This window comes from Zophobas morio, unplaced genomic scaffold (assembly GCF_036711695.1).
Source record: "Zophobas morio isolate AGI-343-1 ecotype UQ-CSIRO unplaced genomic scaffold, CSIRO_AGI_Zmor_V1 ptg000083l, whole genome shotgun sequence".
Lineage (NCBI taxonomy): Eukaryota > Metazoa > Arthropoda > Insecta > Coleoptera > Tenebrionidae > Zophobas > Zophobas morio.
Genome location: NW_026972188.1, coordinates 62,569 through 134,657, shown reverse-complemented (window position 1 = coordinate 134,657; position 72,089 = coordinate 62,569). Strand labels below are relative to the sequence as shown.

General features: G+C 25.5%; 2 protein-coding genes, 3 long non-coding RNA genes and 2 other non-coding genes across 7 annotated transcripts; 3 read left to right on the top strand and 4 right to left on the bottom strand.

The window, feature by feature from the left end:
* Positions 1-3,667: 3,667 nt before the first annotated feature.
* Positions 3,668-5,100, bottom strand: LOC135144101 (uncharacterized). Its single transcript, XR_010282969.1, has 4 exons — positions 5,024-5,100; positions 4,364-4,494; positions 3,939-4,126; positions 3,668-3,771 (listed from the first exon to the last, which is right to left on the bottom strand). It is a non-coding gene; the product is annotated as an uncharacterized LOC135144101 (long non-coding RNA).
* A 2,606-nt stretch (positions 5,101-7,706) lies between these two features.
* On the bottom strand, positions 7,707-8,664 carry LOC135144105 (uncharacterized). Its single transcript, XR_010282973.1, has 4 exons — positions 8,578-8,664; positions 8,414-8,511; positions 8,063-8,114; positions 7,707-7,766 (listed from the first exon to the last, which is right to left on the bottom strand). It is a non-coding gene; the product is annotated as an uncharacterized LOC135144105 (long non-coding RNA).
* A 28,771-nt stretch (positions 8,665-37,435) lies between these two features.
* Positions 37,436-38,035, top strand: LOC135144114 (uncharacterized). Its single transcript, XR_010282977.1, has 3 exons — positions 37,436-37,616; positions 37,767-37,896; positions 37,968-38,035. It is a non-coding gene; the product is annotated as an uncharacterized LOC135144114 (long non-coding RNA).
* Positions 38,036-40,338: 2,303 nt separating this feature from the next.
* Trnan-guu (transfer RNA asparagine (anticodon GUU)) lies at positions 40,339-40,411 on the top strand. Its single transcript has one exon. It is a non-coding gene; the product is annotated as a tRNA-Asn (tRNA).
* Positions 40,412-42,030: 1,619 nt separating this feature from the next.
* Positions 42,031-46,167, bottom strand: LOC135144118 (F-actin-capping protein subunit alpha-1-like). Its single transcript, XM_064076111.1, has 6 exons — positions 46,001-46,167; positions 45,814-45,926; positions 45,526-45,744; positions 45,417-45,472; positions 44,833-44,960; positions 42,031-42,251 (listed from the first exon to the last, which is right to left on the bottom strand). The coding sequence occupies exons 1-6, from the start codon at positions 46,086-46,088 to the stop codon at positions 42,031-42,033; spliced, it is 825 nt and encodes a 274-aa protein (XP_063932181.1). The 5' UTR covers positions 46,089-46,167.
* A 7,824-nt stretch (positions 46,168-53,991) lies between these two features.
* Positions 53,992-68,003, top strand: LOC135144137 (calcium-binding protein 39-like). The gene is made up of 11 exons (XM_064076130.1): positions 53,992-54,037; positions 54,722-54,851; positions 54,965-55,022; positions 55,082-55,188; positions 56,404-56,522; positions 58,631-58,736; positions 59,321-59,443; positions 61,922-62,024; positions 63,907-64,119; positions 66,976-67,068; positions 67,970-68,003. Exons 2-10 carry the CDS (start codon positions 54,741-54,743, stop codon positions 67,056-67,058), a joined length of 1,023 nt encoding a protein of 340 aa, XP_063932200.1. The 5' UTR covers positions 53,992-54,037; positions 54,722-54,740; the 3' UTR covers positions 67,059-67,068; positions 67,970-68,003.
* Positions 68,004-69,470: 1,467 nt separating this feature from the next.
* On the bottom strand, positions 69,471-69,542 carry Trnad-guc (transfer RNA aspartic acid (anticodon GUC)). Its single transcript has one exon. It is a non-coding gene; the product is annotated as a tRNA-Asp (tRNA).
* Between the last annotated feature and the right edge of the window lie 2,547 nt (positions 69,543-72,089).

The window sequence follows — 72,089 nt, the reverse complement described above, 5'->3', positions numbered from 1 at the left end:
GCTATATTTCTTATTCAAGTATAAATTAAATATTAAATATCGCTTTGAAAGTTAATATGACACTAAATATTATATTTAAAATATGTTAGTTTAACGTTCTACATATAAAATTTTGTTTATAACAATTTTAATTTATGTTTACCCTTAATGTTTTGTTTATTGTTTATACACGAAAGCTATACTTATGTTTACATTTGTTTTGGCTATTATGAAGTTTTCTAATATGTACTTTATTTATAAATTTAAACCTATAACTTCATATTATGTTACAGTACTTTTCTATATTCTAATTCTATTCGAATATAACCTCATAAGCCAAGAACTCTAACGTCAACAGAAAATTTATTGTTGAACTATTACCATTTCTTGACTTATTTGCCTTAGAAGATGTACTGAACTAACTTTATAACCAAGTAAACCACTAAATTTTTTAATTAGGAAATTTTTGTTATTAAAACACTTCGTTTAACATCCTTGACGCGAACTTAAGTTGTTTTTATTTATTTATTTTAATTAACAGAAAGTAGTAAACGTTAGTTTTTTTACCGCTTCATAAGTTTACAATCGCATGGATAGTTTAAAATGATTATGAATATTCATTTATATATATAACCGCAACTACAGAGTTAATCAGCAACTCTGATCCTAGACTCTCTGAAAATAGCTTAGTTATATGCTGCAACCTGGCAGATCTTTCTGGTTAATATTTTTAAATTCCTTTTGTTTTTGACTGACTCCAATTAACTCTTCGGACTAAGCTAACTATGCAGAGTTCCTTATTAGTTCCAATATAATGCAAGCCGTGAATAACAAGCTTCGTCAAAGAATCCCAGTACTAGCTTTTATATCTTTTCAACTATTAGAACTTTTATTTTCACAAAGTGATCGTGCAGCTTTAGTTTTTCAGGTAAGTAGTAAAAAGCATTTTTTATACAGGTCGTTTATTAAGTATATATAATATAGAATACGTCGGATGGCTTAATCTTACTAGATGGTTATCGGTATGACTGTGAGAACAATACACTCTCAGAAATGGCCGAGTTTCTTTGGGTTGTGTACTTTAATAACAAAGATGTTGCTTATTGATGAAAGGTTGCAATCTGGATACGTTTTTAATAAACTTATTTTGACGAAAACACTAGTTTTTCACTATTTAAATTTATTTATTTAATTTTTTTAAATTTAAAAAATATGAATATATATTTTGTTATTTTTTGATTTATATTTTAAAAATTATTAGGAGTTTGATATTGTTTGTTTAAACTAAAGTTGATTCAAGTAATTTTAAATCGAGACAAATATTTACTAGTAAATAGTATTTAAGATTTCTAATGGGCTGGTCTTTACACTGAAGGATGGCGGAGATTAAAACAGTTGCTGATGTATATATATTAATGGCGCTCGCTCAAGTTAACAACGAGTACACGCGCTTTCGTTCGCGAGCACACGGGTAAAATTATTATCTTAACATGCGTCCTTCACGTTCGATTAAACCCCCAACTCAGCTTCCTTCCGCTAAAAGGCGATTAGGGGTGTCCAGCTTTCCGTTCGTAGAAGGCGACAGCATTTTTATAGATTGTGGTCAGCAGCTCAATCCGTGGTTCGTGGTGAAATGTCTCATTGCGCACAAACCACTGTGCACAGCACATAAAGCCATCGCTTATTGCGCAATGAAAGTTTACTTTTGCTGCTAGCATCTCGGTCATTGACTTGACTCCTTAGCAGCCACGTAATTTACGTGTGGACGCCAACAGCTTAGAATCTATGAGGATCCCAGGTGTCTTACCTGAGAACACCACGGAATTTGCATGTCATTAAAAGTTAACGAAGTCGGCAGCGATTGATGCTTGCTCTTTGCAGCGTTAAGGGAGAGGCCCCACTGACAACGACAGCTAGCAAGAGCGTCGAGCGCAACATTGTTCGACTGCTAAGAGAACGCTGAACCGGTAATATTTGTTTAATAAAAATGGGCTTTCTATTTCCAACTACTTTATATCATCTCTCTGTGACGTAGTCAAGGCCGCAGGGTACCTTATAATACTAGTAATTTTCAGAAAAAGCGTACGCCGGAAAGCGAGAAGGTCTATAGGGAATGTTGATTCAGTTTCGTCGCTTTCAGTGGTACGACTTTGTTTTTTATTTGTTACACTGCAACTCTGCCTCTAACCCTCGGTGTTTATGGATCATGGAGCTCTAAGGCCCAAATACTTTAGCATTACTTGGTAATATCATTTAAGCGGTAAATCCACGCACTCCGCCCGCTGATTTGTGCAAAAAGCACAATTTCTTCGCAATAAATTGCGCTTTTACTAAGGGTATGTGCCCACGATTATGGCCTAACTAATCCGTTACTGAGATGTACGAAAAACCATGAATCTTACACTCCTGCATTCGCAACGAGCCAAGACCAGCCCACCTTATCTCGTGCGTTAATGACACGCTTCACGAAGGTTAAGGTCAGAAACGACTTTTCCAAATTGCCATTGTCTCTTTTAAACGTGTTAGCAAGCACCCAAATTACCAATGTGTACAAGAACTTACACATGAACCGTTGTTTGTTAACTTCTACTCACACCTATGTATTATACTAGTATCTATATAAACTGATAGATGTATTCGGAAATTGAAACAGACTACGCAAAATATTTAAGTTATTAGCAAAACTAAGCAGTCTGCACTTGACTTTACGGAGCATCTGCACATTTAATATCAATAATAATATATAAAGCGGATTTTACACTTCCCAATTTACACGCACTTTTTAGTCTTTTTCTGGTTTTTTTTTATAAGGATGTTTAAGTGCCTGTTATGCCTTGTGCAATGGTCGGACTCTCTACTTGACTGCTCCAGGCAAGTCGCGTTACAGCAACACATATAAATTAGAATTCTTAAAGAAAAGTTTACTTTTCTTTCTTAAGTTTTTGTTTTACAAATTTTCTATAGGAAAATTTATAAGGTCAATAATTTTTTTTATACTTTTCTGAATCTTTATTAAATTTTTAATAAAATCTTTAAATAATAAATAAACTATTAAAAATTTTAAATTAACTTTTTATAAACTTTTCTTTAAAAAACTTTTGAAGGCAATAACTACTACAAATTTTACTATTTATAAAATTATTAGTTTGTTTTTACAAGGTTTATTATTAATAACTTCTATAAAACTTTTCGTATAAAAAGAAACTTTTGAAGCCAATTAGCGCAGCGTACAAAGTGCCAATGAGAGCTCCTATTTTATAAATTTTTAAAAAATTCATTTGCTCGACATAAAATTAGCAAGTTTTAAAGTGGTTTTAAAATTTTTGAATTGTTAAAAAAAGGATTATAAAATAAATTTAAATCTCAAAAGTATTTAAAAATAATAATAAAAATTATAAAGTATTAAGTCGTAAAATGCAAAAAGAAATATAACCACTTTTCAAAACGCATACTTTTAAAAAAAAACTCCGCTGTCCAGTTACAACAATATTAAAATTTTCAAAACAATTCAAGTATAAAAATAATATCCCCATTAAAAATTTAAAAGGATTAAATTTTTAAAATAGTTATTAATTTAAACAATAATATAATATAAATCGAAACTAATTTACAAAAAAAATTTCAAAGTCTCAAATTATATAAACTTTAAAAAAAGTAAAAATAAAAAATATATGTTGCCTGCGTTAATATCACTAAAGGTATGCTTGTACTGAAGAACTCTTGTAATCGCAATAAAAAAAGCAGCTGCGGGGCCGAGTAGCAAAGAAGAAAACTGAAGCAGGCGCAAAACATCTAATTAAAAAAAATATATAAAATTGTTACTAAAAAATTATAAAAGTTTAATAATAATAATAATAAAGTCATAAAAAAGTTTGTCTTGTAATTTTTTTAAAAAAAATTCAAAAGGAACGAAGCCCCTCCAATAAAAATTTAGTTTAACGGCAAACTAATCAGATAACCGGAAACGCAGTGGTAGGTCCTTTCTGGCGCATTTTGCTCAACGTCTGCGACCGATTCGACCTGTGAACTGTAAGCACCGATCAACGTTCTGTTTGAAGGGGATTGGCGCACGTAATAATTCCAGAATAAATATAAAGTTGTGTAGATCCCGTGAGCAAACGCGAGCGTCGAATGGGCAGAAGGATAACTAATAAGAATAAGAATAAATTTCATACTAAACCTCATTGGCTCAAATGGGGTAAAGAAAAAAATTTAATGAAAACTTTACATAAAATAGTAGTATACGAAAAGATATTGGTTAAACTTAATTTTATAAAGGATATTTCAATCTTTTCTGCAAAGGCATTGGCTGTTGAAAAAATTTACCAAAGACTAAGTGGCTTGACTTTTTTTTAAAAAAAAAATTTTTTTAAAAGAGTTTTACGAATATTGTCCTTCCTTAAGCACGCTCTGGTCACTATTATTGCAGTCGGCAGGGTCATAGATACCTAACTTTTTCGGATCTTTAGGCCCGCAGCGGTTTATGAAGTCCGGACGGAAGCGCCCAACCAATGCCTTTGAATAAAAAAGAACCAATAAGAAATGGTGGTGTATATTTTTTTGAATATACATATACGATTGCGTCTAATGGTAATATTAAGCAACAATCTCAACTTTTTATATATAATAAGTGTTTTATATAGAAAAGTACTATATTTTCATATGTAATATATAAAATAATATATATAAGTATAAAATAATTATCAACATAAACAATAATAATACTAATTTGTAATAGATATACTAATAAGAATTAAAATAATAAAAAAGTTAATATGAATAAAAAATAATAATAAAGTTTATGTTATTAATAGTAATAGAAAATTTTTTGTTACATTAAGAAAATACAAATAATAATAATAATGAAGTTGTTAGTAATAAGAATATAAATACTGTAGGAATATAATAAAAAATAATATTAATAAAAATAACGAAATGAATATATTTCTTGTATTAATAAAAGATTTATATATTTAGTTTAACACAACAATTATTATAAAATTTCATTATTTATATTTTATTATTATGAGATAGAAAAAAAAACCTTAAAGTACATAAGAAACATCAGCACCAGAATATTGCATATAATAAAGTCTATTAACAAATAGATAATAGACCATACCTAAAAAGATATAAAGTAAATAAAAATATTAATATCAAAAAGTTTATTAATAAATATTCGAGCAAAAAAAAAACATTAAGAAGTAAAATATTATAGATATAAAGTTTTATAAGAAATATACACTTTATAGTTAAATATAATAAAGTTATTGAAAAAAAAATAAAAAGTTCTTATAATATACGATAGTGTATATATTCATATAATTAGAAAAAGATATTTATTAATAAAAATATTGTTTTATTATCCATTATAGTATATATATAATAATAAATTGTAAATAATTATTGTTTACTTCCTTTTTGGTTTTAACAAAAAAATGAATAACGTTATAATAAAAATAAAAAAGTTTTAATAACTAAAAAGAATAATAATAATCAATTCGTTAACGTCAACTCAGTAGAAGCCTTAAAAAGATGCACGTGACTCCATGAGTTCGCCTTCGCTGCAAGGGTTGCAATAAGCCCCCGCGCCTCACATGACACACCCTAGATAACCCCACCAATTAGCGTTCTCTCATTCCATGTGAGACAAGCAAGCAACAACTGGAATAGTCGAACTTTAACATTATATAATAATCATAAGGTTTTCGTATACAGTATTTTATTATAAAAAATTATTAAATAAATTTATTTATTAACATTTATATTTATTTCGTAAATTCAATTTAAATGTAAATTTTTTTTATAAACTTCAAATTGTTTATAAATTTATTTTAATTTTGATTCATATTTATGTTTATATAAAAAGTTTGCAAAAAATATATAAATCTCAATAAAACTAAATAAAAAAAATAAATAAATATTATTAGAAAAATAATAATAATAAATAATACTTTTATATCTATTAAAGTAAAAAAAAAGATTTACAAAATTCACTAAGTAAAAATATAGTGTCATATAATAAAAAAATAATAGAGAAAACTTAATATCATTACAAAAATTCTCTTTATAGGATAAATATTATTAAAGTTTACTTAGATTTACTACAAAAGATAAAACTGTTTCAGTAAAAGGTCAAATGCTACTATAAAAATATATTTAAATAAAAAAATAAAAAGTTTTTTATAAAATTTTAAAAAAATTATAAATTCTAAAAGAAAAATAATAATTTGAATATATTAATAAAAATATAATAAGTAAATTCATAATCTATAAAAAGAAAATAATAATTTTAGTAAAAAGTTAAAAAATAACAAACGAAATTTACAATAAGATAGAACAAAAATACTATAAATACATAAAATAGAAATTTCTATAAATATTATAAAAATTATAAAACCAGTAACTTCGTAAACGTATTAAATAATAAAGTAACAATCAATTTATAATAAAAAGTTTATTAGATTCACAATAACAATAAAGTCTGTTAGAATTTACAAAAAAAATTTAAAATCTGAAAATATCAAATTCAAAAATTATAAAAAATTATACATCAGTAGCTTCATAAAAGTATAAAAAAATTAATTTTAATTGTAATAAAAAGTTTATTAGATTAAAAAACAAAAGTTTATTATAAGATTCTACGGAAAATATTATAAATCTAAAAGAAACAACATCAGAACTTATAAAATAATCATAAATCAACAGCTTTATATATCTATAAAAATATAAATAAATAAAAAGATTCTTAAATTAATAAAAACAGTAAAGTTTACTATAAATATACCAAAAAAATATTATAAAACTCAAGAAAAATATAAAAAATTATCAAAATTTATATAAACAAAAAAAAATAAAATTATAAAATTATAAAAGTTTACTTAAATAAATTTTAACTATAGGAATAAAAAACGTAGTAAATAATAAAACTTATATTAACAAATGATTAAAAAAAGTATTATTATAAGTATGCTAGAAAAATATAAATTAATAATGGTTTTGCGAATTCGATTTTATAAACTCGTAAAGTTTGACGTTTTTTATAAATTATAAATAAAATTCTAAAAACAATTAATTACTAATCTTAGATTAATTGATTAATAATAAAAGTCAGTACTAGTATTAGTACGCTTCTCAAAAAGAGTACTGCAAATTTAAATAAAGTTAAAAACGTTTAAAATGTTAAAAAATAAATTAGCAAAGAAATAAAAAAATAAATTAAATAAAAAATAAGTTTTTAAATTTTTTTAATACAAAAAAAAATATATAAAAAGTATATAACTTTCGTGTAAAGCAAAAAAAAACTCTTAAAAATCTAAATATTGTATACAAAGTTGTGACCATTAATTTAGTTTTAAAAGTTTTAAATAAAAAAAAAATAAAAATAAGTAATTTATATGATAACTTTTATCAGTAAGAAAACATAAATTAAATTGAATAATAATAGAAAAGTATTAAAATTGTACCTAGATTAAGTATAAAAATAGTATACAGCAGAAAACTTTAATTTAAAAAGAAATTAAAATTAAAAATTATTGATAAATATGTAATTAAAAAAAATATTAAAAGCAATTAAATAATTAATTATAAATATATATAAAAATTAAATTATGTGCATTAAAATTTATATTAAATACAGAACTGCTAAACAAATTTATAGAAATTTTATAAAAATAATTTACAAAAAATTTATAAACTAAAAAGAATTTATTTATATATTAAATAAGATGCCTTTTTGTAACAAGTGTTAAGTCGCTTAAGCTTCACCAATTCCGTACTAATAATAACTACCAAAAGAGAGAAAAATAAAAATTAAAACATTAAAAATAAATTGTAAAGCAACTAAAATTAATTAATTTAATTTGTAAAAGTTACAAAAGAAAAGAAGTACATCTATACCTGCAAGTTTTTTTATGATAACTTGTTAGCAATAGTAATTCTTAGTTAAATTTTTAAAAAAAGGCAAGTGCCAAATTTAAAATTTGAAAAAAAAAAATTATTACAACTTTATTTTCTATACTAATAGTGAATTTTATTTCAAACAAGATCCAAAGATTAAAGAAATTTTTAAAAAATTTAATACCGAGAGCTACTAAAAGAAAAGTGAATCCAAAGGACCATTCAGGAAATAAATCCTATTAAATAATAAAGTAATTTATTTATATTAAAAAACTTAAAGAAAAAGTTATGGAGCATATCGAAAGCTCCAAAAGTTAAAAACTAACTTGAACTGCTCTGCAGCGAACTTAGCTACAACAAAAGATGAATTTTATATAGTAAAATAAAATAAAAACAGCAACTATAAATAAAAGTTCAAAGAAGGACCCTTCTCCCATCCAAGTTATAATTGTACAACAATACAAGTAAGAGAGAATTAAACAATATATATATAATCGCAATATATAAATTTAAAACCGTGTTGTCAAATAATTACTTTCTCTTCATATGGATACATCAACGAACTGTCATCATAGTTTATGTATCGATTCCTGGGCTTTACAAACTTAATAAAAAGGAGCATTGGTATAAGGCCTACACTTAATATATTAAAACATAATTGTTAAATAAAAGCACTGCCAAGAAAAAAAGTTGTTGGACATAGCAATATGGCTGCTAGAAAGGTAGCCCACTGCTGATGCAAAAGACAGCGTTTCCATCCGTCAGTCATTTCTTTGATTGAATGCTTTAAGCAGTTACTATAATGATATTTAATATATTTATAACTTTATTAATTAGGCTACTTGTAAACTTTGCAGCGAATTTATTAAGAGCAACTTGTACTCCGATTGGCCTTTAATATACATTGAAACCACGGAAGAAATTATTATTCTGTAAACATACCGCTTAGTAATATTACTGGTCACCAACATTACAGTAGCTTGGTTTGTGTACCAGCGAATTTAGTGTTACGCCTCAATAAACATAAATTTATTTACCTTTAAAGTAACATAAAATATACATATTTATAAAAAATATAAGCTACCTTTAATATTACAGATTCTGGGGTCCGTTCGTTATTTTTAAGAACATAATACAGTATTAACTGTTTTAGCGCATATACTGTAAGTACAATTATATATGTATTGTATTTTAGTGATAAATAAATTTATGCTGTCAATATTCCTCAAAAAAGAATTCATGTAATCATTAAAACTAATAGCCCTCCTTTGTTTAAGCTAATATATAAGCAGGGAAGGAAATTTATGAGCCTAATAAAGTTGGTTATGTAAAGTGTTTTTAAAAAAGTATTAATTGTTACCATTAAAAAAAGTTGTTTGGTTTAATAATATTCTTAATCCTGCAGCCATTTATAGAAACGGGAGAAGCAGTATTAAAAATACGTTGCTTTCGCTTTTCTCTCGAAAAAAATCCACGCTACTTTAATTTGATCAAAGATAGGCCTTTTGTCCTCCGCGAAAAGAAAGTAATAATTATTTGTTTTAATAAAAATAATCGTGGTATATAATATAATGCTGATAAATGTCGTTATGTAGAATTACGAAATAACGAAAAAAAAAGCATGCGTGTTGGTTTATTTAGTTTTAATGTGTTTTCTTTTTTAATTTTATATGTACGTTAACGAATAACATAATTTGTTTTAATTATATCTTACATGCATGCAATTTTTTTGGTTTGTTGGGTTAGTTCCATGATAACAGCGTGGATATTGTACATTAAACATCACCCTTTTCTTTCAACTCTATCTGTAATTATTTTTAAGTTCTCATATAAAGATAATCCTTTAATTTTCTGATGACAAGAAGGTTAACTGTTAGACGAGAAGTCATCTTTATCAGAAAATATCCCTAAATCACATTATAACTGTAGTTATTTTCTAAGGCGTGGTTTAGTAGGAGAGGCTACGAATTTATGTATAAAAACTCGAGCCAGGGATAGTTGGTGATTTTATTTATTATTAAGATACTGCTATCACAATTTGTGATTGTACATACGTATATTTTATTAAAGGTAAAAGTAAAAATCTCTTAAAATTTATGAAGGCAATATGTACAATATACACAGTAATTAAACTGCTGCTTGAAACCACAATACGATCCCTCAACGAACAAAGAACAGGAAAAATTATATTTTCTCCTGCAGGGGGCTAATTAAGTTTGGCTTTGGATTAAAATTTCCATTACTTATTTTTAAGAAGTTTTAATCAAATAATGTCGGCGTTGATGGTTAAGGTAAGAAATTATAAATTAAGAGTAAATAATACCGATGAATTATTAAGGATACCGCTTTGAACCTCGTCATATATGGTAGAGCTAGGATACAGGCCAATGAGTAAAAAAGTGCGTAAAGCTTTTCTATTCGGAAAAAAATTGTTAATTTTTATATCTTATGTCGTTTGTGCTTTCTTATTTGAATCAATTGCATTTAACTACGGATACTCACATTGCAGTAAATCTTAACGCTTACTGCGAAATAAAGATAAGAAAGGGGACATTATCGGAGGATTCTTTTGTCTTTATACGCCATGACAACTGTTCGACTATATTATATATATATATTTTTTAACTAATCCATATATTAACCAGAAAATATATATAAATCGTTTATAGTAGAGATGCATAAGGAACAAAAAAAAAAATTTCTCACTACCATATTTAAAATTTAAAATAAGACAGTTTTTAGACTCGTTGCCCTATGACAATAAATAATTGAGCCAGACTAATTGTAGTTTTAAATGTTTTTTTTTTTTATTTTAATTATTAACTCTAGAGCTTTGAGTTTTTGAAATTGGTTGGGGCCTCATTTTTTTAAAGAGTGCTAACGTTATTACAAATGTCACTAATAAGAGAAAATAAAATAATAAGTTAAGATGCTTAGAGGCTATTATTATTAGCTTATTATGACCTTTAAGAGGTTAGCTGAAATAAGAAACTTTCAATTATTCACCGTAACAGCAATTTATTATAACAAAATTAAAGGAAAGTTATTTTGCAAAAACCATTAGCAAATAAAAGTAGGCTTTAGTGCTGCAATAAGCCCAGTAATTATTACCGTTCTGGTTAATTTGGACTAATAGAAATTTAGAATAAGAAAAAAGTTTCTTTATATATCTAAATACTTTTTTTAGAAACCAGTGTAATTCAATTAATTATATATTTTAAAAGACTTTTGTTTATAACAGATCATCTAAGGATTACAGGTTTATACAGCAAAGTATATCCAAATTATCTATTATTTAGTCTTTAGGCGTCTTTTTCTGAATTCCATCATGTTTTCATTATCTTTAGAGTTTATACTGCGCTTCATACTTTCGTTATTTTTGGGTAAACTAAATTTGAAGATATAATCAGACTTCTTTTGGATTTCTGTTGAACAAGCTTTACTCTTTTTTCTATTCGTAGGATCCATATTAACATTCAGAAATTTAAACGAAGTGTTGTCTCGAGCTGTCTTGCATAACTGTGACGAAAGTTCTTGGATACTTTTCTTTCCTGTGCATGTAGTGACCACCTTACTATTGGAAGTTACTTTATTATAGACTTCGCATAATTTATGAACTCCCTTAATATAACAATATAATAAGTAGAATATTCGTTATTGCTATTAGCAATTTTAGTTATATTACATTGGAATTTGAGACGCTAGGAGAACAACAACGTGGTGAGCATGAACTACAGCATGTAGTGTGACAAGCATCGGGAGAGGTCGGGCACGCCCGCCTCGTGCAAAGAAGTCGATTATTTTCAGATTTTAGCCCTATGAAAATTTTTAGAATTCATTAAAATATTCAGTTAACTTCATACTTGTAGGGTGGATAGAAGCCAGAAGAAGACGCCGATGACCCCGCTTTACGTTCATAGAAATAAGATCTTCTTCAGTTATTTGCATAACCTGAAACAATTAGATTTCAAGGCTTGCAAACAAACTAATATTACTTACGCAAGAAGCTATGATATTTTATTAATTTTATTAAAAAAGCTAATAAAAATCGCTTTAGCTTTACTTTAACCTATAAATCATAATCTTTAAATAACATATTTTTGTTAGCACAAAAAGTACATATAACTGTATAATTTAAGTATTCTTAATTTTAAATAAAATTTAACTGCATCCATCCGGTCGAAACCTTCGTCTATAAAATTGGGGTAGTATACCTCTAGGCTTAATTTTAAAAGCCACTCTTTCACCTCTATTGCTTTATCCATTTGTAAAAGTAAAAAGAGGTGCTGAAATGTCAAACCTAAGTAAATATAAAAGTAAAATAAAAGATCAATAGCAAGTATAAACCTAATAATATAAAATAATATTCAAATAATGCTTAATTTCCATAAAAAAGTTTATATCGAAGTTCAAACGTTGCAACATAAATAAATCTACATATTATAACTTTAATAGAAAAAGATAGTGTTTCTTGAAAGGAAAAGAAAATAAATATTTAATATATATCTCTGGTTACAATCAAAATTACTTCAATAATCTTATCTTACGGTAAGTTGAAATGAACAGTTTTAGTAACAGCTAGTGCTCTGTTTTATTTAACTCTTAATTATATACATTTTAAGTAAGGCCTAAAAAATATAAATTGGGTTGTTACCAAAAAAAGAAAGTGGTAATATACATGTTGCGAAAAAAAGGAAAAACTAAATAATAGAATTACCTATTTTGTTATTTAAAAAGTACCACTAAAAAAATGTTTATTTGAGCAGTTAAAAATTAAAAAAAAATAACATTTAATACTTTATATGGAAATATAAAGATAAAAATACTAATTGCTTACTCAATTAATTTAGTAGTGGGTAATTTTTGTAAGATTTTAAAATGGTACGAAGCGTGGGTATATAAACGTTAAAAACAGGAAAGGGGGGAGGTTAACTTTAACCTTATAATTTCTATTTTTAGACCTCATACTTTTTACTTCGAAATTATTTTTAACCTTATATGGTTTAATTAAAAATAAAGGCACAGCTATTAAAAATTTTAAGTTTGTAGTTAAAGTTAGCCCTACATATACTATCGTTTATTAGACTTTTACTAGTCTTAAAAATTTTAAGGATTACTTTAATAGTAATAAGTCTTTTTAAATAACTTAAGAGAGTCAGCCCTTGATTGCTTTTAGACCAAAAAAGATGTTTATTGCTAATACAATTAATATAATAATTTTTATCGTCTAAAATTTAAAAAAATCAATATTACTTGAGTAAAGTTATACTGCTATTCTCCAAATTTTTATATTAAAATAAAGTTTAGAAATATGGTGTTATAATTTAAAAAATAATTATGAAACCGATTCAGTGATATTAGTTAGGGTTTATCGTACTTTTCTTCAGCTTGGGGTTCATAATTTACGGGGTAATTTCGTCCTTTGTTAGATTATTTATTACGGCTTTATAGTTAAAAAAAATTACGCCCTTTTATTAAAATATAACTCTCTATAGAATATAGTTTTACTCTATAAACAAAGTGTTATTTTTTAACTCTATATATTATATCAAAGTTTAAATATAGTTTATATTAACATCGAAATTCGAACAGAAGACGTTTTGTGGACGATATACATAATAGTTGCCTGAAAAGTAACCTTCCTACCGTAGCTAACTTATCTAAAAGCCGTAACTTTTAAATTTTTGGAGACAGGCTTTATTCAATAACTGTTCCATAACAATTTTTATTAGCTTATGGGTGCAGTATATTTTAATAGTTTATCAGAAATTGCTATTAAGTGTAACCATAAAAGAACAACTGACTAGAAGAGAAGCTAAAAAACGAGCTTCCTTTCTGTAAATAGATACACCCTCAAAACAACGTGACAAACCCTCCATTTTAAAATTTACGTGACGGACTAAAAAGGTAACGCTTCTTTTATGAGGAAGAAAAAGAAATCGTATACCGCTAAAATGCTTTTATATTAAAAAAACAATTAAAGATACTTTTTTATTAAATATTTAATTAGCTAAGAACAGAACTAAGTGTTAGACTATTGAGAGGGGAACAGTGGAATACGAGTGAAGAAAAACTTTCAACTAAATTTATGGAAATAGTCAAATAATATTGGGACTTACATAAGTGCGTAATTGAGATATATAACTTAAAGACTTCTCTGAATAAGCGCCTGCCTAGTTACAGTCTTAATATAGCTGCCGAAATAATAGAGGCAATGGGGTAGTAAAAGGTAATTATTACGAGGCTACCTCCCAGCTATACTTATTGCTTTTAATGAAGGTTGTATAAAGAGTATAGAGATGCTAAATGAATTAAAATTTAATAACAAAGATATCATACTAAATGCATGAGTAAAAGATTAGTAATAGATTTGTTATATTAACAAAGTAATATTATCAGTAAGCTATATAACAACTAAAGTCAATGAGGACAAAGTAAAAGATATATCATATAAGAGAGAAAAAGACATGAAGATCGAGAAACTTTCCGTAGGGAATCTTACTAGGTCTTGCTATAAATACTTGTGGAAATTCGCACGTACTTTTGACTATTCGACTAATAGAGTTATAAAGAGCAGAATTTCTAATATAATTGATAACAGTTCTTCGACAAATCTCACTACTCCCGATAAACCTCTGGATTCTTATTGTCAGTCTTAATTCAAGTGCTTCCATTAAAATAAGTAAACCGGGATGACAAGTTATTGTCTTCGACTTCATTCAAGAAAAAGAGAGGAAAGTCACAAAGATGGTAATATCAGGTTTCGGGTCGGAGCAGGATAACGTACTACATGATTTTTATAACAGGAGGTGAAAATCAAAGTGTTCTCAGTCACGGTGCAGGATATTCAAGTTGTAGAGGGGAAGGTCACATACACCGTTATGTTGGCGATGGGGAGAGTGAAAACAAAACAGAAGTGAAGAAGTACAAGAGTCGAAAATATCTAAGTTGGACAGTGGCTAAGGACACCTCAAGAAGCTATAGCCTCCGAGAATGGAAATTTTAATTCTAACAGAACTTAAAGCTTTATGAGGCTTGTACTTGGAAGCTACTGAGGCACCTAAAAAAAGTCCTGTTAAATTAACTACAGAAACTTTTCAATAAAATCGGATGGAAGGCTGAAACCAGGTATCGCATAAAGAGTTTTATTAAAGTTAAGGAAATGGACTAACATTGAAACAACTTGCCCCTTAATATCTGTGGAAGTATTTAGAGTTGCTAAAATCATGGGCATATCAGATGAACTAGCAACGGTTACAGTTTGATGTAAAAAATGCATATAGGCATACCGACAAGTTTTAGTGGGTTTTAACACAATGCCACGGTTCACCTAAGACATAATTTGAAACACATGCTACAAAAACAAAATATACAAAAAAAAAACAATAATAGAAAAAAATAAATATGGATTACCAAAAACATATAGTATATTACATTAAGTACAAAGCACACAATCACAAAACACACAAACTAAAGTACAAACAAACAAAACACTAACCCTCTAAATTTTCACAAGAAAAAATGATCTGTGGTTAATCCAATCAGAAACCTGAGAAACAACTAATAAAAAGAAAAAATAATATTCAACACCTAAAAAATGTAATCTGACATGCCTTATTAATTGGATACAAACTAAACAAAGTAAAATTTTATCTGGTTCATATAAATTTATTGTACGTATATGGAAGCATATACCGATCCTTTGTGAAGGTATATAAATACAGACCGAAACTGGTCAATAAAAGCATCCTTGATTTTTAGTATACTTCATATACATTTTTAATACAAATTTCGATATAATACACCTAAAGAGATTAACTTTTCTGATGAAGTTTTAAGCTTTAAAAGGTTTATTGACAACTACAGTAATGATATTGATCAAGCACTTCTTTTCTCCTTAGATATGATAATAGAAATTTAAATGAAATAATGTTAGATTAGATCCAACATTAAGTTCTTTTTTTCGTGAAAGAGAGTTAAAAAAAAATTTACAAAGCTGGATAGAGCAAATAAGTTTTTTCGGATGTACTTACAATTTAGTGAAATATCAAATTGTTAGAGAAAGAGGTGGGATCTTTGTATATCATGATACTCTTATCAACCCTCTTAAACGAGGTTTTCAGGTTACCTTAAGCGATATCCTGCTTATGTATCCTAAAAAGAAATTGGCGGGGTGGGGGGGGGGGATAACTCTGTTAGACATGGATCAACAACCATCCTTTATTTTTATTGTTCATGAAGAAATAGTAAATGATGTTAAAAAAAAAACCGGTATTATGGTAATATTTTATAAGGTAAAAGTTCTGTTGAAAAACATCCTCCCACTAGTGAAATTGTAGGAGCTAAAGATCTTCATAGGGTTGTCGAGCTTTACTAGCTTATTTAAACCAAAAAAATATTACTTTTGTGTACTACGAGAGTAATGAGGTGGCAAAGACTCACTTCTTTCCCTTTCCACCAACTCGACCAATATAAAGCCTATTACTTATTTATACAAATGAACGAAAGGTTCTTTATGTGTATAAGATTCATAATTATATTAAATTTGTCTTTTAACGCTCACGAGCTGGTCTAGTTTGTGCATAGTGACTTAATTGATGCTTTTTTATATATTTGTGCTCATATTTTGTTATATCTATTAAATATTATAAGTATATTAATGCACGAGTTACGAACAGAACAACAAAAAATTTCTCAATATACCTTATTTTGTTCTTAACATTAGCGTAAATATGTTAGTTAGTCAAACGTGCTAAATATGGTTTACTATATAATAGAAAACAGTCATTGCTACAAAAAATATTTTTGCCATGCTTTGGGCAAAATAGTAACTGTGCTTGGGGCGGAGTGTATATCCAAGTTTCAATCGTAACTATTGTCAAAGTTAATTTCTTCTTTCTACAGGCCTTCGCTGAATAATAATTGGTTTTAGAGTATAAATTTTTAAGGTCGTTAAATATTAGTGTAGCAGAAGAAACACGATCTTCCTCAGAGCTATAACTTGCGTCTGAGTAAACTTGTATTTCAAGTTTGCCCTCCCTTGAAAACTTTATATAATAGCGTCTGTTTCCTTTAGGGTATCTTGGAAACGCATTACACTGCCTCCCAAAGTTCTTTGCCAAATGAATTGAGGTGCTGATAACTTATTTACTGTATGTTTGATCTAGTGCATGGAGCTAGATATCGTAATGACCGCAGTAACTCCATGTATGAGTACCTTTCTGAAGTTGACACCAGTTTTGCCAAAGTGACATTGTGCATAGGCTATTTGACAGATTGCATTTAAATCATAGTTAAATAAATTATTAGTAAACATTGTTTGGGTTAACTCGAAATGTCCATCGAAATACTTTAATTTAATCCTAGAAAAACCGAATTGGGGGTTTCGGTGAAACTATTAATTTTTTCATTAGGTCGGGCCCAACTCTCCTCGTTAGTATAGACTATAAAGTAGTCCTCACAGATAATGGTTATTATTACTGAAATTTCTCGGGGGTATACAGACCTTCAAGGCTAGTTTTCATCTCTTTAAATCCGAGTCCATTAAGCTTGTACACTGTACATAAATCTTAATAACCCGGCTTGTTTACCATATACCGCCTTTACCAGTTTAAGGCATTTATTATTACCTTCTACCAAGGGGCGAATTAATGTAAAACCTATCAAAAATTTGTATTAAAAATGTATATGAAGTATACTAAAAATCAAGGATGCTTTTATTGACCAGTTTCGGTCTGTATTTATATACCTTCACAAAGGATCGGTATATGCTTCCATATACGTACAATAAATTTATATGAACCAGATAAAATTTTACTTTGTTTAGTTTGTATCCAATTAATAAGGCATGTCAGATTACATTTTTTAGGTGTTGAATATTATTTTTTCTTTTTATTAGTTGTTTCTCAGGTTTCTGATTGGATTAACCACAGATCATTTTTTCTTGTGAAAATTTAGAGGGTTAGTGTTTTGTTTGTTTGTACTTTAGTTTGTGTGTTTTGTGATTGTGTGCTTTGTACTTAATGTAATATACTATATGTTTTTGGTAATCCATATTTATTTTTTTCTATTATTGTTTTTTTTTTTTTGTATATTTTGTTTTTGTAGCATGTGTTTCAAATTATGTCTTAGGTGAACCGTGATATTGGGTTATTGTGTTATAGTATAAGATCCTGCGACACTTTCGGTACTAGAGGAAGATGAATCAATTCTCCTTTTGCTATAGGAATTCAAACAGGAGACCTTTCTAGGTAATTTTCACAATCTGCGGAACCTCTTATCATATCCCACCGAATGCACTAGTTTTTCATACCCCAATGTTTTTTTTTAATATTCCTAAAACCGTAATTCAACGTTATTAGAAATTTTTACCACTACCGTCATTTAATTTTAAATAAAAAGAATGATTCAAGAGTAAGGCTATTTTTTTCCTTCAGTGCCAAGAGAAGCAAAAATGTTGCCTTGAAATATGTATTGATTTATATTTTCTTAAAAAATGTGTTTGTAATAGGATACCTGATCATTAAAAACTAGCTTAGTATTAAATATGTTTATTAGAAAAGCATAGTCGGGCGTGAAAAATTCCTGGTATCGCTGGCTTAGCTTTAAGCGTATTAAAAAAAAGTGATTGGTGGAGCTCCGGGTGATATTGCGAGATATTTTGTACAAAGTCGGGGTAAACCGTCCGAAACTATATAATCAATTGTTTTTAAGCACATAATGGAGCCTTCAGGCATTTTCGAAATAGTTTGTAGTGAGTTCCTGGCCATACGTAATACGAGTATACTGTCATCAGATATTAAAAGATATTAACAGATATTAAAGTGTTATCAAAAGCCAACCTTAAAAAGTTCAGAAAATTTATCAAGAATCTCGCCAGTAATAATAAATTTAAAATTATTTGGCCGCCTTTGCATTTTTGTTTGATGTAATGTCGGGAATAAAGCGATAGTAACTCTTATGTGTAATAAATACATTTCCAAATGGTGGCTAACTGCCAGCTTCTTCAAGCTCTATACACTTTTTGTCGGTGTAAATCCAAGTTGAATGTGTTTCACCTTTCATATGCCCGAAATACCTTTTTTCTTTATTGGGAACAGGTATATCAAATTTATTTAACATTAAGGTGTGGCAATTATTTTATAATTTTGAGTTAGTTTGTGCAGTAGGCCCCTCCAAGTCGGATTCAAACACTTTACTCCCATTTATCTGAAAAAACTGGAAAGTTCTTATAAAAACTTAAGTCCGGAATAACTATGTTAATTCTGGAGTTATTTCTTCCTAGATAATTTCAGTAGTAAGCGCTAACTATCCTTGATCTTCTTTTTTAATTTTATATCTTAAATAGTTACTACCAAGATCGTAATAAACCATTTTTGTTTCTTTTTTTTGAGTTTTTAATAAAATAAAGTTTGTTCTAATTAATTTCCTGTCGGGATAAAAATTCTCTGTGACCGTTTATAATATTATTGCTCTCATTTCGAATTTTTATACCTATCATTGAGGTTTGTTCACATCTTGCGATCTTTGACGTAATAACCTTGTCTCCTAGCAGTATCTATCATCACTCGAACTATGTCTCAGCCATAGCCTCTGCTTTTAGACACAATTACTTGCACGGAAGGCCGCCTGCAAACATAGTACTTAGCAAGCCTCACCAATGTTTCACAAACGGGTCGACAAACTCTCCTTAGGCGTTGTACAAGGATATTACATTGCAGAAGTTGAGGCTAGTACGCCTTGCGAAGTATTAGCACTTAAGTTAATTAGCTTAAATAGTAACACAATCAAAGCAAACCCTAGAAAATACAATTCTAGTTAATGGACACGAAGGCACCAGGCACAAGGCATGTTAATAACGATAATGATTCACGCTAAGATATAGGTAAGTTGGAACCTGCCAAAGGACTTTGGCAAACAGACGACTTTTTGTCAATTTTAATAACAGATCTTTCGACCCGCGCGTACGCAACCTAGAGCTTTCCGCAGAACATGTGCGACCTCAGCCTATTGAGTCCCAAAGGAAGGTACCATAATTTCAACGAGAAGGTTGGTGAATAATTACAATAACCCTATTTAAGCAACAATAGCCAAAGAATTTAGTAAAGCCTTCATTCGTCGTAGAGCGTGACATGACTAAAGGGGAAGGAGCCTACATTGAGCATGTGTTTCGGTAACGGATGACAACACATTACCTGCCCTAGATCTAAACCATCGGGAGTCGCTAAGACTCAGCCGCCTGCAGTCGCAAATTTTATATATAGGTTTGTCTGTTAAAAGCACTTGTACGACATGAGCCTAGGGACTAAAAGCGACCCTTGCTCCCTTAAGAAATGTACTAAACTAGCCTGCATAGTTTTAATCAGTAAGATACCATAATCACGGTTGTTCGGTTGTGTTTCACTTTAGAACTTATTGAGCAACATTATTCCAAGAACTTTAGTAAACCTACTAAACAGTAGAGGGTGACATGACCCGATAAAGATACATTTACTTTAATATGTTATTCCGCTCTGAAGTGGAAACCTCTTTAGTTCCATAGATTAAAACTAACCCGGATCCGCCTGGAATAAGTGCGACGGACGCGAATTTTATATATAGGCACGCTTTTTCGTGCGCTTGTAATAACATGCCCCTGAAGACGGAACAAGAATCCTTACGAACATGCAGAGTGTACGATACTTGACGAAAACTTACAAGATTCGAAACAACAGTCAGAGTCCGAAAAAAATCGTTCGACAAAGTCTATATACTAAGTAGCCGACCTACGCAGTTACCAGTGCAGTTTTAACTACAAAGGTCTTACCTGCTGCGATTAGAGCCAACTATCGGATGCCTCTCACGTCCCGCGCAAAAAGTTAAAGTCAAAGTCAAGTTAAAGTTAAAAATGTCAAACGCACAGGACGTGCGAAATAAGCATCGAGAAAGAGTTAATTTCAAGTTCCCTTATCCATTGTTTCGAAAGCTTAAATAGTATAGTAAACAGCGCTAAATCATGTAATTAGTAATATTAAAAATTTTAAAATTAAAAAAAAATGAAGTAAAGAAATTAAAATAATAAAAATTAAACTAAAATAATAAATCCGTTAGAAGGTAGCTCTCAATGTGTATCTATACAAATAGCAAGGTAAATAATTTACCACCTCAATGAACTTTATTCGAGATCGCTGTCCAAATCTATCGACCACTCGTTAATGCTAGGAAATAAGCACTAGAGTACTCCTCTCTTCAAGCCCTATTTTTTTTATAAAGTTTCTGATATTTTACTGTAAAAGATAGTTCCAGCAGGCTTAACATTGATATACTTAACAATTATATATTTGAAAGCATAGGCTGTATGCTCTTTTTGTAAACATTATCCACTAAATATTCTGTGCCAAGCACTTCAAAAAATTTTTGTCCTCTAAATAATAACTGGATATTTAAAAATGTTTGTGTACTAGTCTTATCTTCGAAATGGTGAGCTTTCTCTTTGACTTGTGCTTTATTCGCTGATACAAAAGTACCTTCTCTGGCCGCTTAATGCTTCCATTAATAGTAGTGAATTCCCTATTCCCCCCACCATTCTGTAATTGTAATCCGTCTTCAATTTGTTCATCTCGTTACAAAACCTTCTCTTCATTTGTTAAATTGCCACCCACCTTTCGATAAAATACCTTTAAGTCAATGAAAATATTTTCGGTAGTACACCTAATGGATGAACTGCATTTAGTATTCCAAATAATAAAGAACCCTTTTCATACCTAGTTCTGCCGACATTATCCCAATGAAAAGGGCGTCAAATATAAGTAACTCTGGAATTAGTAGGAAACCGGAAAATTAATTAATAAAACGTAGTCAATCCAATTTAAAGTTCTTTTTTTGGATTTATCCCGGTTAGAGACAATTGTAGTCGGATTATTTTTTTTTTACTTTCTAACATTATATTTGTGACTACATTAAATTTAGCTTTTCCTAGACCCGATGAGCGCCGTCTTCCCACGCAATGACATTGTTCTATGACCGGCTAGCCAGCACTAATAGCCTAGTGTCGAGCTGGTAAACAGCACCAATAGTAGTAGTAACAATACATTGGTACCTTGACGATACCTATATACTAACACTTTACAACACCAGCTTGATTTTCTTAAATCCTACTAGCTGTTTTAAACTAGAGCATAGTGCTATTAACGGTACTCATTATACTATTCTTGCTTTGAGAGCTTTCAGACGCACTTCTAACTAGAAGCCAACCTGACCAAGGCTTTATTCAAGGTTCGAAAGGATCTCGCTTCTTAAAATATGGGAAAGGGCAACATCAGGAGGCAACGCCAGCATATTAGGCGCAAGCATTAAGTATATTACTACAACAAGCATCATCCCTTAAGGTGTCAACCTCAAATTACTAGTAACCTAACAGCACCAGTCCAATTAAGCCCTAACCGATGGGTTTGCTCATAAGAATACAGATAAGGTAGAACCTACCGTAGGACTCCGACCAAGTTCAAGTTTTTACCTTGTACCATCTAGGGCACTCCGCAGTTCATGTCCAACCTAAGCCCACGAATCTTAAAAAAAAGGTAGCATAGTCACGTCTCAAGGTTTTTTAATTGCAGGGCTCATTAGAGAACTGCATTAGCCCAAGATCGGAGTAAGCCTTTCCGACAGAAGTGGCTGGCATGACCAAAAGGAGATGAGCTCATGCAAACCACCTACTGATGGCGCCCTCTTGAGCACCTTAGATATTGCTATCCATTGTGTGATTGCCAAACATAACGCTGGGGCCGATTTTCTTTGGTCACTTTACGATGACCACCTAAAAACAAAAAGCAATTTTACTTCGTATAAGAGGATACTGGACTAGGACGAAAGCACTGAGAAAGCTAACAGGCGTATGCAAGAAAAGGCGCAAAATAACTTCACTCAAGGCACCAAATTAGCTGTCAAGAATGGATCTTTTGATGATGGCGTAAAACCTACATCATTGTGGTCGCCGCGCACCTCCCCGCACAAAGAATAAAGTTAACTATAAAAGAATACATTGAGCATGCGGGACATGCGCGAGCATCGACATGTCAACTAAATTTCTACTCGCTTATGCATGCTTTCTCTGAGGTTTAATTGTCCAAAATAGTGCTTTTGAAGCGTCCATTGGTGATCCTACCCAGAGCTGTTAATTATTCTAAAATCTAATGTTATCACCCATAAAAAATCCATCACTAAGGTGTTGGCTAGATTTGAACTAGCTTATTCAATAGGAGGTTTTAGCTGTTCCACCACATTACAAAATTCTAATACTACTAAAAATACACAAGAATCAAAGCATCAGTACAAGAGTAAACGAAGCCTTCCATCTTAGTAAGGGAAATTACACCAAGCCGAACGAATAACAAGCAAGACTTTTCCGGAGTCGAGGATACGGCCGAATACCATATTCTATTTAGCTAATAATAATTCAAAACAAAGGCTTTCCATTTAAGCTAATTTGACCAAAATTCTCTTATTACTAAATTTCTTTAAGTTACCTTGAGCTTAAACTTAATACTTAAATTTACCATTTCGGAGAGGCTTCAAACCTTGGTTAAGTATCTCTCCTTTGATATAGTCAATAGTTATGCACTCTAGAGGAAACTTACTACTCAACTTCGTAGAATCTCTAAATCTTATCGTACCACCCGATAATAAGTCCAGTAAGGATTCCTTTGATTTCAGTTCTGTATAATAAATATTACTCTCTAATACAAAGAAAATAACATAATAGGATAGAATAACTAAATTAATCGCTATACAGGATATAACTCTACGATGGGTAAACCAAGAAAGTACAAGTTAGCACTAAATTTAAAAAGACGAAAGCCATAGGTACTACAAAAGAGAACCTCTTTTTTAAGCCTTCACCATAATAACAAGTGTATCCTTAATGACTTTAATTTATGAGAGAAAGGATCTCCAAAAGTTATTGTCCTAGACGTGTTCACAAGTTGCTCCTTTAGTTAAAATTATATTGCTATTAACACGAGCGTTGCGAACAAGAGAGAGCGTTTAGGTTTAAGTACCTTTAGTACCTTTCTTCTGGTATAGAACTCGAGCTTACTACTTATTTATAGGAATATTTTACCTAGCACTTTTGGATAACGTTGTGGTGGTGGCTATGCTAGCTTCCATTAGTATATAGATTTTTATAATTAACCAGTATTAGAGTATTACCTTCATTTCATACTGAACTAAAGGAAGGGTACTCTAAAGCTCAAGATTACCCTTAAGGAAGTAAATTTTCGTAGTAACAAGTGGACGGAGAGAGAAGATTTAGCTTACTAAGAACAGTTAGGTTCAATAAGTAGTTTAGAACCAACCTAGTTTATCTCGAACCTGTGTATTAACTATTTGACTACGATGAGCTTTTTTTTCGTTAGATTAATACTCTCCATTCTAATTGCTAAAGTCAGCTACTTACCTCGCTCTAGGCATGCTCAAGTTAATGCTCCCTGGGAACCGCGCGGTATATATACTAGAAAATAACACTATTCATAACAGTACAAATACATAGACCAGCAAGATTCCTATTTAATAGCACCTTTATACTAGCTTGGCTCATACCAGAAGCCAAGTAAGGATCCACACTAAGTAGCTCAAGAACGAAGCAATAGTTTTATATCCACCACTCATTATGCTATTCTTACTACCGAGAGCTTTGGCCACACTTACTTGCTACCAGGAGCAGTTGCTAACATAATTTCGCAGTTGCTTCCAAGGTTTTACCCAAGGTTCATGAGCTCTGCTTGATAACCCATGAGAATAGATAACTATTGCAGGGAATTCCTAGCATACCGCGTAAGCATCAAAAATGAACTAACGCTTTAGAGGCCACCAGTCAAGGTCCAACCTCACATTACCAGTAGCCAAGTAAACTAATTCCTAGACGATGAGTTAGGCCATCTTGATACGGAGTGTCTCTCTAAGCTTCCACTATTAATGAGTTTATACTGACCGTGGATTATCAAGTCATATTACAGACACCACCACTAAGTAGCACTGCCAGCATTGACTCTAGGTGCTAATAAACTAGTTTAAATTGGTAGTTTTATATACATGTATATGATTATAGAAAAGAACTGTCGTGTTGTTATAATAATTTTTAAATAATTAGAAAAAAAGCATAACAAAAAATAAATAGTATAAATATAATTAGCAAATTAATTAAATTTAAACTGAAGGTATCTTCTGACTTGACTTCGTTCTAAAGTTATAGTTTTGGTTACTTTTCGGATACCTGAAAGGGTGTTTACTTCCTATATAGGCTACAGTATGGTATTAATTCTATATAAGTATATATACTGCATGCCATAATGCTATCTACTAGTATATGTATATAGGCGCGAGCCCCCTCGGGGGTTAGAAGGGTTACGAGAAAACCTTCTCGATCTAAGATTAGTGTAGTTTACTCGCGACTACTCCCTACTGACAGCTCGAGTATACGTAGCGGTTTACTTAAGTACCAGGGGGGCCATTTATAAAATAAAAACGTTATTTTAGCGTAATTTTGCTCTAAATTGTGATGTTGTGTTCCCAGCGGATTTGACTTTATTATTTATATTATACTATTTCTTAAAACTTAAAGCCTACAAAACCACTATAATTTTACAAAATATAAAATTAAAAAAAAAGTGAACAAAAGTTTTTATAAATTATATACAGCTTATAATATTAATCCCTATTATTATTCTTATCGGTAAAATAGTAATCGAAGATAAAATTCATTTTACTATGTGTCCTCTCATTTAAATAGTTTATTGCACATAAGATTGAACTATGTTTGAATTTATTTTGGCTATTACTAATTAAATAGTATAAAAAAAAAACCATAACTACATTATTTTTCTTCATCTTTGTAGGTAGAATGGGGTATCTTTTTAAAAGCAAAAAGAATTACGTTTTATAAGCAGTAAAAAGAAATATTTTAATTTAGAAATAAAATAATTACTACCACTATTAACTACCTATAAAGCAATCTTATAGGCAACATTTTCATCGTTGACGTTAAAAGTTTATTTTAATAGTTACTAAGAACAATTTGTTGGGGTCAGCCATATTTTTAAAAACCCAAATGCAAAAATACTTTTAAATTAAAAATGAAATATATTTTATTCTAAACATTTAAATTGCCGTTTTCTTATGGTATATATTAAAAAACACTTAAAATAACGCTATTTCCCAGAGTTATGAGAAATTTAAAAGTCAGTCCCCTTTGTCAGATGGAATATTTTTTTTTTAAAAAAAAAGGGTTGGAATTTAAAAAAAATTTAAATAAGTTAAAGCTTTCATGTAAGTATTTCATTGTAATTACTTTGAATATTAACGAAATATATGACAAAAAAAGTTTTTACATTAGAATATTTTTAGAGATGGCCATAAAATTAGCCTTTGACTATTTTCCTGCTGCTAGCAGAGAAGTGAAGATGGCTCCTTTAATTATTGTACTATAAACTTTTCCCCCAGTTTTAAAATCTCCCTGACAAAATATAATACTTTATATATTAAATTGTATTTAAAAAATATTATAAATTGAAATTTATTAATATTTATTGATAAAAGTTGTGTATTTAGAGAGAATTATATAACTAAATAAAATTTATAGTTGCATGGTTTATTCGGAAATAAAAATAATTGGAGAAGTATCGCCAAATTACTTTGCAATTTAATAAAATTTCTTTTTATTCGTTTTGTGTGCGTTCGAGCTCAAGTTTATTTTTTATTTTTTTTTTGATTATTTATCAATTCCTTGTTTCTTATTAAACTTATTTCGATATTTATGTTATTTTTTAAGGTTTACAAATTCTTTACTTTTTTTTTTTAGTAAAAGTTTTATTTTTAATAGCTCGTATTTACGTTTGTATAGTATACAATTTATTTTTTAAGATTAATTTTTTTTTCTTTCTTACTTTGTAGACCAGTTTTTACTATGGATTTAAGAAATCATGGATCCAGTCCTCACCATAACAACATGTCTCTAAAAGATATGGTTTCTCCAAATTTTTTGAATCTTTTCTTTCAAGTTATTTTTAATTTTTAAAATTTTTTCTTTTTGTTATATTCTAATCGTGTAAATTTTTACATTTCAGTTTATTTCATACTAATATTTTATGAAAAATAATAAATCAACGTTTTTATAAGTTATAACTATTTTGAAAGTAATAATTATAAAATTTTGGAAATTTACTATACGTATACAATTTTAATTTTAATGAATACTGCTAATTGAAATGTATTTGTTTATCATACCCAGAAAATCTAATTATTTTTTAGTTTGGAGGTTTGTACTTTACGTATTTATTTAATTAACAATTACTCAATCTAAATATTACTTAAAATATTCATAATTATCGTTATAGAAATTTAGTTATTTCTATCTAAATATTACTTAAAATATTCATAATTATCGTTATAGAAATTTAGTTATTTCTAAAATGATTTCATTCTTATTTTTAAAATTATAGTTGATGGCATATTTTTAAATTACTATTTTTTATAGTAACTTTAATACAATTTAATTGTTAAAGGTAAACAGATTTAATTTTTATAAATTTTTATTTTAAAAAATAAATTTATTCTTAATTAAGTTTTTATTCTACCCTTTCCTATATTTTAGTATTAAGTAAATAATAAAAAATATAAATTTTTTTTTGTAGATTTAATTACTTTTGAAATTATTTTTAGTAGACTTTTGTTTTCCTATTACTTGCTGTTGCTGATTAATATTATAAGCTTTACAAATTATATTTAATTTATAAAAAACATAAATTTTAATTATTTTTATGTTTTCTTTGGTTATATAGTTTTTAAAAAATCTACAAACTTTAATTTATTTATCAATAAAATATGTTTTATTGTTTAATCATTTTTATAATAAAAAAAACATTTACGATTTTTTTTTTATTTTTTATATCATTTTTATAATAAAAACTTTAGGATTTTTTATTTTCTTGTTAAATTTAAAATTTAAAAATTTACTAAACAATTTCTTTTATGTCTAATATTAATTAATTTATATTAATTATATTAAGTGTAAATAGAAAAGATCCTTTTTAAACTTATTTCTCTGCTTACTTTTATTTTCAGTAAAAATAATTTTGAATTTAATTTGCTTTTTAATAAAAAGAAATTAGGTATAAAATTTTTAATTGCTTTATAAAATTGCTTTTCTTAAGAATGTAAAACTTCATTTTCTTTAAAATAGAAATAATTTTATTAATTTTTAACAACAAAAGTAAATATAAATTTAAATTTTAGAATTTTTTTTTCTTTCTTAACTCATTTTGCTAGTGTAAATTTATATTTAGTTTTTTTAAAAAATTTACTACTTCAGGCAGCAGATTTACTTTTTTTTATGGAAAATAATAAAGTTTCTGAAGAGTATTCTTTGCTTGGGCACAGTCTCGGCGGGAAAGTTTGTATGTCAGCAGGTCTTATAAAATTAATTTTTTTAATTATAATTATTATTATTTTTTTTTTTTAATTTTTAAAGGTTTTTTTTCTAGTGAAAAAAATTTAAAAACTTTTGTTCATCTTTTTTAATTGATTCCATCTCACTTTTTTTTATTTTTAAAATTTTTTTTTTTTAATATATATATTTTACTTTTCAATAATATTATAATGATTAATTACAAAGATTAATTACAAAAATCATTTATTTATATCTACTATAATAATAATATAATTATTAATAAATAAATAACATATATTTTATTGTTATAATTTATATATATTATTGTACTTATTAATAATTTTTGTAGAGAAATAATTTTTACTTTTAATTTTTTTTTTAAAAAAAAATTTATATATATTTATTATTAATATGTGAACACCTTTTTTTTATAACAAAAAATAGTAATTCGTTTCTTATTTGATTATAATATTTATATGTAAATTTTTTATTATATTCAATATATTTTAAAATAATTTTTTATATTTTATTTATTTATATTTATTTTTACTTTTATTGTTATTATTATTACTTTTATTATTTGTTATATTTTATTATTTTTTTTATACTAAAATATAATATTTTTTAATATCTCTATTATTATTACTTTTATAATTTTTTATATTTTATTATTATTATAATTTTTTTAATGTAATTATTGTTATTATTTTTATATCAATATAAAATATTATTATAATTTTTATATATTTTTATTTTTAATTTTATTTATATCATTATTATTATTTTAATTTTTTATTATATTATATATAATTTTAGTCACATATATTCTTATTGTTGTTTTTATAATTTATTTTATTATTATTTTAGTATTTTTTTAATTTTTATAACATATATTATAACGATTTATTAATTTACTATTTTATTAGTACTTTAATATTTCTATTATTATAATTTAGTATTTTTTTTTTACAACTGAAATATTTTTTTATTATTATAATTATTTTTTATTCTATTTATTTTAACATTATTATTTTTTTACTATTAAAAATTTGTTATCATTATTTTATTTTTTTTAAGTATTGCTTGATTTTTTTAATGCAAGTAATATTCACTAAGTAAAATTTTTATTACTATTATTAATTATTTTTGTTTCATACCTTTTTTAAAAATATTATTGTACTAATTTTATAAAAGTTGTTATATTTTTAATTATTTTTTACTTTACTTCTATAATAATAATTTTTTTTATTTATTATTAGTATTGTTATTCAATTTATTCCCATAATATTATTATATTTTTACTTTAATTATTTTATTATAATACTCTTCTATTATATAATTTTTACATTTATTATTTTTATTATTTTTTATAGTTCATTTTATATATTTCATTATTATTAAAATATTCATATTTATTTGTATTTTTAGACAATTTTATGTTATTTCTTGTTTGTTATTATTTTTTAAATATTTTAAAAGTTTTCCATTTATAAATAATAAAATAATAATAAATAAAAGCTTTGCTTCTTTCTAAAACTCACCAAGAAGATCTCATAAAAAAACTTATTGTATGCGACATGGTAAAAACTTTTTTATAATAATAAATAAGAAAATATTTATTACAGTATTTTTATTTAAAAAAAATAAAACTTTAATGAATAAAAAGTTCTATTTTTAATGAATATTTTTAGTAATATTCTCATTAGTAAATTTTATGCATACAGAAAGTGACATATTAAGTAATTAATTTGCTTAAATTTAGTTTTAAAGGGTCCTATTTATACTGCTAAGCTCGTTTCAATTTTATTAATCAATCAGGCTCCGCTTCATTACCCAAGAAGCCCAGAGATTGGACGCTGTCTTGATGCCATGTGTTCCGTGGATTTGTCTAAAGCAAAGACCCGTGGAGACGTTCGAAAAGTCTTAAGCGAAGTTTTAAAAGTATTATTATTTTTATTAATATTATAGATTTATTATAATTATTATTTACTGATCAACAAGTAAAGTTTGATACTTACTATTAACATATCTTTTCTTAAAAAATATATAAAAGTTTAAAAGTTTTTATATAAAAATCGAAAAAAAAAGTAATGAATTTATTATTTACTATTATTATAAATATATTATTGCTCTACTCTATATTATTATTGATTATATTTCTTATAATGATATAATAACTTTTACTTTATTTATTCTATATTTTATTTGTTTACGGATTAATATTTTTTTTGTTGTTATTTTTATTATATTTTATAAAACTTAAAGTTTTTATTTTATTTTTATATGAACTTTTTTTAAAAGTTATTTTTTTTAATATATTTTATTTTTATTTATTATATATTAAAAAGTTTTAAAGTTTTTAATTTACTTTCCTATAAGCTTTTCTTGAATTTTTTTTTTTTAAATTTTATTTGTATTATAAATTATAAAACTTTAGAGTTTTTATTTTATTTTTATATAAATTTTTTAATTTTTTATTTTTATATTTATTATATTTTATGATATTTTCAAGTTTAAATTATTATTTTGTTTTAATATAAACTTTATTAATAGTTATTTTTTATATTTATTTTTTAATATATTTTTATTAAATTTTGAAGATTTTTATTAATATAAACTTTTTTTATAATATTTTATTATTATTTATAAAAATTTTTAGTCAAACTTTTTTTAATTTTTTATATATTTTTTATTTTTTATATTGTTGTTTTAATTTTGATAAAACTTTTAGTTAAACTTTTTATGTTTTTCTTACATTTTATAAAGTTTTTAAGTGTTTTTTTTTTTATTTTATAAATTTTTTTTCATTTTTATATAAAAAACTTTTATTTTTTAAAACATTTAGTAAATAGTTTTTCAGTTTTTATATTCCAAAGTTTTCATAAAACTTCTTTTTATTTTTGAATTTCTTTTATTAGAACTCTCTGCTTGTCAATTTTTTAATGACTAACCTCATGGTCTCTGGCACTGGCGATTTCTATTGGCGAATCAATCTCGAATCGATCCGGAACTCATTAGACGAACTTTTTTTGTTTCCTTTTAAGGAAACGCACGTGACCTTTAAGAAACCAACTTTTTTTATCTATTCAAGTTCTTCTGGTTTATTATTTATATATATAAATTTATTACTTTTATTTATACTTTATTACTAAACTTGTATAAAAAATATTTATTTATACATAATTTTATTAATAATATAAAAATGTTATTTTATATTTTTTAAACTTTTTAAGAAGATAAAAAGTTTGTATTTCTTATATATAATATTATTACCAAAGCAAAATTATATTTACTTTTATTATCATTATTACGATTTTATTTATTTATTTGTAATGACAAACAACACTTTCATGAAAACTATATGTTTAAACAACTTTTATATATTAATTTTTAAAAAACTTATTATTATTATTTACTATATTATCAATAGAATATTTATGAACTTGTTTCCAATAGTAATATATAAATTTATAAAAGCTTGAGCAAAAACTTTTGTAAAAACATTTTATTGTTCAAACAACTTCTACATATTAGCCTTATCCGAAAAACTTTTATTTTTATTACTCTTAATATTTATTTATTATAGTATTCTAAATAAAATATATATTTATAGTATCCTTATATAAAGCTTAATAAGAAAACTTATAATATTTAGTATTATTATCAATTATAATTATTTTTTAAATTTTTAAAATTATTAAGAATAATAAAATATTTAAAAAAGGTACGAGAATTTTTAAACTTTTTAATAAATTTATTATTTTTTATATAAAATATTTTTAAAAAACTTTTATTATTATTATAAATTATATTAATTTTTATAATAAAAAACACTTATTTATATTATTTTCATAACTTTTATTTAACTTTATTATATATTAATTTTTTTATTTGTTATTATTATTTAGAAGTTTTGTATATTTTGAGTAAAACTAATGTAATATATATTTTTAAATTTATTATTTATTGTAATAATAATTACATTATTTTTTTCAATTTTTTTTTGTTTATAAAATTTTTTAAAGAATATAAAAATATCTTTTTCTGTTTTATTAATACTAGTTTTATCTTGCTGTAAATTTTAAAATAAAGATGTTAACTTCTTATAAAAACTTTATTTTATTATAATATTTACTTTTTTTTTTAATAATTATTATTCTTCAAGGTGGCCTATTTTATTATTAATATTTTAGTATTGCTGTAAACTTTAAATATATATTTTAACTTTTTATAAAACATTATATTATTACTATTATATCGTTGTAATTTTTAAAATATATCAACTTTTTATATTTTTTTGATATAATTATAAATGAAGGTTACGTTAAACCGCTCATTCATAAAAAGTCAATCACTTCTTTCTTTCCGAAAAGTGAACTGCAGGAAATGAACGCAGGTCATTGGCTGCATATTGAAAAACCGCAAGAATTCATTGGCCACGTAAATTCCTTTTTAGGTAGCGAATAAAGTTGTATATCGTAAAGAAAAGTTTATTATTTTTTAATTTAAAATGTAACCATTTTTTTTATTGTAATAATTTTTTTCTGTATGTCTCTCTCTCAATTGACTGATTTTAAACTCATAAGACCAGTAATTGGCTATTTTTTTAAAAGTCACTATCGCCTCTAAAAAGGGATACTAAAAATTTTCAACTTTATTCACCTTTTCATTGACTGAGTTAAATTCATATCACTAGTGATTGACTATTAAAAGTGTCTTTTCGTTCTTTAAAGGTGGACGTCATTACCCTTTCTTTTGACTGATCCAAACTCATTGTTAGTGACTATTTAAAGTCCTTCTTTCCTTCATAAAGTAAACGTTATCCGGTTCGCATTTGTTACTATTTTGATAAAGTTTTTAACCACTTTCCTTTATTTTACTTTTGTAAACAATTACTTTATGTACTTTATGTAAAAATTGATTAGCATTATCATAAATGCACGGAAAGAACTGCTAAACCGATAAAGAGGGGTATTTTCAGCAAGATTTTATTTTGTGTGCTTCGTGTAGCGGTAGCTTATAAGGCAAGCCAACAACTCTCTAAAAGGCAGTTTAGAAAAATTTAGGTAACAAAGCAAATGCTGAGGCTTAACAAAAAAAACCAAAATTTATATGAATTAAAATAAAAATTAAACAAAGATAATCAAGCGAAACGCAATTTTTTACTCATGGCGAACGAAACAAATTTTTTAGAATTAAAGTATTTATAGATGCCAACTATACATCTGAACCGAATTAAAAAGTAAAAGTAAAATTATTATAATCAAAAATGGGTGCTCAAATGTATGCTCAGATGTGGGGAAGTCAAAGCGTCAGAACATAACAGCTTTGTCGTAAGCTGAGGCTAAGTAAGTTACTCTGCAATGTGCATTCGGTATACCAAATATATACGTCTTCTAAACAAACTTAGATATCCTGCTGGAAAATTGCATATATTTGTTGATAACCGGACGACTAACACATTGCTAACGAACATACGAAAGTAAATTGTCCTGATATATTAACTTAAGATGCCACCTTGTTAAAGAATATTCGGAAGATGGAAACATCGAGCATAAATATTGTCACACCGGGAATATGCCTGCGGATATATTCAAAAAGATATTATGTGGAAAGAAATTACTAAAAAGTACGTGATAAAATACTATTTTTAAAAATATATTAAAATTTGTGCTGTAAGGGGTTAAGGGGTATGTTTAGAATTTTTCTACAGCACGAATATAAAAATTCATTGAGGTTAACTATTTTTTTGTTTATAAGGTACTTTTTTTAGGCACTGCCGACTTCGTAAGTCATATTAAACCGCTTAATCTGAAATGTACCTCTTTTGTAGGGGTTGGGGCTCGGGTGCCTATCTGTGTACGCTCTTTATAGAGCTATAATGACTGCCCCCAAGGACTGGAAAAGCGGAAGACATCGGGCTCGGACTTCCGCCATTCGGCATAGAGTAGTAAAAAACCGCCCATAAAACTACCATCAAGAGGGACAGCCTAAGGCACAAGACTCGAGGAGGTCACCTGGAGACACCGGCCGGCCTCACTGCCAGCTAGGCCTCCCCGATTATGAGCCCATCACTCAGTAGGGAGAAGCGCATTGGGTACTTTTTAAATTAATTTATGGGTATATATATAATTTTAATAAAACATGCGTGGAGGTCCTACGACTTATCGGCAATAAAGTCCTCGCTTCAACTGAGACAAAACAAACTGCTGCGTTTTTAAGTATTAACGCGCCGTGGTTTGTGCGTAATGGCACACTTCACCATGAACTACAGGTTAAGCTGCTGACCACAATCTTTAAAAATGGTGCCATTGCTCTCTATGAACAGATAGCTGGATACGCTAACCGCTTTTTAGCGGAAGAACTTACTAGTTTTGGGACGGCGCACAACACAATACCGCTGCATGACGGTCGAGAGCTAAGTTGGGGGTTTAAATCGAACGTGAAGATCACATGCTAAGGCAATAATTTTACTCGTACTCGCGCACGCGAGCTCGTGTATTCGAAGTTGTTAATGATCGAGCACCAGGAAGCGCCATTAATTAATAATTAAATAAATGCGTGCAAGGGTCTCCCATCGTAAGTGGTGCTGGCCTGTGTCTCCAGGTGGTTCGGGTCTTGTCCTGCTTTTCCAGTCCTTCGGGGCGGTCATCATAGCTCTATAAAGAGCGTACGCAGAGAAGCACCCGAGCCCCAACCCCTACAAAAGAAGAACATTTAGATTACGCGGTTTAATATGGCTTACGAAACCAGCAGTAGTATGTCAGTGCCTCAAAAAAAGTGCGTGACTCGTCCTTTATTTACTCAGATCTTTTTCTACTTTTCGGTGTACACTGCGCCTTTGTTGTTGTGGTTTATAACATTAATTATGAATGGATTTTTTTAGCATAGCCGTTGAGATATAAACAAACTTTAAAAAACTAATATTAACAAATAAAGTTAATTTCTTTTGATTTTAACTAACTAATATCGTATTCGTTTAAAAATCGCTGCAAAAGAATAAAGAGTACTTTGTAGCGGTCATTATACTTTTCGGTGAACATATATGTTAAAGGGTATAAACGAAGAATAGTATGCCAGTTAAAAAATAAAATTAAAAATACAACTTTTATGGTGTTTAGAAATTTATATCTTATGCACCTAGAGACGAGCAGTTATTTTAGTAGGGAACGTAAAAGTATGTATTTAAGTTTGACAAATATGTTAATATTTTTAAGATTACAAGGATGTACATGTAAATTAAAACTTAAAGAAATTCTATAAATCCTTATTTCCATTTAGCCTGTATTATTGGACAACGTAATATAAGTAGTTACGATATAGAGTTTAGAAAAAACTATTAACATTCGCTTACGGTTCCCTGTGTTTACTAGTAAAATTTAAATTTAATTGAGTTCGTGCTTGGGCAAGTTAGATTGATAAGAAGGCTATATAAGAATAAGTCAAGGAAGAGTTTTGAACCTCAACGCAAGAGTTGAGAAGTATTCAAGGGAATATTAAAACCTTTAAAGTACTAACGATTTTTTCTATACCTGTTGTATAGTGGTCTTATAAAGTACTAGTGTATTCGGACTTATTGGGACAAAAGATGTCTAGACTAAGATCATAGGAAGAATCTGGATAAAAAGAAGTTAAGAAGTGAGACCCCTAGATTGCTTAATGGGAATAGGTAAAGGGAAAAGAGGAATAATAAAGTATCCTGTGATGGTCACAATGGCAGTAAAGTATTTAATTATTAATAGCATTATCAAAAGCACAAATATTAATCAGAAATAATTGGTAGTTATTAATAGTAACGCAAATGATATTGGCATTAAAACTAAAGGTAGTAATAAGTAAGGGAACCTCAAAAGACGGTACGAGAAAAATATTACACAGGACTGAAAAAAGGCGGAAGATTAATCAAGAATTTCCTAAGGCAGTTGTTAAATATAACTTAATGTAAGTTAAACTAATTTCAAGTTCCGAAAATAGTTTGTTAAATTTGGGGTTAAAAGTCAGTTGGAAAAATTAAAAATCTCTTAGTGTTTAATTTGAATATTTGCTCTTCTTTGTTGAATGGTAGGCGCCAGAAGATGTAGTTAAATGGTAACTATGTTAGGTTTAACCTAATGTGCTTTTAATAATTTAAACTTATAAAAGGTTTGCGTTTTCAGTGATAATATGTTATACAGGAGCTATATAATTGGGGATTAATAAATTTTTAAAAGAGTAAATGTTAATAGTTTTATTGATATTCGAAAATACCTGGTAGTATTACTTTAAGAGATACAGAAAACAAGTCATCCTAAGTCAATGCGTAAACGAGTAAAGAGTAAACTATAGCTTTAGAGGGAAGTTACAACTTCAAAAGGGACTTGATGGTAAAATGCGATATGAAAGAGAAACCCTGAAAGGTAATACTACGATGACTGTTTCTTCCTATAGCGAAATAGGAATTCACATACAAGGTCCGATTATAATAAAAAACGAAACTAAATACAGATTTTAGTGGAGATGCCCTGCACAAGTAAGTTTAGTTAAAAAGCGGATAACAGCAAAATAAGGCGCTCAGGAGGGCGTGTATTTACATGAAAGAATAAATGTTAGTACAATAGAGAAACAAGAGTACAATAAGTTTGCTTATAAAGCCCGGGGGAGAATGTGACACTTTATAGAGGTTTGGATAAATAATCTGCACAAAGTATGAGGCGCTTGGAACACTCAGGCATAAGCCGGCTAAGAATAAGACAGGTGTTAGCTTTCAGCAGAAATTATCCGAAGTTTCATAATAAGGCTCTTAAAAGGGCTAAATAATTCCAAGTTCCTCAATAAAGATTGCTACCTCTTAGGCTATATCTCGTCGTAACCCAAAGGACTTCCTTTTTATAATGTGGCAATTTATCGGTAATACTTTATAAGCATAGTAAGGAACGGGAATTTTAAGAGTTCTTTCAGCTATAAAAGTGGCATATATGGGCTTCTTTAAGAGAATATAAAAATAAAAATATTGAAATAAGGAGTTCTTTTTCGTAAGAGCTTTTGGATTATTAATGCCATGCTGGTCCAACCGGCCTTATATTCCTCCCCCATATGGAAGGCACCTTTTCTGGAGCATCCAATTCAGGATGACGAGCGACTAACAGTTTTTACGATGATGGCTATCTCCCCTTTCTGTATTTATAATAATCGACTATTAGCAAAAATTAGACCTAGCGCTTGTACCCCTAACATTTAAGCTGTTTTAAAAATCCCACTTGAAAACAAGTCTCCCCCACCATAAAATTACCGAAGACACCAAAACTTCCACCAAGTTCTAAATGCTTAAGATGAGAATTTGGTATACATTTTCCTCTAGCATATACTCTAAATATTGTTGGTTTATTTATTGTATTGCTTTTAACTAGGTTGATAAATCGAGTGTAGCCAAACTTATTAGTATATCTAGAAACTTGGTTTATTTATTTAACTAATCGTCGCACTAACAAAGGCTGGACTTCCACGCAGAAAAAGAAAAAGAACTTAGCATCTTAAGAAAACTCTTCATTAACATTGTCAATCCACTACCCCTGAAAAGGACATCACCTGAAGGAGCAGAATACCATATATTATGATTGCCGGTTTTAACTCCCTTTCTACCTTATCTAATGGTTTTCATATTTGAATTCATTCCAATATATTACCAATATAGCAGATAATTACGAACCCTAACAACTGAACGTTGTGACAGGCCTTTCTTTTTGATTAAACTATTTACACAGTTCTTAAAAGATATAGCAGCTGTATTACCGCTATAATAAACATAATATTCCGCAGTTGTTATTAATTTAGTTGAACTTGTTTCTTTTTGGTTAAAGAAGGTTAACAACTAATTGTTGTAAGAAGCTTGTATAAGAACTATTTATTTTTTTAAATGGAGTCAGCTTTGCAACAAAAGACAACAACTGTCACCTAATCAGTATATAAATTGTTTTTTTTTTTTGGTGACTATCTGTCAGCCCAAGATATGTAAAATAGTTGTGGAACAGTAATACTAAGGCGTTCGTCAGGTTGCTGAATCTTCTTATACTGCAAAAGCAACTTTTTTTTAACAACCTAAATACCATCTAGAAAATAGAGTTGTTGTTGTTAGAGGTACAAGCCTAGTTTCTTTAAGTAATCAACGATCTCTCTTTAAGCTGTGTAATAATAAAAAGGGCTACGAAAAACGTTTCGAGACTTTATGACACAAAGGAACAAAGAGTCAGGATTCAAACTATCTCGTGAATGTTTTAGACTGAATACACTAAACTGGACTAAAGTTTCTTTGGTATAACATATATATTTTGTACATTTATTAGAGTTTTATTTTATTACACCAAGGCTAAACAAAAACAACTTCTTACAGAAAAACATATGAATAATAGATATGAATGGGGATTGTAGACGACTTGGCAAGTATTATTATCAGTGAGGAATGAAAATTCGATGTTTTGTTTAGTAGATTTTCGGAAAAGTGTTATCAGGCCAAAAAAAAATTTAAGCTTTTCATGTAGCCTGCATTGGACGCACCGCCAAACCCCTAAATGGGGGGTGATGTTTAGGGGCTTATGTCAGTAAAAAGCTATGGTAACATTGAGTTTAATAGACGGTATTGTAAACGCAAAGAAGTATTAAAAATATTAATAAATAGTCTTCTCCCGAGTTGCAACAAGTTGTATGCTGAGAAAAAGATTTTTTTCTTGGGTAAAGGTACTATATTAAAAATAATAGACTCTCTTGTCATACAGCCAAGTCAACACAAAAACGACTCTCCAAGAAGAGATCACAGTTTTGTCATGACTTTCTAGTAGCTCAGACCTTAGTATTATCAAAAGATTGACATAAGATAAAGCAGCAATTACAAAATAACCCTCAAATAACTATTCCAGATTTAAAGTCAAAACTGGAAGACATTGACACGAATTTTAGTAATCTTCAGCAGCAGCCAATGCCTTCCAAAATAGTAGCGATGTTAGGGTGAAAGATGTAACACCATATTAAACTGCACACTATTGGTTTTTTCTCATAGTATATTTTCACGAATTATCCTGTTTTTTGTAAGTTATCAAATTATAATTAATCTGTAGGTTTATTACGGACTTTTTATTTGTTACATATATTGCATAATTTAGTTATTAAACGTTCATATTCTTTCAGTTTCTATTAAATAAAAATACATGGAATGAATAACGGGCCTGTCACAACAATTAGTTGTTAGGGCTCGTATAATATTGGCGGGGAAGTGATTCGAAGCAAAGCAAATAGACTACTAATTTTCTTAGCTTTTTTACTACACTAGAAGGTGCCCTCCCCGCTTTGAGGGGAGAGGAAAAATCATTTAAAAATTTTAAAAAATTATGTTCATGTGTAATTTTCTTTTTTGCGAGTAAGCTCTTAAATAAGACTATCCAGTTATCTTAAAGAATGTGCACTGTTAGGGTTATGTATAGTTTTTAAGTTAGTTAATTTAAAGACTGACTTTCCAAAAATATCCTTTTTTAGCATATGCTAAGGGTACATCAATTTTATAATAGAATTGTTTTGTTTGGATTAAGATTGATTCAAGAGCTATTATTAACTAAACCTGGAAAAAGAGGACTGTATCGTTTTTTACCGATAAGAGATAGACTTCATTCATCATTCTCTTATATATTATACGACGTTAGTAAGAATTCATCAGATTTATTAATTATAAAATAAAGGTAAAATGTAGCTAATTCGGAACTGCGGGCTCATGAATGTAGTAATTTTCATATTAAACATGATTAATATGTACAATGCGCTTTTTCTATTTTGCAAAAGATGATTCTTTGGGTGGAAACGTGGTTTTTAAAAATGTCATATAGGGCATAGCTGACAATAGATATCAGGGCGTGGCGCTTCCAAGTAACTCTTCAGGGCTTTACAGCACTAATATTGTTACTTTATGAAAAGCTTAAAATATGCGAAAAAACTATTAGGGCTTACGAACTTTTTAAAATTCCTTATATACCTATCTTTACACTTTTGTATAGCAACTTTACGCCCCTCTCTCATGGAAATCCCGGTTAGCTCAGCCGGCAGAGCGCTTGGCTGTTAACCAAGATGTCGCTGGTTCGATCCCAGCACCGGGAGCTTTTTTCTGCTGCTGCGATTACGAATTCTTTCTTTATAGCAGCAAAGTAGATGACCGAAAAGTCGGTTGCCAGTTATTATATAATTATACCTTCTTTGCAGAGGATTCTGCAATACATTATGCCACTATAAAAATAATTATAGCTTCGTGAATTAATGTTTAAATACGCATTTTCCTTCCTCTATCTTCCACTTAAGCGTGAGACGTTGGTAGACTGCTAACTCTGCTAATAATATATTTCACAGACTTCTATTTTTATAAACTATTTTTATCTTTAGCCATAAATATTTACATAATTAAAAAGTAAAAAAATCTATGAACACTTATTTTAGATTTTTTGTAACTATTAACTTTTATTTAGTACTTATTTAAACGTCCAACAAGCAAAGCAAGTTATATTACAAAAAATATTACTTTTCTTTTGTAAGAGTGGAAAGGGAGTAGAGTAATAAACAAATTTTAGCCTCTTGCTTTCAACTTTAATAACTACCGTAAGTTTAAGGCAGAATACGTTATGAAGAAACGCTAGAATTTATACGTACTTACAAAGGATTTAATACTAAAATTTTCAATAGGTTGCCAAGTAAATTACAGTGATATTATAATTGAAATATATATATAAATATAGGAATAGTCAAAATCTGATTTTTGCCAACGCTTCTTAGTACAAACTTTTATGGCTGGCAGGGCAAGTTCCTAACCATGAATGTATTATAACCAAAACAGACTTTTCCTTTCTATTTTTTTATCAAAACCTTGGCTTGTTTGTTACCAAGCATATCTAGTTGCTAAACTACAATTATTCGTTTTAAGACTTGTTTAGAGTCTTCTTCCTTAATAATAGACTTTATTTAAACTAATACTAATAAAAATATAAATAGTGAGATTTTATGGGAAAAAGTAAAAATACTACATTGGGTCGCCTTCTTTAATTATATACTTTGTTATTATATATCGATTATTAATTCGAAAGAAAAGACTTTCTTTTTAAAAGTATTAGAACACTTCATACTCACATTTTTTAACGGATAGAAACACAAGAAAAAAACTAATAGAAATTGACCTTTATATCTATCTCGAATAAAGATTTATTTAGAAAATCTTGTTCAAAATAAATTTAGAAGTCTCTGCCCCTTTTTTATACTCCACTCCAATTAATAAAATATAATCTTTTCAAATTTTATAAGAATTCTAATTATATTGTGCAATAAAAAAAAAGGGATAATAAGTAAAATATACTTGGAAAACGTTGGGGAATAGTAAAGAGCAAATGTTCAGGTTTTACTATCCTACAAGGTTAATCCCATAAAAACAAAAAAAAAGGATAACTTTTTTAAAAACTAGTTTTTTACTTATAATAAATTTTATCAATTATATATAAAAATACAATGTTTAATTTTTTTTTTCCTACCCCCAGTTTTTATGAACACACAAGAAGAAATAAATATATACAAAAAATTAATTTTTATAGATGTACTTTCTAAAATACACAACCTTTAAATAATTTACTTATAATTTCTATATATTTATTTTTTTAAAATAATTTTTCTTAAAAAACACATTAAAAGAACAAACTATGTATAAAATAAAGTGTTTTTTTTAAAATTTATTTTTTTTTCTAATCCCCTCTTTTCTGGAAAATGCTGCCCATAGCTTTTCCCACTTTATAGCTGCCGATCTTGTCCCAGTCCAATAAGGTGCGCGTAGGGGGCATCGTGCGGCGAAGTGCCTTGAAAGTCGTATCGGACATCTGAAGGTAATTCTCGTTAACGCCTTGCTGGTACTCCAATTCGCTGGACTGAAGAAATTTCAAGAAATCTTCAGGAGTCGTGGCCTTTCCTGTAGATGTTTATATGTTAAATTAAAGAAAATATATAGAAAATTTAAAAACCACTTCGAGTTGAATCAAAAGATTTTTTTTTACTTTTTAAATTGGATAGAAATTTTCTAAAAAAAAAATGAAGTAGAAAAGATTTCGGAGACTTTTTTACTTACCCATGATAACTTTTGTTTTTTTTTTAAATTAATATTATGAAATATAAAATTATAAATAATAATAAAATTTTATATCAATTTATAATAATTATAAACTTTATTATATGAAAAAATTATTAGTATCGTAAAAAATCGAAAAAACAAATAAAAATTAAAAAATATTTAGTTTTAAAATATAGTAAAATTAAAAACTTTTCTATTATAATTAAAATTAAGAACACAATTTTATTATAAAGTTTGTAAATTTATTAAATTTAATATTTTATCAATTATATACTTTTATTATTATGATTGGAAGTGTGAAATAATATTTTTAAAATCACTAATTAAAAAAAAGTTAGTAGTTTTATAAAATTTCAAAGTAACTAAAGTTAATTACTTTTTATTATTATTAATGAAAACCAGAATAATCAAAACAAACTAAATTATATACAAATTTTTTATTACTTCCCTAAAGGAGCTTGGGGATTTGTAAATATTCAAAGTACAAAAAATTAATTCAAAAACGTGAAATTTTTAGAAAATTTTTTTAATCACTTAAAAATTTAATCAAAAGTTTGTATTTTTTTAATATTTCATTAAAAGTTAATACTTTATCATAATTGAACTGCGAAATCACATTAATTTTAAAATTAATTATTATCAAAATTAAATAAGTTTGTAGATTTTAAGAATTTTAAAAAATAAATAAAAATTAATACTTTTTATTACTGCAGCAATTTAATATATAAACAAAATTATATATATAGTTTTAGAATCGCTTAGAATTTAAATTAAATAAATTTGTAGATTCATAAATTTTTTTAAATAAATAAATTTAGATAACTTTTAGTATTATAAAGGTAAACTCAAATTTAAGAAATAAACGGCTTTATATATAAAATAAAAATTTTATATATTGAAATAAATAAAATAAACACTTTTATTATTAAAAGTAAAATCAGTTCAACAAAAAAAACGGAAACATATAAATTTTTAATATGAGGAATTAAATTAAATAAAAAAGAGTAGAGTAGTAGAAATTCAAATTATAATAAAAACTAAATTTTCTTATTACGTAAAACCAGATTCGATTTATTAACAAGAGTGCATATAAAATTTAAAAATCAAATAACATTAAATAAAAGTAGTTAGATTTATAATTCTTCAAATTATATGAAATTTAATACTTTTCTATAGAAAATGTGAAATCAGAATTATTATAGAAAGTTATATAGTTTTTTTAAATCACTCATTCTAAAATAATTATAATTTGTAAATTTATTACTTTTAAAATTATATAAATTTAGTATTTTTACTGTAGAACAAAAATCATAAAAAGAATGAAAATATATAACATTTAAATTACTTTTAATAAAATTTAAAAGTTTGAAGATTTTCTAAATTTTAACTTATAATTAAAATTAAAAAAATTGAAACTTTATCAAAAGTTAATGACTTACCAAATTGATAATAATGTTCAATAGTATAAAAAAAAATTTGTTATATAAATTAAAACTTGAGTAAATTTTTTAAAAAAAATTAGCAAAATAACATTTTTATTTCAAAGATTCACTAAAATACAAAGAATATCAATAAAAAATTTTACGTTATATAGGAAATTCCAAACAATAATAAGTTAAAAAAATTATAAAAATATTTTTTTAGGTAAATAAAATTCTAATATTCGAAAGTGGAAATATATCGAAAATAATGAAATTGGTGAATTTAAATTATTATTACAATAACAACAAAAATTTACTTCTCGCTTTAAAAAAAGTATATAAAATATCTAAAAGTTATAATATTTACAACAAGAACCTAAATTACTTTTTTAAAGAAAAAATGAAAAATGATTTAAAATTAATTTATTTTAATTTTTTAAAAATATTTAAAATTTATCTGCTTTTTTTAAACAAAATAAATTATAATAAACAAAAACAACTAAAAAAATAGTATTCACAAAATTATTTATAAATTAAAAAGATTATTAACGCTTTACTTTTTTAAAAATAAGAAAAATTGTCTATTTAGTAATTTTATTTTTTTTAAAAAAAAATAAAAGTTTATCAAATATTTTTAAAAAATAAAAATTATAATAAACATAAAATTTACGATAAACAAATAAAAAAGATTATTATTAACCAAATTATTTAAAAATTAAGAAAAAATATTTCTAATAATAAATAGCTATAGCTAATTTTTAACTCATTAAAAAGTTTTTTAATATAACTTCAATTAATCATAAGAATACTTTTGAAATAATAATAATTATAGTATTTCATAAATAATAAATTTCAGCTCATCCAAAAAAAATTTAATGTAAATTCAATCAAGCTTAAAAATAATATATGAAATAATATTTATAACAGTTAATGAATAATAATATTTGCAATTATATAAAATAATGATTATTATTAAAAATAATATTATAATAATAATAAACCTTCAACGTCCTTATGGGATAACAATTGAACGTTTCCATCTTCATAATAATGAACTTGAATTTTTAGCTTTCCAGAAACTTCACCAGATTTAAATTTCCATATGTATTCGCTAAGCCAACTTCCATTCCTAAGAAAAAAAAGTTAATAATTGTAATTCAAAAAGTATTAAAAAAACAAACCGAAAAAGAAATTAAATTAAAAAAAATCTGTTAAAAAATATTTTCAACTTTAATACAAAAGAATAGAATTATAATTTGAGAAGGGGGGAATGAATAAGATTAATTTTTTTAAAAAAAACTATCTTCAACGTTTTTTAACATGTAATAATAAATTATTAGCAGGACTAAATATAAATAATAAGTAATAACAAAAAAAATGAAAAGGTTGCTATAAGTTTTAATTTTATTCTAAGTTGATCTCTGTTAAAAATACAACACATACAACAATAAAAATGAATAAAGTTCAAAAAATAAAGTAATTACTAAAAAGATGAAATAAAATTTTCGTCACTTTTTCAAATCAAATAAAAAAAATGGAAAAAAATATTAAAAAAAATTTAATTTGATTTAATTTATTTATAAACCAGTAGTTGTTAGGGTTATACTTGTGGCTTTCAATGCAGACAATAATGCAATCAGCCTAAAGCGCAAAGCAAAATTTATAATAGTAGCACTCAAAATTATTATACATACTGAAGTGTAAACGGCTGATACACCAGTTGAATATATATCTTTAACGTGTTCATCTACAAGAGCTTCTACTTTTTTTCTGAGATCTTCATTATCTTGATCCAGTTTAATTGGGCGAAGATCAGAAGCTTTTTGGCTCAAGGGATCAAAAGTAAAGTATTGCGCACTCCGTGGGTCTAAATAGTCTTTACTTTCAAGCCAACCGTGTGATGTTATCAGAGTCTTTACATATATATTTGTGTGTGTAAAAAAATTATAAAAAAAACTTTATATTAACTTTTATAAAAAAACTTGATTTTGATTGGGAAGGTCCACGGGTGTAAACTGCTCTTGATGATACGTAAACAAACGAGGCAAAACGTAGTCTTTCAATAAGGTATCATCATTTAACAAAACTCTAACATCTGTAAAATGTTACATTAAACATAAATGTACGAAAATAAAATAACTATAATAGAGTTATAGGAAAAAAAAACACCATTAAGAACTTCCTTCAGTTCCCCGGGAGGAGCAGCTAAAATAAACTCAGAAGCATATTGCACTTTTTCGCTCTTGCTTATAGCCATCTCCGTTTAAACTCAAACAATCAAAAATTCTCAATTTTATGTACAGTAAGTTTTTCCCAGGAAAAGGAGGGAACGCAAGATAACTGTACTGCAAGCTTGCAAACACCTGCCGATAACTAGGAAAAATCACCACCAGCGGCCCTGCGTTGCTATACTAAGAAATCGCAATGCGTTAGATTGAGGTTGTGGGTTGGATAGAAAAGTTGCGTTAAACATTATAAAATAGTACTTACACAACTCATTAATAAAAACTTTTTAAGTTTTCCTTTAATTTTTTAAGTCCTTAAAAAATTTTTGACTGACTAAAGAGTTCTTAATTCGAACAAGTGCATATATAGAAAAAAAAAGAATTTTTTTTTCGCTTTCCTATATCCCAAATTGGCAGCAATTAATTACTTGACACAATTATAGATATTAATTGATACGATTTTTTATTTTTTACATTTGGTACAATATATAATTAGAAAGTCTACTTAAATTTTTAATTTATTTTCGAGGCTACTTGTCGCGTGGTCCGCTCTTGCTCACCTCTCCGAATGCAAGGTGAAGACAAACTACGTAGTTTTTTAACAGCTGGCACTTTTAAACAAACTTAACAATTTTTAAACTTTTAGCTTATTAACCGTTCTTAAGTGTTTTAAAAAAAGATGAACGGATGTAAAGAAGCCCCAGAAGCAAAAAAGGGTAAATGTATTTTATTTTTTATGACACCCCAGCACAAAATTAGACTCAATTCTTAGGTGAATGAAACGCGCTGTTGTAAAACGCCCTTGTTTTGGAGCATTATATATCGAGAGAGAGTAAAAAGAGCTTGGTAAAGAGCGGTTTTGAGACCTAAAGTTTTTAACTGTAGCTCCGATCAACTAAGTTCATAAGTATTGTGTACTACTAATGGTCTTAGGGAAATATGAAAAGTTGTTACTTAAATCTATAAACCCGAAAAAAAACTTTATAATAACAGCTTTTCAATGAAGTCGCGTTATTAATGCAGGCTGACTTAGTTTTTATTTACTTTTACTGGTTGTATTTTTGTACTTAAACTTTAGGTATCCTTAAGTTTTTTTTACAATTTTTTGCTTTTAAAGCGTTATTATTTAAAAAGTAAAAATTATATTAAAATATCAATCATAGATTCGTTTTTTATTAGGCATCCATATTATTTACGCAGTGAAAAAAACATATATTTAAAAAACCGGTTACTTTTTTTTTTGATGAATCAAAGATTTTTAAAAAGGATAAGGATTAAGAATTAATGTATTAACTGCCTCTAGCCATGAAAGTATATTAAAGTTATGTAAACAAAATAGTAAAACAGAGAGTGGAATAAGGGCTTGAATACTTGAGTTCTCTACCAAGATAGTGGCAAACATTTTCAAGTAATCGCATGTGATTTTATAGTTGATAATATAACTTTTTTAACCATAACCCCCCCCCCCCAAAGTATTAAAAGAAGCGACACCTTCACAACAAAAGCTCGTATATTTTGTTGCTTTCCACTCTTTGGCGTAGTAAATAAATAAATATACAAGAGAAGTAATGCGCACTAATCAAGCCACTAAAGAGAAGAAGGACTAAAGGAAAACATGTTTATCTATTAGGCTACACTTTACAAGATTTATATATGTCCGGTGTATCGGTACACATAAATTCAAGGCCGTGTGTCTGAATACCATCGAGGATATTCTCTTTCATGCCTTGATGGTTACGTATTTAACCTTGTGTGTACTTTTAGTACTTTTCCAATGCGCTGTGAGCATTCGTGGTTTAAGGCAACTGTAGAGTTAATGCGAGGGCTCGATACTTTAATAGATGATTTCCTGGCCCCTTTAGTCGGGAGAGCTCAACTGCAAAGTGCCGGGGAAATTTAGTAGATTAAAAGTCTTGATTGCTCAGATTTGAGTCCTCCCCTTAACGAACATTGCTTATTACTTAAATTGGAGGATTGCTAAAGTTTTTAAAAAAAAATTCTAGCCTAAATATTAAAATGAATATCTTTCTATACCTTAATTAACAGTTTCCTGCCCCTTTAAAAGGCGTTTTTACCCTTTGGCGTGGTGGGAGATCCAACGTTGGTAAGTGCGCATAATTTAGTAGAGCTTAATTATAAAATTATGTTTTGGGTTGCTTAACAAATATTTTTTTATCGGGTGGTTGCGCGGTGGCCTGCTTTTTGCGTTTAGGTGCGCCTCTAGGTTAGTGAAGTTAGATTAATATCTTTTATATTGTACTTTCCTTAGATCAAGAAGGAGACTTGTTTAATAGTTAGAGAATAAGCAAACTAAGCTTGCGCTCACCAGGAAGCGGGAAGGAAAAAAAGTTTTGTTTATTAAAATAAATATAGCTTTATCTACGTACGAAAGTAAACAACAATAAGCAAGAGCGCGGGGTGAAATATTCTTAGCATATTGTCATTGAAATAATAACTTCCACGCTGAGGATCTTTTTCTTTGCAACAAATATATTATTTAGTTTCTTTACTAAATAAATTTTATTACACCTCATTCAATAAACTAAAAAGTATTAGTGCGTAAACACTGCACATAGAAAATTATTAGGCTAAAACGTTACACCATTTTGGTAGTAATTGTTATATGATAGTCATGACCTTATAGATGTGGACTTTTAACGTGTAAGGGACCGTCTACTTACTGTGTAATATTATTTATATATACTATATATAAATTTATTTACTTATATCATTAACTACCAATAGTGCCACCTAAGGAATGATAGACTAATTTTTTTAACTGTGTTATAAATTGGGAATTATAGCAAATATTATTCCTATCCCTATAAGAGGAATATGGAACGAGTAAATGAGTTGAGTAGAGTAGTAAATGAAATGGGAAGAGAACACCAATTCAAGAGGAAGAATATATAAACTTTGAGTGACTACAACCAATTTCTGCTGTATTTCGTAAAGTTAAGATATCGGTAAGAAGTCAAGGAACTTATGAAGGAAGCGAACCATTGATATGACGGGAAAAATGCTAAAAAACAGATGGAAAGTTAGAGCAATAATAAAAAATTTATAAATTTATTATATTAACCCCTTATAGGTTACTGGTTACTATGTTTACCACTTGTCGCATAGGTTAATTTGCATAAGAAGGTCTATAGAAATTGACCCCCAGCGTCAGGTCCGGCCTAAGTAAAAATATCCGGTAAACTTGAGTACCATGATCCAACGGATTAGGTAGCAACCAACAAAACATAAAAAAGTGGTAAATCAAGTTACCAGTGAACATTAGATTAAGCATGTGTTGATGCGCGATCTTTTTATTGGTGAAAAAAGGGATCATTCTGGATGTAGGAAGTTTTGTTATTAGTTAGATAGGTAAGTAAACATTAGTTTTACTGTTTTATTTTAAATATTAATTGGGATTTATAGAATCATGTTTTGAAAACAAATTGGGCTTTAAGCTAGAGTTTCAACATAGAAAGTAAATTCTCAGAAAAAATATCCCCGAGGTTTTGCCCGTTAATGGGTTAAATTAACTAAAAAACAGAAAAAGGTGATTGGGGCCATTACTAATATTGACTTTAACAGGTTGAATATGTAAACCATCATACCGGGATCGAGAGTTGTCGTCCGTAACTCAGCGGTTAAGAGCATTGACACGCATACTCAATGTAGTGGATTCGATTTTCACCGACGCGAAGCTCTTTTTTGGTCTTTTATGGTCACGTATATAACCTCGCCCTTGTATGCCCTAATACAATGCACGATGCACCAATGCGGGTACGGAAATGGACCTTTGCATATTAAAAAAACCCTGTTGAAATAATACCTGACGTATAAACATAAATGTATTCGTAGACAATTGATTAGTGGACAGCAAAAATGAAAGGGAGCATTATAATACTTAGTAGCCCTTGTGCACCAATACGAGAAATATAATGTTAAACTTAGGTTAAAAAAAATTACCTCTTAAAGAATGCGATTAAGTGACTTAAAAAAAGACTTCCAAAGGGAGGAGTATTAATGTGAAAGGAACAGTTAGAAGCAAAATGAACAAGTGAAGAAAACCGATAAGGACAATTTATTAAATTATTGGTACATTACAAATGGGGCAATACTAGTGGAACCTTTACCCTGTTTGCAAAATATAGTAAAGGTTAAAAATAGGGCAAGAGCAGTAATTCTCCTTAGTTAGAATTGTAAAGATTTGTGTTTGTAAGCTTTCACTCATTCTTTAAATGAACCCACGTGAAGTCGGGATAGGAGGTGCTCTTTTTTCACGGCATGAAATTCAAAATAAATATTCTAAAATTTTCTTGTTTGTAAAGGCAGAAGAAGTTGTGTTTTTGCTCGTGCTTTATTAATTAAAAGTTCACTACTATTTGTTTAAATGTTTGTTATTAGTCATTCAGCAGCTTGTTAAGAATCACTCTTCGCGAAGGTCCTTTCAATATCGATAATAAAAAGAGGAAGGCCATCATTACGAGCTGTTTGATAGATCTCGATGCGGGTTGGTAGCGACAAACCTTTACTGTCTCAGAGTATCTTGAAGCCCTATATGGTTATGGCAATTATACAAAAGTAAGCCACTAAATCACATTATCTGAAAAAATAGAATAGCTTTTTACTTTTGCCCTACTGACTCCTTTTAAATATATACGAGGTCAAAGGGATTCTTCAGTTTTCCTTTCAACTGCAATACTTCTAATTTTAGCGAAGTACATTTAGCTTGCTCTTGGGATATTGAAAAGTTATTTCTGTCTCTACTAGAACAATTTAATAACTCCTCATGGGTTTTAGTGTTCCTATTACTATCTATAACTTTGTTACTACTATACCTGAAAGATATATTACTATTTTTTTTTTTCTTTATTGGAACATAGCGTACTTTTTACTAATAGTTTTGCTATTATCAGTGAAAGTTTGCATTTTTGTTTAAAATTAGGCAAATTTTATTTTCTGTAGATTTTTTTTAAGCTAACTGTTCTCCTTTTTCTTAGTTGGTATAAAATTCTCTTATTTGCTAATAACTTACGTAAATCCTCCGAAACCTCTGTCTTTAAAATAAAACAAAAACTAATATTGCGAGGAAGATGGGAAAATAGAGCGTTATTTGTTAGGTTATTTAATCCTTTACCGACCGGTATCTAAATCTTTAAGCCCTTTAAAATTAATTATAAACAAATGTATATATATATATATATAGATGTATAGATGTGATTAAAACAAAAAAGCACTAAAAAAATTAACACGACTGCCAGTTTATTTTTCGTGAACCTTCATTATATACTAACAACTGAGCAATAAAATAGTCAATAATAAACGTAAAATTGTCTAAAAATGGTAATATGCGTTTAAACTTATGAACTGGAATCTTTTCCTTAATGCTATTATATATATATGTTATCAATAGTACTAAAATAAAATAAGCTAAAATTATAAATAAGTAAGTAAAGATTATTATGCGAACAAGATAATAATTTTAGTAAATATAATAAAATATTAAATCACCCGAGTCTCTTCATTAAATCTTTATATCGCAGTAAATAGTAAAAACTTGGGGTTTTAATGGCTATCACTTATTGGTTTAGAATTTTATTGCCTTATTTCAATTGGAGATTAGGGCGTAAATTCGATCAAGTTTTAAAATCCTGTTTTAAAAATATTTTTTTTGTGAGTGTTTGCATCTCTGTTGAATAGTTGCCCGGACTAACAGATATTTCTAAAGATTCTAATGGTTTTTTTTGATAAGTTTCTTATTATTTTGTATCCTCTTTAGAGAAAAAAAATTAGGGACTATCCTTTCCTACAATTTTTTCCAGCCTTTAGCTCTGTCCCTTATTCTGAAAATATAATAATATGAGCATCATTGGGCAGTGACAGGGTGCGCCCTTTCAGTGCTCGTTCATTAGTAAGCTCATGTACCACAAACAAATATTGTGCTCGAATAGCAGTTTTCAAAAGAAACATGTCTAGTTTGAAAATATCTTCATTTTTATATATTATTTTTTAGCCGGAAAAGGGAGTCTGAAGAGGAGACCAATAAACATAAACAGTTAAGAATATTAGGATTAGTCTCATAGCCAAAAGTGCAGTAGAGGGTTATTAGACCAAGATTTTGTGAATACTGTTATAGCGATTGAACTATATTATTTAAACAGTTTAAAAGTTATAAATAAAGAAATGATAACCCCTTTTTAGGTACTCGGGTGGGTTTGTGCAGTTTGCTTGTGGAAGTTGTCTACGCAATACTTATCTAAGAGATAGCATACATCAAGTAATGTTCATGACTTAAAAGAGTTACAGATTAAGCAGATATTACAAATTTAAGTCTAATAAAAATGAAAGCAACTTTATTAAAACAAACGTTTATGCAAAAAATTTAATCAAACACAGCTAACTGTTAATTTACATGTTTTGGGCTATTTTATGTTAAATATTATTTTAATACAAGTGTGAGCTAGCTCGATTTTTTCAGTTCAGGTGTACCTCATCTTTATTTTTTTTTAAAAACTTTGGGTAGTCACTATTTATTTTTTTAATATAAGGATAGGGTGAGATAGTATTTAAGTGCACTTACCTTCTGGTTCTTGTTCTAGCAAAATGGGGTGAAAGATAGCCTAAAAAACTTTTCTTATAGCTGTCCCTATTTGGTTTGCTTGAAGTTAAATATTTGGGATGACAATCAGCAAGGTAACGCAATCTTTAGTTTTTCCAAATTTACTGACTGAAGCTTCTTAACGATAGTAAAACTTATATAGCTTCAAGCACTTACTATTTAATTTGTATTTATTTTTAAAAAATATTTTTCACTTTCACTACCGAGTATGTCTGTAAATTTTATGCAAAAAAATCGATAAAGTCTATAAAAAAAGAACTTTACTGAATGAGGACTTATTCTTCTTAGTTTACTTATTAAAACTCTGAAACCTTAACAAGCTCAATCTGGTAGCGGGTTTGCAAACAAAGCTTAGTGAGGAGCACTCTTACTCTTTTTAAAACGAGAATATCGGGAATAGAGTTTCATTATTCCCTTTTTTAAAAAAAAAACTCTACTTATTAGTCATGGAGATAAAATGAATCTTGCTTTTGAAATTTGTTTAGCAATAATATGAATTGATCATAATTCTACTATACGTACGATCAGTAACATGTTACAACTAAGTGTTTTTGCCAAGTTTTAAAACCATGCACCTTTTCTTACTAAATGCGTTGCTTATATAAAAGCTAAAGGATGGATGTATTTTATTCTTCAGCAGCTTAAATTTTTTTTATAAATTGAAGGCTTAAAGTGTATATAAATACAGCAACTTTTACTTATTGAAGTAGGTTGCACAGTGGTATTGAACAAAACTTATCAATTCAAGTCTAATTAAAATGTTGTTTTAAAAAAGTTTTAAATCTGCAGAGTTAAAGCTATGGAAGGGTAGTTAATACGGGATAATACATATTCGTTCAAAGTATGAAATAAATTTTCATTATTTTATTTAGTGTAGTGCTATTGCTAACATTAAAAGAAGTGGTTGTTTACTTTTTTCCCTTTTTTTTAAGTGGGTTTTCTATTATTCTTATTTCAAATTTTTTAAATGTATTTCTTTTTTTTATTAAAACTTTAAACTCTTAAGGGGATAATATAACTACTGACGTTTAAAGTATTTGTATTATTGTAACCATGAAGTCCGAGTCTTCTTTTCCAATAGTTTTCTTATAATTTTTTTTCTCGCGTGGAAAACTCAAGAGAAATTTTTAGATAAACTCGCGCCCTCGCTTAATTGTTTGTTGATTTAAATATATTGTTTAAAACTATTATATTCTTATTTTGTAATTCATTTCACTTAAACCACAATAAGAAATACTTTTATTAAGTTTAATTTATTAACCTTTTTTTATTTTGAAAATTTGGATAATAGAAGTTGACTGCTCTTCCCAGCAGCGACTTAGCTTAAAGTTTTTTTTTTTGGAATTGAACCACATTTTCCCTTTTCATGTATTATAATTTAAGAGATAAAAGTGTTATAAATGTACCACCTTCGCTTTTTTTGATTCTAATTTTTTAGAAAAATTAAATTGTCTTCATTTTTTTAAAGCATTCAATTAATTTTAAAATGGAAAAATTTATGTTTTAGAAACGTTTTATATTTTCTTATAAACTTAATAGTTTTTTTTAGTTAAATAATACTTAAAGGTGTCAAAGTGCTAACAATATATCACATATTCTTTTTTTTTTTAATTTTTCTAAATATATATTTTTTAAGAGATAAAAGCCTGGAAATGAATTACTTATGTAATTCATTAACATAAAATAATTATTTAACTTTTAAGAGTTCAAAGTTTTAGAAATGTACTACATTCCCTTTTTATATATTTTATTTTTTTTAATAAATAACATTTAATAATTGAAAAAGTTAAAAATGAACCACTTACTTTCTCAAATTTTTATAATTAAATTATTATTGAAAGAGAAGTTTTTATTTTATTATTCATTAATCTATTTACTTCTATTTAAATCTTTTTTATAAATTTTTTTAAATTTAGTAGCCTTTTAATACAATTTTTTAAGCTTAGATTGGCAACGTTTAACGAATTTATTGATAAAAATATTTTAATAATATTTTTTGTTAAAAGTATATATAAATGATAACCATATTATTTATTACTACCTCTATCACAGTAATGTTTTAGTACTTCAAATGAATAAAATTTTTAAATCCAAACCAAAATCACCCCAAGAAATTGTGAGATTAATTAAAGAGGCTCTAATAAATCTTGAAAAAGGAGATAGCGTCAAAGCAAAAGAAAAGGTAATTATTTAATACTAGTAATTTTAATGCTCTTTTTTAAATTTTTATTTATTATTAAAATATATTTATGCTAAGTTTATATTCATTTTAAAAATAATTATAAATATAAAAAGGCTTCTGAAGAGGCTTCTAAATACTTGGCTGCTTTGAAATCTACTTTATGTGGCGATAGTAAATTATTTTTTGACGAGATTATTTTTTCCGAGCAAATATTGTGTTTATTATAAAAGATGAAACTAAGCCAAACGCTATAGCAATTACGCAAGCTGCCAACGAAGTTTATTCTTCCAATTTACTAACAATATTAGTAAGAAACTTAAAAAACATTGAATTTGAGGTATATTTTTTTAATTAATTTATTCAAAAATTAATCACCATAAAAATTAATTTTGCTTTATTTAAAAAAAAGTTAAGTTTTTGCACGTTAAAATTTTTTTTAAAAGATTTAATTACTACTTTTTTAATAAAAAAGTTATGTGATAGTTATGAATATAAATTTACACTCTTTATATTTTTTAAGCTAGCAAAATTATATTTTTAGAATTCTTAATAATTAAATTTTTGCTAATAGTTAAATTTTTATTTTGTATTAACATAATTTTTGTTATTTTTAGAAATAAATTTTTTTTAGTTCTAAATTTAATTTAAATAGATATTTTATTTTAAATTTTGTTTTTAGAGAATAAATTTTCGTTATAATTTTATATATTTTTTATAAATATTAAGTATTGATTTTTTATAGAATAAATTTATTTTTCATAATTTTAATATATATTTTAAAATTTTAAATATTTATTTTATACAGAATAAATGTGTTTGTTATAATTTTAATATGAATAATTTTTTTTACATAATAAATTTTATGAATTTAATTTAAAATTTTTTTTTTAAATTTTTAAATTTTAATAATTTACAGAATTAATTTTTTAGTTATAATTATAATTTAAATATTTATTTCTCGAACATTTTTCATTTTTTCAGCTGTTTTAATTATATGTATAATTTGTAATACTTTTATAGATTTCAAATGAATTTTTATAGTAAAAAAAAATCTTATTTTTATTTAAATCTTTGTAATAGAATTAATTTTTATTTTCTGTATAAATTAAATTCTTTTTTTTTGATCAAATTTAAAAGTTTATATATTTCTTAAAGTTATATAGTTTATAATTAAATTAAAAAGTTTAGAATTATTATTTTTTTATGTAAAACAATAATTTTTTTAATTTACTAAAATCGAGATGCTCTTTTTTGGTAATATTTATTATATATTAACTTTTTTATTATTATAAACTTTAAGAAAAACTGTTTATAGTATTTTTTTTAAGAAGTATTTCATCTTTAATTTAAACTTTTTTTTAAAAGTTTAAAACCTTATAAAATTAAATTATTTTCCTATTCAAATTTAATTTTTTTTTTGCATAATATAAAAGTTTAAAACATTATAAATTTAACTCTACCTTTTCTTTTCTGTACAAAAATTTAATTCTTTTTGTCTAATGATTCCGAATTTATAAAATTTTTATAAACTATTATTAATTTTTTTTGAAAGGCACGAAAAGACGCTGTACAAATTTTTAATAATTTGCTACGAAGGCACAGTGAAGTTCGGCAGCCGACAGTGGAGCACATTCTTGCTAACGAGCAGTTGCTTTTCCTACTAATTCAGGGGCACGTTTTATTATTATTAATTTTTTAAAATTTAATTTAATTTAATATAAAACAAATTTTATTTGTTTATTTTTATAAATTAAAATAAATAAATCTTTATAAATAATTTTTTATAAAAAAAATTTATGATTTCAAAATTTTTTTTAAAAGTAAAGATATAAATAAGAGATACTAGCATTAAACATAAAAATAAGTAAGAGAAGACTATAATAGGAAGTAATGATATTAATAAAATATAAATCTATGAGATGATCGTTACAAAAATGAATATATATAAGATTGTAAGACAATAATAAAAATAATAAGTAAAAATAATAATGAACAAGTAAATAATTATAATTAATATATAAATAAATACTTTTTTTTCTTTTACATTTTTTATGTACTCACAAATATAATTTATTTTATTTATTATTGTTAAACTATTTATATATAAATTTTTTTCTGTAAAATTATTATATAAATTCCATTACTTATCGTTACTTAAAAAAATTAGTATTCATATTTGAAAAATAAATTTTAATCATATCTTTAATATAAAAACATTTTGTTTTTACTTGAAACAAATTTTTATTTAGAAAACATTTTTTAAAATAATTTATGAACTTCTTATATAATAAAAAAATTGTAATTTTATTTCAAAAATTATTATAAACGTTATAAATTTAATTTTACTTTAAAGTAAAAAAAAAGATAACAAAAGTAACAATTAAAAATAGTTAAAAAGTTGTATATAGTTTATGAAATTTAATAACAAATTATATAATTAATATTTTTTTATTAAATACTAATTTTAATATTTACTCTAAAAAATTATGAATATTATTTATAAAGTTTTTTTTTAATATTTTTTTTTATTAAAGTTTGAATATAAGTATATATATTATTTTTAGATAAAAAGTTATTATTAATAAAAATTTATGTCAAAAAAATATTTTTATATTTTTTTTAACTAAAATATAATATTTATTAATTTATATTTTAACTAAAAAAAATTAAAAAATTCTTATATATTTTTTTATTATTATTAATATTTATTAATATTCAATAAAGTTTTGAATAAAATTAATTATTTTTTTTATATGCGTTACTATAAATATGATTTGTTTATTTCCTTTTAACTAAAAAGTTATTAATAAAAGGTATCTTATTTTTTTTAACTAAAACGTAATATTTATTATTATTTGTAAAGTTTTGAATAAAAAAAATAAACTTTTGTGAGTGAAAATATATATAAAAAAAATTTACAAGAACTTATTAATACTTACAAATAAAGTATTTATTTTTTTTTAAACCAATAGAATTGATAAAAAAAGTTTCATTATTATTTTAAGGTTAGAGTATTTTTATATTTTTTATAGTAAAAAAAAAGTAGTATTGACTTTATTTTATTATTAAGTTTCTTTTTTTTATTATATTAATATAAAAATATATAATAAAATTTTATTAATAATAAAATATACAAAATATTTTTTATTTTTAAGATTCGTATGATTATTATTTACTATAAAAGTTATGACAATTTTCATATTATTTTGTTCTTTTTCAATAAAATTGTTTTTTTTACTTAAAGGTTTTATTAATAACAGGATTGTATTAATAATTTTTTTTATTTTTTTAATAAAAAAAAGTCTGACTTATTATCAATTCAATAAAAAGTTATGCATAACATTTACTATTTTCTTTTTATTAGTAATAAAGTTGTAATAGAATTTTTTTTTAATTTTTAAATAAAATTTTTATACTAACAAAACTTATTATTAATAATTAAATTATAGTGGTGATATTTTTATTACTAATTTTTTATTAAAAATTTATTATTTTGAATAAAATTATAATAGTAATGTTGTCATTATTTTTTACCCATATTTAATAAAAAAAAAATTTTAATAAATATTTATGTCCATAGTAAACACAATAGTAGTTTATTATTATTTAACTAAAATTTAGTACTCATAATTAATAATGATAATAATAATAAAGTTATAAAAGTAATTATTTTTTAAATTTTTATTAAAAATTATTAATAATAATCAAATTTTAATTGTAATATTTTTTTTCTATAAAATTTAATAATATTTACTAATATTATTTTTATTAAAAAAAAGTTACGAATCTACTGAAGTTGCTGGTAATTGTGGGCTTATTCTACGTGAATGTATTCGCTATGAACCGCTAGCAAAAATAATATTAAACTCTGACAAGTTTTTTGCAGTAAAACTTCTTTATTTATTATTATTTTTTGAAAGTTTTTATAAATGTTTTTTATTTATTACTTACTTTCTACTATTATTATTTATTAGTTTTTTACTCTCATTTATTTAATTTTTTGAAAAGTTTATGTAAAAATTTATTATTTATTTCTCTCTATATATATTTATTTATAATTTTTACTTATTATTATTATTATAAATATTATAATTTATTAGTTTTTTACTGTAAAACTTTTTTAATTACTAATATACCTCAAAAATATATATTAGAAAATATTTTTATATTTACCCTTTAAATATATATATATATTCTTTACTTTTACTAATTATTATTATTATTACAATTTATTAGTTTTTTGCTGAAAAACTTTTTAATTATATTTTAAAAAGTTATTGCAAATATTTATATATGTTTATTTATTATTTACTTATAATTATTATTCTAATATTTATTATATTTATTAATTATTTGTTGAAAACTTTTTATTTCCAATTATTTTTAATAAAGTTTTATTATATATATATTTTTTTAATTGTTCATTACTATAGTTATTATCATTTACTATATATTATTACGTTCATTAGTTTTTTGATTACGTTGAGAATCCAACTTTTGATGTTGCTTCTGACGCATTTGCCACTTTTGAAACTCTTTTGCTGAAGCATAAAGAACTTACTTCAAGCTTTTTACACGAAAAATACGATAAAGTTATTCTTATTTACTATTTATTATTATTAAAAATAATTAATATTTTATTTTTATAAAGTTTCTACGAAAATATAAAATTTGTTATAAAGAAACTATTTTTTTGTAAAAAAAAAGTCTTACAACTATAAAGAAATTGAAATGTATTAATAAAAAAGTTTGTAGACAAGAAAAGTTTATAAAATTCTTAAGAAAAAATATTTTAGAAAAAAAAATTGCAGAAATTTAGGATAATTAAAAAAATTTTATTATATTTTTATAATAATAAAAATTATTTTTATGTGATTATTATATTAATACTTTGCAAAATTTTTACAAAAAAAAATTATTTTCAAAATAAAGTAAAAACTTGAGACGAAAAATTGAATTTTTTTTAAAAAAAAATATTATATTTTCAATTTTTTTTACTTTTTTTTTTTAAATAAAAATTGATTATTATATAATTTTTAGATTAACAATTTGCGAAAGTATATACAAAAAAAATTATTTAGAATAGAAAACAAAAAGTAAACACGTGGAAAACAATTGCAGAATTTTATATAAAAATACTTTTATTATTTTTATATATATATTTTTTATTTTTTTATTTATAGTAATTACTTATTATATGCTTTTTATATTAACAATTTGCAAAATTATTTAAAAAAAGTAAAAACTTGAGAAAAAATAAAAATAGTAGAACAAACTTTTTATTTTAAGTAATTTTTAATTTATAAAAATTTTATTCGATATATAATCTTTATATTAACCATTTGCAAAATTAATAAATTATATTTTTATATTATTATTTATTATATATTTACGTTAGAATATTATTTTTGTTAGTTTTATACAATAATAAGTTATTATTATAATTTTATATTCTATTAAAATTGTTTCCTTTAAATTATTTTTATTTATTCACTTTATAATAATAATAGGAAATTTATAATCAGAAATAATATTTAATTAATAACGTCTTATTGGTTAACTTTTATCTTTGTTGACTAGTTAGTACTATTAAAGGAACCAATCAAATATTAGATTTATAAGGGTAATTTATTGATAGAGTTCAGAATAGTAGTAATAATAATACTTATTATGAAGGGGAAAAAAACAACTCGTATATCGACTTTTTTATTGGAAAAAATCTTTATAAAACCAATCAGATACTAATTTATAATATGATAATAATAATACATGAATTTAACGTTTATTTAATTTTTTATGCCAAATTATATATATAACCAATCATATACTAATTTATTATATAGTAATAATAATATCATGTTTATATTATTTTTTATTATATATATTTTACTTATTATTATTATATTATATTATTGAGTTGTTAAATACGTTTTAGTTTGAATACTATTCTACCAATCATCTTATGTATTGATAATTTATAATTATTTGTAGCCAATGAGATACTATTTAGTATGCAGTATTTTTTTTAAATGTTCTACTGATAAGTTTTCTATTTAATATATTAATAAGAGTAAACTTTTTTTAATACCATATTTATTATAATTTTTATTGTAGTTTTTACTATTATAATACATATATATGATAATATTTTCTTTATTATTATTATATATAATTTTTTAAATGAATATAAAAGTTAAACTTATATATATAAATGTTTATGTTTTCATAAGATAAGGCAAAAAAACTTTTATATTTATAAAATAAGTTTTTAAATATATTTAATACTTTTTTTTATTGTAAAGTTTGTATTTTTTTTAGTTAAGCAAAAATTGTTATAGAAAGATTATAATAAAAGTGAGAGAAATAACTTTTTATATAAGTAAGAACATTTATATTATATTACTTTTTATAAGAGTTTTAAAAATATATAGTATAATTATTTAATAACAGAAGTATTTATAACAAATATAATAGTTTTACTATTTCCGTTTTTTTGTAATATTAACGTTAAAAAAAAGTATATTTTTTTAAAATTTTATATGAGTTATGTAAATAACAATTTAATAATATCAAGATAATAATAAATAAATATTACAAGAATATAAATAACTAAATATTTCAGTAATAATAAAAGTCCTACGACAAAAAAATTATGAATGCTAATAATATAAAAATAGTGAAAAAGTTTTGTTTGTAAATTTTAGTATAATATTTATTATTTATTTGTATACTTTTTGATAAAGTTATTTATATATTGATATAAAAAAGAAAAATTTTATTGTATACATTTTACTTTATTGTAAAAAGTTTTTAAATGCATGAATAAAGTAATATTAAATCTAGAAAACTTTCTATATTCTATTTTTTTAAAATAATTTTTTGTCTACTTTTCAATTTATTATTATATTTTCATATTTTGTATATAAATCCATGATTTTACATCAACATCATGAAAGTACTTGAAATTTTATCTACAAATACAAAGAAAGTTACCAGAAATATTTATTACTATTTTTATTATTATACCTTTATTAATATTTTTTTATTTTATTTTCATTAAAAAAATTAAGTTTTTTAAATTGTACGAGCGATTGATGGATTCACAAAATTATGTGCTCTGCCGCCAATCCCTGCGAGTTTTATCTGAATTACTATTGGACAGAACCCACATGGGTACACATGATTACCCTTTTTACGTTATTATTATGGATCATAACGCACGTGGAGTCATGTGATTTACGAGAGCGCCTGGTTACTTTTAACTGGTTAGCAAAGACCACGTGTTAACTACTTCATTGGTCCACTACGCACGTGGGGTCTCGTAATTTATGAAAGCATTTAATAACTTCTTCATTGGATAGCAAAGTTCATGTGTCGTTTCCACACGTGCGCATTTCCTTTAAGTTTCTCTTATCACTATTTTTATAGCAGTTTCTTTGGCTTATACAAAAAATGTTTATTTTTAATATTTTTGACGTTTTGTATACTTTATATTACTAATACTAAAAGTTTTTCTTTATTAAATCTTTTATTACTTTTATTATTACAATTTGTTATAAAATAATGTTTTTCTTTATGTATAGTTTCACTATTTTTATCTATTTTTCTTCATCATTATTATTTTCCTTTCAACTTTATTCATTACTATGCTATTATTATTACTATCATTTTACTTATGACTAATTTTATTATTATTATTATTAAAATTTTTCTTGTTTCTATTAATTATTATTTCTATTAAAGTTTTTTCTTTGCTTACTCTTATATTTAATAGGTTTCTTATGTATTATTATTACTTTTATCAATATTTATTATTATTAAAGTTTTGCATAAAACTTTTTTAATTTATTATAGAAACATTGTTATAGTTCGCTTATTACTATATATTTTTTTTTAGTATTTCTTATTATTATTAAACTTTTGCTTATTATTATATATATTAATTTTATTATCATTTTTACTTATTATTATAACTAAAAATATTATTTTATTTATTATAAACTTTGCCTTATTTTTAGTAAATTTATAGATTAATATACTATTTTTTATTATGGTTTTACTTATTGATAATTGTATTTATTTACTTTCAAATAATATTTTTTTTATTATTTAACGATTATTATTAATTCTTATTGTTTATTTCTTTGTATTATTATATTTATTATAATATTCTATTATTTTGCTAATTATATATATTTACTTTTTTCTTATGCATAGATTATTACTATTTCTCATGTTGCTATAATATTGCTAATATCATTAAAAATATAAATCTATTTATTTTTTCTATTTATAATATATTATAATTATTATATATGTATAACTCCTCTTAATAATCTTATATTTATCAATAATATTATTATTTTGCTAATTATTTATTATTATTTATATATTATTAATACTTCGCTTAATATATATTTACTAATTATCATTATTTATATTATTATTTGTTATTATTTACTGAATTGTTATAACTTTTCATAGTATTTAATAAGTTATTTATTATTATTTTTTTTATTAATATTGATATTTAACATATTTATTTTTATTATTACTATTATTTATACTAATTACTTTGCTCATCATATATTGTTATTATTTATCGTTATTTATCATTATTATATCATTTCTATTATTATTTTATTATTTATTATTATACATAATTATTATTATTAATATTATTACTATTATTTACCAATATTATAATTTTTATATTTATTATTTTATTATTTATTATTACTATTATTTACTTTATTATTAAATATTACAATCTTATTTTTATTAATATTATTATTGAGGATTTCATATATTATTATTTGTTATATTTATTATTAACAATTATTATTCTATTAATATTTATTGTTATTAATTATTCTTATATTTCTTATTACTATTAATTATTATTTATTATAATTATATTTATTAATATCGATATTTTTATTATTATTAAAATAATTGTTATTGACATTTTTTTATTAATATTATTTAATATCATTTATTATTGTTGATATTTCTTCATATTAATTCTATTATTTATTATTTATTATTATTTCAGATAATTTACTTAAATATATTGATGATGCCGAAAACTTGAAGCGCATTATGAATCTTCTTCGCAACAAAAGTCGGAATATCCAGTTTGAAGCGTTTCACCTTTTCAAAGTTTTTGTGGCCAATCCGAATAAGTCTTCCCAAATCCGGAATATTCTCTTGAAAAATAAAGAAAAACTTGTTGAGTTTCTGCAAAAGTTTCAAAATGATCGAACAGGTTTACTTTTTATTATTGATTCCTTTTTTATTTTTTGTTATTTTACTATTTATATCTTAATTATTAATAAAATGATGATTACTATTATATATTTTATTATTTATTATTAGCTATTATTATATATTATTTATTATTATCATTAATATAAAAGTAATTATTTTTGTTTATAGTTTTATATTTACATATTTTTGTTATATTTTTAGTTATTTATTTCTATTATAAAAGTTATTATTATTGCAAATATACATATTTTTATATGATTTTCTTTATTATTAAGAACTATTTTTATTATTTTATTAGCTATTACTCTATAATATTGTTATATCCTTTTTCATTTCTTTGTTTATTATAATTATAGAAATAATTATTACTATATATATTCTATTTATTTATTTATAATAACTGCCAAAGTACTTTTTATTATTAATAATTGTAATATTGTTATTATAAATATGATTATTATTATATATTTTATTTTTAATTAATTATTATTATTATAAAAGTACATTTATTCTTGATTGTAATATTTTTATTTATTTTTATTATAAAAGTAATTATTACTGTGATACATTTTATTATCTTTTTATTTAATATTATTATAAAAGTAACTATTATTATTATTAATTGTATTATTTATTTATTTATTATTATTAAAGAGATAGTTCTTATCATATTTTATTATTCATTTATTATTATTGTTATAAAAGTACTTTTCATCACTATTGAATGTATTATTTATTTTATTATTATTAATTGTATTATTTATTTATTATGATAAAAATTATTATTATTTATTTATTTACACAAAAGTGATTATTACTATTATTATAAACTTAATATATTTTAATTCTAGCAAAAAATAATCCAGAAAGTTTCTGATGATATAAAAAAATTAGAAAAAACTTAAATAATAATTATTTTTTATGTAAAAAATAATTATAATTTATATTTTTTTTAATTTATAATAAAAACTTAAACAAAAAAAAAACTTTAAGTTAAAAAGTAAAAAAGAAAAAGTATTAATCATAGAAATTAAGAAAAATGATATTTACTTATATATATTTTTTATGTAAAAGTAATTTATAATAATGCAGTAGAAAAAAGTGTAAAAATATATATTTTTATAAGAAATACTTTTTCTTTTTATATATTATTTTATAATAAAAAAATTAAATAATAAGTATTTTAATAAAAAGTAACGACAAGTTTTATTAATTATTATTATACGAAATACATTTCTTTAAATATTTTTTGATTATAATAAAAATATAATAAAAAGCATATTAAAATAGATATTAGTAGTAAGTAAAACAAAAGGTAGAAATAATTATTATATTTATATATATACTTATAACATTAAGAAATAGAAAGTAAAAAATAAAAGAAGTATTAATAATTAAAAGAAATGATTTATTTATATTTTCTTGACTTGTGTAACTTTTATAGGAATAAATAATAAAAAGTAAAATAAAACCAAAAAAAATTCTAAAAATAAAAAGTTCATTTTTTTTCTAACGTGGTTGGTCACGTGGTTTTTGGTACTTCATGACATCACTATGATTGGGGGGTTTTCTGTATTAAAAAAAATATGAAGTGAAGATATTTTTGCTTTCATTTTTGTTTACAGTTTTTTCATAAGCAAAATATCTAAAATATTTTTCTTCATAATTTTTTCCAAAACTTTTGTATGAACATTAAAAATATTTTTATTTAATTAATTTTTACCATTTTTTTATGAATGTTATTAATGAATTCTTTTTTTGTTTGAAACTTTTTAAAATATTTTGATTTTAGCTTTTTTTTTTTTCGTTTTCCTTATGAAAATAACTAAAAATTAGTAATTTATTGTTTTTTATATCAAATTATCACTTTTTATTATATTTTTCTTATAATATCATTATTTTATATATTTGAGTTTTTTCTTTAAGTTATTTTTATAATAATTTCATTATTATATATTTTTGTTTTTTCTTATATAGTATTAATTTATTATAAAACTTATTAATAAATATATGAATTTTTTCCCTCTAAAGTATATTTATTGTATATATATAATATTTTATGTTGAGTTACTTAATATTATATATTCACAAGTTATTAATTTTATTTAATGTTTATTTACTTTATAATATATATTCTTATGAATATCTTTTTTGTATATTTTATTTATTTTTAATATTTCTTAATTAATTTTTTCTTTTTATTAATATTATGTAAAATTTAAGTAAATATTTTATTGTATATAATATTTTTTTATATATCAAATTAATTTTTATTTCTTTTTATTTCTTTAAGTTTTTATTATATTTAAGTTTCTTTACTTTTTATTTTTAGTAATAATTTTTATTTTGTAAAATCATATTTATTTTTTATTATTAAAAATCTCTTTTTAAGATATTATATTAAAATATTATTTTTTCTTAACTTTTTTATATTTATTATTTACTAGTCTGTAAATTTTGAGTTAATAGTTTTTTTTAAAAATATTTTAGTATATATATATAAAGTTTTTTTTACATATTTTTTTAAAATATATCATATATATTATTTTTTACTTATTACTAAGTAAAATTTATTCTATTTTATTTTTTTATTAAAAGGTTTTTATGAAAAATACTTTTACTATTGATTATTATTTAATAAAAATATTATTATATATATTTATATTAATATTTAATTTTCTTTTATCTTTTTAATATTTTTAAAATAATTTTTATATTTTTATTTATTTTATTGAATAATTATTTTCTTTTAAATATTTTAATATTTACTTTAATATTTCCTATAAACTTTTTTTTATTATTATATTTATTTTATAACGTTCTATTAATATTTTATATATAAAACCTTTTTAAGATGATGAACAGTTTAACGAAGAAAAAGCAGTCCTCATTAAAAAAATTGAAGCGCTTCAGCCAATAGAATCCTCTGGTGCGTAGGGATAATTATGTAAACAATAAAGCTTTTTAACTTTTAATTTTTTTTTTAAGATATGAAAAAGTTATTATTATAAACTTAATAATAAGAAGAAAAGTTTTATATAAAAGAAAAAGTTTTATAAAAAAAGTAATAATAATTATAAGAAAACAAAGTTTTCTGTAAAAAGTATAATAATAATAAGTAGAAAAAGTTATATATAAAAAGTATAATAAATAATTAAGGTAAAAAATTTTATATAATAATAATAAAAGTTATATTATAATAAAAACTGGAACAAGCTTTTGTAATAATTATTAAGCTGTAAATTTTTTTATAAAGTTTACATAAAAATGTAGGAAAAGAAACTTTTTTATATAGTGAAATAATAATAAAACTGTAACAAAAGTTGTACCATTGCATGCTAACTTGTTATTTATAAAAAGTTTATAGAGAAAAGTAAATATATCGTATAAATATATATAAAAAAGCAATAATATTATATTCAATAATAGTAATAATAATGCTAATCTATATAAAAACTAAGAAAAAGCTTAAACTTATTATAATACAATTAAAATTAATATAAATTTATATGAAATTAGAAAAATATTCTTTTCATGAAATTTTATAATTAAAATAACAGATAACTATAAAAAGTTAATGAAAGTTTTTTTATAATTGAATATAAATATTTAATGATATTTTAATAAAAAGATTTGCTTATAATATGAAATGTATTTAATCTACTTTGTCAAGGTTCGAAGTTTTAGAAAAAAATGTATTGAAAAGCAGTTCTTTAATATATGAAATATAAAAGTTATAAAAAGTTATTATAGTTGATTGCTTTTATAATTATTTTATCTTAATCTTTTTTTCTTTAAGGATTCCTTTATTATATTTACTAATTTTTTATATATTTAAATCGGCAAAGATTAATGCAAGAAGCAAAAGACACAATTTCTGCACAGTAACTTCATAATTTGTCAAAATTTTTGTTAAAAATAAAATTAATATTTTATAATTCTTTTTACTTTTTAATAAAGTATACATACTTATACTATAATGAAAGTATAACGTTTTTTACGTTAACAAGGTTACTTGCGAGTCTGAAGTTGCATTGAAAATAATACTGTTAAACGTTTTAATTTTTATAATTTTCTAAATTATAGTTATTATGAGGTTTACTTTTAAGTCTGTAAAGTAAAAGGATTTTTATATTTATAGATAAATAACTAATAGCATTAACGGTAACTAATTTAGTTTAAAAATCGAAGGTTTCTTTGAGTATAAAATTGTAATAAAAAAAATAGTATTACACGTTACATTTTGCATATTTTCTTTTAAATACAGTTACTATTTTATAATAGAAAAAACATATGAAACCAAGTAAAAAGATTTATTAAATTTATAGATTAATAACCATTATCTTTAACAGTAATTAATGCAACTGAAAATTTAAAAGGCTTCTATAAAAGTAAGAAACTGTAATAGAAAATATTAGTAGTATACGTTATAATACTTATAATTTATAAATAACCGTTATTATATTATAAACGTAATAAATGAAGGAAATTAACGTTGGTGGAAGTATCATACATATAGATTAACAACAAATATGTTTAACGGTAATTAATTTAAAATAATAATCGAAAGGCTCCTTTAGACGCCGACGATATATATATTTTTCTCTTAATGTAGTCAATAGAAATTTAATTATTCTATGAAGAGTCCGATAGTCTCCTAAAAATGAAAATTTTAATTCAAGATTCAGAAATTCATGAATTTCTCTTGTCAACTGTAAAAATTTTAAACAATACCGATAAATGAATTATTAAAAAAAACCCTTTAATAGTTTTTATTATGAATATTGACTTTATTGCAGTAGTTTTGTATAAGTTAGCAAAAGAACGTACTTTTTCCTTTTAAGTCGCACAGTGACTTGCAATTAGTGCCTCTTAAGTAAATTTAAAATTGGAAAAGTACACGCATAGAAAACATCATTAATTTGTGGTGTAGAAGTTTAAACTTTTGCAGCTTGCAACATAAATCTACATAAGTTGAGGCAATAAATTATGTCGGAATATAAAAAACTCTTAATTTTTTTTGGGGGCATATAATATAAACACAATCATAACATATAACATATTTTCTATATACACTTGGTGATAACGTATTACTAAAACTTTTATATTTGAATAAAAGAAATGAATCCTAAACAAAAAAATATTTTAAATTAGATACCGTTATTTGTAAAGAAGGCATACGTCGGAGCAATTAACACAAAACTGTATTATACCAGGAATAAAGTAGATCTAATATTACTATTTTCTGTTTAAAGAGTTTAATACACAAATAATACTAAATTAAAAAGAGCGTAGAGAAGAAAGTACAATAATAAATATCATACAGGTAAAAAAAAAAACGAGGGAAAGCTCTCTGTCAGGGAATCGAACCCTGGTCGCCCGCGTGACAGGCGGGAGTACTAACCACTATACTAACAGAGACGCTCTCGTTAGCGAAATTGAAAAATAATCTATATAGTTTAATTTAATTTACTTGAACGGTCGCATACAAAAATTAAAAGTAAAGACAAAAATTGAGCTCTTATATTTAAAAAGGTTTGATTCGCCCGCTTACACATAAAATTAATCTTTCTAGGAAATATTATTTTGTGAGTGAACAATTCAGATGGAAGTGTTTTAATGTGAACTAGCTTTCTCTCACTTTAGGCGCGCCTATCATTATGCATAGCAAATTGTTAAGCTTGTAAAGATCTACAGCATACCAGGTGTAAGGTAAACGTGAGTTTAGCCCATACAGCAAAGTAAATGTTGAAAGAGTCTCCTTGTGCACCAAGCTGAACTTACACTTGATGTTTATACAACCCATTACAGCAGATAACTTATTTGTGTGTACTCCCTCTATACTATGACAGCTTTGTAAGCACAACTAAATAAACCGCGGAGGACTGGTTGGTGGCAGAGTAATTTGTGCGCAAAAGTCAGAAGGAATTACGTCTTCTAAAATTATGAACTATAATCGACAATGCGAGACTTTTATTCAAAAGGTATATAGAGCCATAATGATTCACTTGTCAAGCACGCAGGGAAGACTAAACCTGGGGGAAAATGGAAGTCACAACTTATTCTTTTTTTTTTTAACGCTAACCACAAATTATTATCATCTCGGGAATGAGAACCTATAATGCTGCCGGATTAATTAGCGCAATAACAGAAACGAACTTTATATAAATTACTTTGGGGCCGTGTACCCCTCCTCCCCCGGTTTTTCACCACATTAGGCCAAAAACGAGAACCCAGGGTGTTTCTCCGATCTCCGCTACCCTTTAATTCTTTGAGATCATCGTGATGCTCCTTTAAAAGATATGAGTTCCCTTGCAGCGAACTTAATACTAAATAGTGATGCTCGACTAACCGAAAAGCTGCTGAATTCGTTAATATAACAAAAATGATGAATTAAGCGCCAATGGTAGCGGTGACTCTTCTATGCTCTCCCGTTCATTCGGAGGTGCTCTCGACTCTTTTCCGTTGCGAAGGTTGTGATGTTCCCGAAGGCCCCACGACCAGCCTTTACGCAAAGCAAATACAGTCCTATCAGCCTCTTATTAGTTAATGACAAAGTAGATGAAGCGGTCTTACTGCGTTGCTTGCAAACGAATTTTGAACTAAGACCATACTTCTCCAAAGTTTCATTTGGATTTCGGCTAGAACATTCTAGAACGCAACAGATCCTACGTTTTACAGGATGGAGGGCTAATGCCTTCAATTTGGAGAGGACGAAAAATCTTATCACCGAGTTTACCACAGAGGCTCGCTCCCAACTTGCGCGCCACAACTCTACTATGCTTCTTAACTTGATAAATATTACCTTAAGAGAGGCACTTTTAATACACTTGTGGGCGGTGCGCATCAACCCTAAAACTACTAACAGCAAGAGTTTCATAAGGACCTCTTCTACCTCCCTTGTTCTTTGCACTTTATGTACGCGACTTGCCACCGTGCCTGGGCCTACGACTCATGGGCAATAGCCTCTTTGCTTAAAGGAGGACAAAACAAGCTGCTACATCTAATGACAGGCGCAACGTGGTTTGTTCGAGGCGATTCCTTGTACTAAGACCTCCAGGTTGAGTGCTTGACTACCGTTTTTCAATGCCAAGCTACTGCCAATTAGGAACGACTTACCCAGCGCACCAATCGACAACTGGCAATGAGCTCAGTTACGAACCATGGAGCGGCGCACGTATCGCCCCTGCGCAAAGTACTTTGAATCTATGTTATGTATACAATAAAGGTTAGGGTTATGAGAATGCTTAGACACAAGCTCAGCCATAGCTTCTTTGCTATCACCTGCTGAAAGCTCGTAAATATGATAATTTTGTAATACGATATCTTGCGTTACCGTTTATAGGGTTGCAGGGATCAAGAGCTTGAAAAAATTACCTACAATTAACTACTTTAGTTTCAGGCTAAAACCGAAAACGAGATAAAACTAATGACATAACAAATTTCATTGTTTAAATTCAGTCAAAAGTTTATTTATAAATGAGGTTCCTTTATAAGAATAATATCCCACGCCGATAAGAGGATTTCCTCGACTTGACTCTCAGCTCGTTTCCAACTAATATAAACTTAAATTCGAAGACGACAACGGACCTTATATATTTTTGCCAATTGAAAGTATATCTTGTTTATCTCTATCTGTGTCGCGTTAGAAACGCTACAGTTAAACTTTAGGTGACCTCCTTATCGAAAGTAAGATGAAAAACTAAAAATTAAAGCTACTACAAAGGTAGCGCTTTTTAAAAAGAGAATTTGATTAAGACAATGCAGCGTACAATAAAAATAATTGAATTAATTGCTCAAAAATTATAAAAGCAAGAAGTTAAGTGTTAGCCTTAGAGAAGATAGATCAGTAGTTGCTCTCTACAGCTTATAAAGTTTTGCTTTACGCAAGAAGATAGATAAAAACCTAAAAAAAAAATTGTCGAAAGCTTTGCAAAACTTGATAAAGTCTCAAAAGCGCAGTAACGT

What these genes read in the sequence shown, in the direction of transcription:
- LOC135144118 (XM_064076111.1), bottom strand. Translation starts at nt 46,088, where the DNA reads ATGGCTATAAGCAAGAGCGAAAAAGTGCAATATGCTTCTGAGTTTATT. An exon ending in TATCAGCCGTTTACACTTCA is followed by an intron (nt 45,473 to 45,525) that starts GTATGTATAATA and finishes TTTGCGCTTTAG; the next exon opens with GCTGATTGCATTATTGTCTG. An exon ending in TATAACCCTAACAACTACTG is followed by an intron (nt 44,961 to 45,416) that starts GTTTATAAATAA and finishes TTTTTTTCTTAG; the next exon opens with GAATGGAAGTTGGCTTAGCG.
- LOC135144137 (XM_064076130.1), top strand. Translation starts at nt 54,741, where the DNA reads ATGAATAAAATTTTTAAATCCAAACCAAAATCACCCCAAGAAATTGTG. An exon ending in ATCTACTTTATGTGGCGATA is followed by an intron (nt 55,023 to 55,081) that starts GTAAATTATTTT and finishes TTATTATAAAAG; the next exon opens with ATGAAACTAAGCCAAACGCT. An exon ending in ACTCTGACAAGTTTTTTGCA is followed by an intron (nt 58,737 to 59,320) that starts GTAAAACTTCTT and finishes TACGTTCATTAG; the next exon opens with TTTTTTGATTACGTTGAGAA.